The 65,890-nt window shown below is 43.5% G+C and overlaps 7 protein-coding genes and 1 long non-coding RNA gene across 16 annotated transcripts; 4 read left to right on the top strand and 4 right to left on the bottom strand.

The window, feature by feature from the left end:
- The first annotated feature begins 3,594 nt into the window (after positions 1–3,594).
- LOC129588837 (uncharacterized) lies at positions 3,595–5,078 on the top strand. The gene is made up of 4 exons (XM_055483233.1): positions 3,595–3,789; positions 3,879–3,959; positions 4,022–4,150; positions 4,727–5,078. The coding sequence occupies exons 1-4, from the start codon at positions 3,723–3,725 to the stop codon at positions 4,789–4,791; spliced, it is 342 nt and encodes a 113-aa protein (XP_055339208.1). The 5' UTR covers positions 3,595–3,722; the 3' UTR covers positions 4,792–5,078.
- A 20,995-nt stretch (positions 5,079–26,073) lies between these two features.
- Positions 26,074–31,708, bottom strand: LOC129588783 (uncharacterized). The gene is made up of 6 exons (XM_055483163.1): positions 31,434–31,708; positions 31,059–31,267; positions 29,881–30,471; positions 27,353–28,052; positions 26,389–27,285; positions 26,074–26,310 (listed from the first exon to the last, which is right to left on the bottom strand). The coding sequence occupies exons 4-6, from the start codon at positions 27,872–27,874 to the stop codon at positions 26,305–26,307; spliced, it is 1,425 nt and encodes a 474-aa protein (XP_055339138.1). The 5' UTR covers positions 27,875–28,052; positions 29,881–30,471; positions 31,059–31,267; positions 31,434–31,708; the 3' UTR covers positions 26,074–26,304.
- On the top strand, positions 29,643–30,698 carry LOC129588784 (uncharacterized). Its single transcript, XM_055483164.1, has 2 exons — positions 29,643–29,719; positions 29,895–30,698. The coding sequence occupies exons 1-2, from the start codon at positions 29,687–29,689 to the stop codon at positions 30,480–30,482; spliced, it is 621 nt and encodes a 206-aa protein (XP_055339139.1). The 5' UTR covers positions 29,643–29,686; the 3' UTR covers positions 30,483–30,698.
- Positions 31,709–32,083: 375 nt separating the features above from the next.
- Positions 32,084–33,747, top strand: LOC129588811 (avidin-like). The gene is made up of 6 exons (XM_055483198.1): positions 32,084–32,331; positions 32,644–32,797; positions 32,864–32,928; positions 33,003–33,039; positions 33,174–33,270; positions 33,494–33,747. The coding sequence occupies exons 1-6, from the start codon at positions 32,215–32,217 to the stop codon at positions 33,543–33,545; spliced, it is 522 nt and encodes a 173-aa protein (XP_055339173.1). The 5' UTR covers positions 32,084–32,214; the 3' UTR covers positions 33,546–33,747.
- A 424-nt stretch (positions 33,748–34,171) lies between these two features.
- On the bottom strand, positions 34,172–36,402 carry LOC129588817 (uncharacterized). 2 transcript variants are annotated; one of them, XR_008690520.1, is made up of 3 exons: positions 35,961–36,402; positions 35,562–35,863; positions 34,172–35,462 (listed from the first exon to the last, which is right to left on the bottom strand). It is a non-coding gene; the product is annotated as an uncharacterized LOC129588817 (long non-coding RNA). The 2 variants fall into 2 exon arrangements; XR_008690519.1 differs by having other exon boundaries at positions 35,562–35,793.
- Positions 36,403–36,716: 314 nt separating this feature from the next.
- On the top strand, positions 36,717–44,046 carry LOC129588728 (atrial natriuretic peptide-converting enzyme-like). Of its 8 annotated transcripts, none has more exons than XM_055483092.1 (14): positions 36,717–36,880; positions 37,558–37,682; positions 37,790–37,841; positions 38,006–38,359; positions 38,632–38,888; positions 39,061–39,165; positions 39,271–39,450; positions 40,696–41,028; positions 41,168–41,510; positions 41,760–42,315; positions 42,536–42,611; positions 42,681–42,937; positions 43,425–43,600; positions 43,689–44,046. In XM_055483092.1, exons 2-14 carry the CDS (start codon positions 37,666–37,668, stop codon positions 43,854–43,856), a joined length of 2,874 nt encoding a protein of 957 aa, XP_055339067.1. In that variant the 5' UTR covers positions 36,717–36,880; positions 37,558–37,665; the 3' UTR covers positions 43,857–44,046. The 8 variants fall into 8 exon arrangements, with proteins under 8 accessions (XP_055339067.1, XP_055339061.1, XP_055339060.1 ...); XM_055483086.1 differs by having other exon boundaries at positions 37,594–37,682; positions 42,431–42,611; positions 43,689–44,045; XM_055483085.1 differs by having other exon boundaries at positions 42,431–42,611; positions 43,689–44,045.
- On the bottom strand, positions 43,442–46,392 carry LOC129588730 (avidin-like). The gene is made up of 6 exons (XM_055483094.1): positions 46,172–46,392; positions 45,931–46,084; positions 45,785–45,849; positions 45,650–45,686; positions 45,178–45,274; positions 43,442–45,105 (listed from the first exon to the last, which is right to left on the bottom strand). Exons 1-6 carry the CDS (start codon positions 46,274–46,276, stop codon positions 45,057–45,059), a joined length of 507 nt encoding a protein of 168 aa, XP_055339069.1. The 5' UTR covers positions 46,277–46,392; the 3' UTR covers positions 43,442–45,056.
- Positions 46,393–49,930: 3,538 nt separating this feature from the next.
- Positions 49,931–53,907, bottom strand: LOC129588818 (uncharacterized). Its single transcript, XM_055483205.1, has 2 exons — positions 50,306–53,907; positions 49,931–50,248 (listed from the first exon to the last, which is right to left on the bottom strand). The coding sequence occupies exons 1-2, from the start codon at positions 53,645–53,647 to the stop codon at positions 49,964–49,966; spliced, it is 3,627 nt and encodes a 1,208-aa protein (XP_055339180.1). The 5' UTR covers positions 53,648–53,907; the 3' UTR covers positions 49,931–49,963.
- Positions 53,908–65,890: the final 11,983 nt, after the last annotated feature.

Below are 65,890 nucleotides of genomic sequence, written 5' to 3'. Positions count from 1 at the left end.
CTTATCGAAAGTCAGACATATCAGTTTCTTACACACCAATTTTTTACGGGTCAGCATGGATAACGTTCACTACAGATTTACTCTACAGTCTGTACTCACTGATCCACGCTATTCGCCCATCGATGAATTATGTAAATGTTCGGCACTTTGCTTGCTTTTCATGCTTTTGTTTTCTTATGCGTTTCGAAAATTCTTCTGCTGGTCAACAAAATGCCTACAGCAAATCATCGTTGTTCAACAGATGGTCGTTCAGGACTTCAAAGTTGGCGATCATCGATTGCTCGTTTCAAAAATAGCCGGTTTTACAGTTATTACAAGTCAGTTAAGATTTTTGAACAAGTTGCTGTCCTCGGTGTTCCACAAGGGTACAGATTCGTGCTAACTTGACGTATTTAGCAGACAATCTATATAAAATATTGCATAGAAAATGTCCGTGGAGCGCTTCACTTGAAAATCCGGCAAATTGTGACAGGAAAAGACTCCATCCACAAATATGATGAACCTTTTTACCAAGTGCAGTTAAATAACAAAATCTGTCTGGAGTTCATAAAAATCCAGACAGATACCGTTATCTATCTGCACTCGTCCATCACTCCGAACAAGTACTGCTTGTCCAAGGTCAGACATAATGATACATTGTTCAGATTTAGATGGCATCTGCTCCTTGCGATTAGGAATCTTGACGGAGGCCTACATTCTTTCTTCGATGGTTTTGAAAAGCGGTGCATCCCTTTTTACCAGCTGAATGCTTTGCTAAATTGATCGAGCTCATTTTCAGGAAAGAGCAGCATCATGAAATGCCGATCAGCAGGAATTGTTAATGTACCATAGCGTTACAGCAACAATTCTACAGTACACTAACAATTTCTGCTAACTTGTTTTTTCGCAGTGCATCGCAGGGGCGTAAGTGCGATCCTGATACGCAGGTGGTACGCTCAAAAAGAAGCCAAACCCGTTCAACGTTCACCGGACTTGCTTAGTGAAACGGATTTCGCCATATTATCCGTCATAGCACTCCTCCCGTTATGCAGCCTTTCCTATATAACAGAAATTCAAAAACAGAATTACCATAGCGTTACAGTTAAGGATGGTAATATCCAAGAGAAAGCCTCTGGATATGGGATATATCCAAAACGTATCCGGATATATCCAGAAATATCTTGGATATATCGTTTTCTATCCAGATATATCCAATAACATGTTTTTTTAATGAAAAAGCCTTAAAATAGCTTAAAATAAAAGCATCATACAACACACTAACAATCAACGCCAGATTTAGATATTAAAAGGAAACAAGAAATACACACATACTTCGACTATTCTCGACATCAGGGTTAGCCGGTTAGGTTAACTTTACATTTTGAACAACGGATCACCCACGTATTACATAATCCAATAGAAAAAAAATATAAGAATAATTATTTGACGTCCCCGCCATTTCCGCCTTACCTCCAACACATGCTAACCGTAGTTCCAATGCTAGCCTTAGTGTGACGGCTCCGAGTTATTAATACAAAAATTTTGTTTCAGTGTGAAATCAAACATGTTGATTTGCACATTTATGTTTATTTTGCGGAGACACCAGTAGAACGTCAGATGATATTGATGTATACGCAAACTTGTTGATTTAAAATTTTGTACTATCAAAATACTTGAATAATTGGGTGATCCGTTTTTCAAAATATTCAGTCAAGCTGATCCGTTGTTGAGAAAAGTCGCAGCATGTATAGTAATAGCACCTTTTAAATGCCTTTGCTGGAAAAAATATGTTTATATAAAAAGGATCTGTCTTATATCCGTCAGTATCCTGCTGTATCTTTGTATCCACCGTATCCACCAAATATCCAAAAATATCCGTATCTTTCGAGACAGCTCGGGATATGGATACGATATTTGGATATTTAAGCTCTGGATACACTTTTGGATATTGGATATTACCATCCTTAGTTACAGTCGTATTCTTATGCCGACGTGGGCGCCAGCTTTGACCCACAGCGCAGAATAAATTATGCAAAGCAGCTAAAACGTGACTATTTAGAAAACAGTAATATATTTGGCCTGATTAATGCTGTTAACAACGTGTATTATCAGCCGTGGCTATAAAAAAAGTTTTTAAATGATTCCGGAAAAGAATGGGCCTTCGTCTGAAACAAACATATAAATATGACACTGGTACCAAAGCGGTTTCTAAAAAAAACGATTTATGGGTCTTGTTTTACTTGTGGGATTAGCGATTAAGAAGGATGCCTTACAATTCACGCAAACCGTGCCAAAAGAACGTGTAATGGCAAGTATGTTAGCGTGAACACGGCATGGCATGCCAAAGTTTGTGAAGTTTTCCCGCACTGTTGTGTACATCAACGCAGTGAATATAAAATTGCTTCTCTTCACCAGCTGATCAGGTAAATGCTGAGTTGATAAACACCATTTATTCTACATAACAAATGTAAATAACAAAGCGCTGACACGATGTTTGCAGAAATCAAGCTGTTCTACAACATGTTTTGCGACGATTTTTGTCGGTGTTGTGGCCGGTATTTGTTGCATAACTCGCAATACAGCCATTAAAGCATTGGCTCGTATTTCCGAATACGTAAAATTTAATAATATTTGGATAATTTTTAGTGCAACAAAATCTGCTTTAAACGCATACGAAGGAAAACTAGAGGAACAAGTAAGTTTTAAGAGAGTTGATTCGTTTTTGTGGCCGAATACCATCCCGATTTCGCGAATTTCAGCAACATAACCGATCAAGCTTTCGCTTTCACAAAAATATAAGCTGTCTTCGTAGAAGTGACGGTACGTACTAAGTAATATTTAAGTGTATGGTGTTTAAGCAAATATCAAATAGCAAAATAGCAAAATAAATAATAGCAAAATATCGTTAAACTTCAAGTACACAAATTTTAATAAAAGTGAACAAACGCAATCAGATAGCGTATATTCATCTAACCGCGAGGCGAGAAACTTGCACCGCTGGGCACTAGACATCAAGTCAGGTATATCTCGAAGGAAATTGAGTTATGTAATGGATGAAGTAGGTAATTATATTTACCATTTATAAAAGCCTCGCGGACAGTCGTTTTCTTATTTTTCAACGGGTATTATGTAATGGAAATAGTCCATCCGCACTTCTGGCAACGGACCAACAAAGGACTGTTTTACAACAAAAACATAATTTTCTTAATTCAGTACGCCTGCTTGACGGTTTAGATACAGATTCCATTCTGGTAGATAAAACAATGACCGGGTCGAATTCCAGAAAATTTTATTTTTATTGTACAAAGAATAAAAGATTGAACTTTTCATCTTCGCTCTTTTTTTTTCGATGATTAACTTGTAAAATTTAAGGATGTAAGTTTGTATTCTCAGTATTTACAGATACATACTCTGCTGAATCAATCATGGAAAGACACAAAGTGTACCGTTAACGTCGTCCACTCAGCCAACTGTGTTTACTGTGTAACCGTGTACGGTACCCAGCAACAAACGCTCAATACAGCTGTAACGCTGCAAAAAAACAAGCGGAAAATACACCCGCAAGGCTTAACAATGGCTGTTTATTCGTAGAAAGTTGTTTTCACGAGCCGCGCTGCGAGTCAACATGTTTTCGAGAAGCAATGCGACTGTTTATACAAAAGTTAATTTTTTAACCGCTTGCCGGAGTTGACACTCGTTGGTTATTTTTGCAAAAGAAACGCAAACTTTCCTTACCTTTGAAGATGACTAACAAGGCAACATCGCTGTGTGTTGTACTCTTCCTTTTAAGCCAATGCGCCCATTTCTCTGGTATGGACTATGTACTCTTACTAGATAAGCCGCTATTCAAACCATAAATTCTTGTTTAAAAATGATATTATGTGTTTTCTCTTGGCTAGTCCAAGATGGAATATCGGCCAACTGCGTTTGTCCGGTAGCGTCGTGTGCGCCATGCCCTCTTAACACTTTCGACGCAGCTCGTAAGCGACTCTTATAAACTTTAACTGCTGAAAATAGTTGTAAAATGCTTGCACTGCTCTAGGTGCCCGCAGCCAAGTTGTGCAGATTAGCGATAAATGCCCACCGTGCCCACCTCCACAGTGTCCGTCGTGCGATCCGCAGCCGTCCAGTATCTGTACACAAGTCATGTGCGCTCCGAATTGCACACCGGGTAAGCACAATCTATTCTTCTAATAAAAAAACCAGCGAAACTAAATCACTCCACTACATCCTTCTGCAGCCGGGTGGAGAATGCTGTTGCTACCCGACAGTATTTGGTATTTGGCCGCACTGCAGTTCGGCACCAGCTTTTTTTGGTATTTAGATCGGACGATGGCCGCCGATCTAAGTACGAGGAGGCTGTTTAACAGCACAATGTTTTAACCTATTTTGTTGTTTCCATTTTCAACAAGCTAGTTTCTTGCGGTAAACTAAAAGAAGCACTGCAATATGAAAGTTAGAGGAAATTTTATACCACGCTGTCGGCAAGGCATGCGTACAGTGCTTTTTCCGGAAATATTATAATTAGGTACAGACACTACGGTACTGAGCCATGGTAATCTCGATGTTTCAAGTTACCAGATTCTGCATGTCCGCGCGTACTCAGTATAAGCGCATCCATTGTAAGTTTTTTCATGCTTTCACGGTGTCTGGTTGTTACAAAGAGGCTCGTGCCGCCTTCGTAGATCAATAGAGTAAGAAGGTACTGTATATTAATTTTGAGAATTTATGTTTTGTGTGTCGGCAGCCAACCCGATCAATCCAATCAGCACCAGCCAGTGCTGCATTTGCGGCCCTATTTCTGCGGGATAGCAGCGAACGAGAATTTTTGCTTTGGCAAGCAAAGGACAGAGAAGACCATCGCGAAACGGCTCTGCAAACACGACAGCAGGCTAATGGAACTTTTTTAATTAGTTCTCCTGGTTCAAAATCAATTTAATATGCTGTATTTTTGTGTGTGTACTCAGTGTACTCAGTTGTTATCGATGGATGTCCTCGCTACATGTTTGGAGATACTGTACACAATTACGACTTAAGCTGTATTATCGAATACTCGAGCTGTGCATGCGCGATGAGTATACGAATTAAACAAAGTCTTCGTAAAAAGCGCGAAAACTGGAAGATTTCCAACGGAAGCCAGGATAGGGACCCACAGCCGGTTGGATCGGTAGGTTGTTAATCATGAAATGATTTATCCATGTCCTTTACCGGAGGCAGCCAACGAGTGCCGGAAACGTCCAGCCGGTGGACAAGCGCCTTTTCATCTCTTCTCTCGCGTTCGTCAAACTGCGCACCTAAAATATTAGGATGACTTTAATGAAATCATCATGAACATAACGAAAAATTCGCACGGATTGGTCATCGCTCGTAAACGTTCAGGTGTGTTGCATGACGCTCTAAGGAATCCCATAGAACTCTAAGAAGCCATAATGGCTGTCTGCAAGCTGTCTAAAGGTAAGTACCGTGACTACAAAAAGAAAAAAAGCAATCCATTTTCCAATTCAGTGGGAAATATGTCACAGTTGGACTTGGAAGCGCAACGAGTCTTTTCGACAACTCTATGGCGAAATTTGTGAGTATGAGTGCATTCCGTCAGGTATAGCCCTGTATTAATGCAAAAATCTCATTTCATCTGATTACATGCCGAATTCTATGGAAACCTATGGAATGTGTTCTATGGAACCTATATAGTATGGAACGTATCCTATAGACCTATGGAATTCTATTCTATGGCAAGTTTTATTCATATAAGAGGCTCCAAATTCAGACAAATCTAATTTTTTTGTTGCAATACAGTATACTTGTGCAATATGCTTAAAAAAATGAAATATTATGCTGCTAAGATCAACGTATCACCAAACGAAAATACAGTGTTAATGTCCTCCGTGTGGTGGTGGTGGTGGTGGTGTTGATTCGCTTCCGTCAAATATGTCTTTTGTTTTCGATGTTTAACTTTCTGCCGGCTAATTTGTTAAGGAGATAATACAGCGACATATAAATATGTATATGCAGGGTAAAATAACTGCACAACGTAACTGGAAACAAGTGTTTCGTACCAGTATACGGAAATCTACATTCGCGCAGTTTTTTCGGGAGTGCTGATTTTCGGCGAATACCCTATTGATAATCAAGTATTTAAAAACATTCGCGCACAATACTTTACCGAATTCTATTTTGGGCGAATATTTTACGTGGTCTATATCCTATGTACCCAAAATTTGTATATCCTATGTACCCAATCTTAGAAATCTAACCAGTAAGCATTCTAGATTTTCTTATATATCTTAGAGATCAAGGAATATTCGATCACGCCGAACTGACCGAAGGCTTGACTGCGAGTAATTTTAGGATATTTTTCTTAACTATCAATATTTTCATTGATCGATGCCGAATGCCGCGGGCTGTCTTAATTTTTCCGATCGGACAAAGCATTCTTCTATATAAGTCTATGGAGGCCCATGGCAGCAATTTTGTTTTTTTGCCCCTGTTTTTCCTTAGAGGTGCAGCACAGCGGGAATACTGTATAAACATCCGCGTCGTTGCGACGATTTTAACACAATTTAATGTTAATCTTCCTAACTGCACGCAACGAGGTCCGGAAGTGTGTGGGCTATCTGAGCGGAGGCTGAAGGGGCACCCGGCAGGTGTCGTGCTCGGCCTGCACGTGCGTGCGCAGCGATCGACCCGTCCTGCCTGCGCCCTTCTACACCTTGGCCCTTTATTTCGAGATACAATCGAGAACAGCAAGAAAACAGAGGTGTGGCGGGCGGGGAAAACATCGAAATGCCGGTAAAATGCAAAACTGAAAATGAACAGATCGGTGCTGCTGAAAACACCTTATATAGGGAGACATGCACAGCCGGACAGTGGGCGTAACTGAGAAGACGCAACAGGGACGTTAGTCCAATGAACATTAATAGAATTTAACATGTTAAATTATCATTAATGTTAATCTTCCTAACTGCACGCAACGAGGTCCGGAAGTGTGTGGGCTATCTGAGCGGAGGCTGAAGGGGCACCCGGCAGGTGTCGTGCTCGGCCTGCACGTGCGTGCGCAGCGATCGACCCGTCCTGCCTGCGCCCTTCTACACCTTGGCCCAAACACCCAAATCAAAGAGGGTAGGCCTGGATGCCGCGGATGGGTACCGTGTTTCGTACGTAACGGGTGTAGCAGTTACTTCGCCATCGCCCCGCTTCCTGTAAGCGCTGATGGGAAGTGCCATTTGCCGCTGCGGCGCTTGAGCCGCCGATGCGGAAGCTGTGGGTGCCGTATCTGTCGATGTCGGGAACTCCCGCTAGACCGGTCTTCATGGCTCTTTCGAAGGAGTGTCGGGTGACGTAACTGCCGCTCGGTAGAATGTAGAACGGGTCATTTTTGCCGGTGGTAATTCGGACGTCCATGTAGGCTTTTGTGGAGCGCACTGGGCAAACTGAGCGGCCGGTGGCGGACAGGGTGATGCGGTAGCCATGGTGGAATTGGTCCGTTTTTGAGCTGCGAATGGTGATGATTAGAGCATTTTCGTGAAGGATAACGTCGCTGAAGCGGAGAGTGGAGGCTGGGCAACACTTCCCGGTCTCGTTCGCTACCAGCTCGCTGACGCGGAAAAGGCCAAAGAAGGCAACGCAGAATGCACTCCAGTAGAGGAGCTGTTCCTGTTGCGGAAGATGCGAGTTGTGTAGTTTGTCTTTCATGGAGCGCATCAGATCCAGCGTTATTGGCAACCGCCGATCTGTACCTGGCATGTTGAGCCGCTTCAAGCCATTGACCGCCCGCGTGATGGCTGCGGTTGCTGAAGGGCGACTGATGCCTACCTCGGAGTGCGCATTGTCGATTCCGGCAAGGTAGACGATGGTGGTGGATGTTCCCAGGCCGTCGAGGTGGAGTTGCGCAATAAAGCGGAGAATAGTCTGCTCTGTCGCTGGTATAGGAGGCTCGCCGATGGTTTTGCAAAATTGCGCAAAGCGGCTCCATCCGGTTTGGTAGGTCTTCCTGGTAGAGGCAGCGATGTGGTGAAACTGGACTGATGCGATGGTAGCGTCCAGGGCTGCCGTTAGCTGTAGCTTAGTCGCAGGCTTTCCCACATGTCCGGTAAGGGATCCGGTAATGTTGCGGCGCCCGGTGCAAGGCGGCGGAACCGGCTGACAGAATATCCCTGGTGCAGACCGGCAGCCGAATGGAAGGACTACGTCGTGGAAGTACTGTCCATCCAGTTGGAATCCAAGTAGGTGCCACTGGTCGCGTCTCACTGGGATTAGTCGGAAAGCGTTCTTGATATCCAGTTTTGCCATGACTGCGGCGCTTCCGTTGCGTAGAATCAATTTGATCGCGTCGTCGACCGAGCAGAACTTGAGTGGTGGGGAATCTTTGGTGATGTAGTCATTTATGCTGTCGCCGGTTGGTCGTGATAAGTCGGAGATGATTCGATGGCCGCCGCTTTTCTTGGGCCGCACTGACTGAGAGTTTGTTGTGAACGGGATAAAGGGCACAGTTAAGAATGGCCCGCGCGTGTGACCTGCTGCCACCTCTTTGGCAACCGCGGCGCGTAGGATATCGGCATGAGAGGAAGCGGAAATTGCATTAGGTGTGAATCGCGACTTGTCTGGACCACGATACCCGATGTCGGCACCGTTAGTGAGGATGTCCAGAATAAGGTTAGCAATATTAGGGAATGGATAGTTAGTAAGGTGCCGCCGCCACGCTGAGAAGTTAAGCGGAGTGATCCGGCTTGCCGCGAATGGCGCCCCCGGATATGTCTGCTCCACCATGGCTGTGATGGTTGTGGTAGCCGTGGCCATTTGAGCCGCAGATGGAGCAGGAGTGCTGCCGACCGGATGGGCATGGATTGCGGCAGCGTCCGTAGTTGAAATTACGGCAGATTTCCCCGTCTGCGGCGGTGCCGGCTCGAAAAAGCGGCTTAGGCGACGGACAGTCTCTGGCTAGGTGACCCGTGGCAAAACAGTTCCTGCATTGTGCGCGCTGATGTTTTGGGTTGCCGGTAAAGGTCACGCCCGTGGATGTGGAGGGAGTCCTGGGATTTGCTATGCATTCCTGGAAGGATTCTTCGTGTCGTCGCGTCCACACCTCGGTGTCCTCCGGGTTGTTGGCAGCATTGTTGCGAAACTGAATGTCGTATTCCAGCACGTGCTCCAATTTGTAGCCCCGTAGTGGATCCATAAGCAGCGCAATGTGGTCCAAATATCGTAAGAGTGGCTGGATGAGTTCCGGGTGGTCGATTATGCGATAACCCATGAAGACGGAGAACGCCCTCGTCCAGCTGGAGACCGACGTTATCTGCTCTTTCTTCGGGCCTGATACGAACGCAATCTCGCCGGTTTCGTCCTGGATCATGCGGGTGCCGGTATTTGACCTTTTTGCAGGTGCGCGATTATGTGGCAGAAGGTCGACAAAGTCCACAAACTGCGTGTGGTCAAGGAGTTGCTCCCGCACCTTCGGACTCACTGCCGGCAGTCCGTGGACTGCGCGGTGCAGCTGTTCGGTGGAGCTCCCAGTCGTTTAAACACGGATACTTTTGGCGGTATAACAGATTCGGTGATCACACTTTCAGCTCGCTTACCGGTATCGGTTGTGATGTGGTTGGACGCCGGGGAGAGTGAGCGTTTGGAGGAAGAGCTGTCGACCTGCAGCGCCGGCTGGCGGGAGCCATGCTGCCCAGTGGATTTCAGCTCGGTAACTTCGCGTTTCAGGTCCGCAATTTGTGCCATTAGCTGTTCCATGACGCTGGTTGTTTGGATGGAGGATTCCGGTGGCACGACAACTCGGGAATTCACTCGTTTGCTGGGTCGCGGAGGCGAAATATCCCGAGTTCTTTTACCGGTATTACCGGAAAACATCGAAATGCCGGTAAAATGCAAAACTGAAAATGAACAGATCGGTGCTGCTGAAAACACCTTATATAGGGAGACATGCACAGCCGGACAGTGGGCGTAACTGAGAAGACGCAACAGGGACGTTAGTCCAATGAACATTAATAGAATTTAACATGTTAAATTATCATTACCGCGTCAAAATCGGTCCACCCGTTCGCCCAAACATCGCGTTGGTCAGTAGTTCCTGTCATAACTGTTTTGAATGTAGATAACGATAAATTCGATTACGTTAATATTTGTCTTGTGCCAGCGTATTCAGTGTGGCCGGCGCGCCAGTTTTTGGGGGCTGGTATAACTCATGAATCTAAATTTTTGGTTATATTAGGTATTGCTTAGTTTGTTTGGCCCACTTGTACTTCACTATTTCTGCTGTACTGTTATGGTCGTCCAACATTTTCTGGTTCTTGTGGAAAAGCTGTGATTAATAAGGCGGGAAAGCGAAATGAAAGCGTATAATTCGTATTGTACACATACAGAAGTAAGTTATGTTTGTTTTATCTTAACAGCCAATCCAGTTAATCCAACAAGCGCCAGACAATGCTGTATTTGCGACTCTACTTCCGCGGGATAACAAGGTACACGGATTTACCAACGGAACTGTCCGAACGACGGAACGTACTGAGTGTTCCGAGCAGACCGCGTAAAAGTGATCATGTTATGAAACGGTCTTTGGATTACGATTTCTACTGAGAATTCCTGAAATTTCATAGTTCATGCATATTGATACGACCCTTTGAATCGACATACAAGTTCAGAAAATATTTATACGTTGCATATGTACGAATAATCAGTTGAATATTTTAAAGTGTGAACTATAATTTTTATAATTTTTTCTTGCTCGTTGTTGTTTGTTTGTAGAGTAACCCTCATGTCATGTGACATTAAGATCAGAATGAATAACAGCACACGTTGCAGATGTGGAACCCATAATCGAAAACGTAATTCATAAAAATGCAACTTCAGTTCATCGTAGCCGGCACTCAACTGATGGTCAAAATATAGTGGGCTGCGCGCGTACATCTAGGTTGGCAGCCATGCCGTTGTCAACCGCAAGTATAAAATACATCACAGTATCCTTCTCCCCGTGCAAAAATGCGTACGTACACTTAAGACAGCTAAAAGAGTCACTACGTGACCGGTACGATACAAGCTGGACAGTTACAAGGAAATTTCCTTCAGAATAATTAATTCGCAACCTGCGCAGAAAAACTGGGAATTAATCTGATGGGTTGCTTTGGCTTTGGTGAGCTCTTGCCTGTGTTGGATCCACTGCTTGTGGCTCGATGCGTTCACTTTTCAGCATTGTGCTGTTGAGAACACTCACAGTCAGTTTGGTCAGCTGCGACAGGTCCAGGTCGCACAATGCATAAGGAGACCAGTTGGATTCACGTTGCCCCGCGGGTATTCGTGGATCGTAGTACTGTAAATCGCTTAATATCTGCAATAACGATAAAAAACGCGTTTAATAAGGGGCTTAAAGGACAGAGCGCCTTCAAAAACGTACAACTCGAAAAACAATTGCCGCATTTTTTATTTTATACCAGCGTAGACTATAAAGGCTATTTACCCATAGCAACAATTGGCTAACCTGGACAGTAATTTTCAAAATTAAAAAAATATTCCAAAAGCCTTCAAAGTCTCCTTTAAGGCGAAATGGCGTGCTTTCAGGCCGATTAAGTACCCAACTGAAAGAACGTAAAGCGCTGATTAAGTACAAATGCAATATCTTTGGCTGTCGTAACAATGGATAGCGTGTACATCCAACTATGTTTCAAACGAAGAAACAAGTTTTTAAAACTGTTTTAAACTTTAAAATTTTGGATTTAACTGCAGTGCACCGAATTTTGCATACTAGTTTTTAACAACGTTACAGATATTAACAATACACATATCATTCTATACACAAGTCAATTATCTACAACTTTTTGGGACCAGTTTTTGAAAACTTTTTAGTTTAAAATTATAAAAAACTGTTAAGTCTCCGCTGGTGTGCGTTTTTACCTACCTCATCCAGATTAAATAGGCATTACGCGTTAATCAGGCCGAAAATCGAAAAACTGGTCCCAAGCTTTTGTAGAGCACACTTTTCCAAATCGAGCAATGTGTATTTTGTTTGATAAGAATGCGATAGCAAAGACTAGTTTGCGGAAGAACTCCAAAAATTTATTGTTCGTAAACATCAAAATCCAGTGTATCTGGTAAATGCGGAGTCTGAAACAAGCATATGGCGCAGGCAGCAATAAGAAGGTAGACAAGAGTGGCCACTGGCCAGCTAGCCCGCAGATGGACGGCGGGAAGTAGCAGTTTCACCACGACCGGAGCCGTTTATGAACTGATAGCTAATACAAACAAATGCAAGAAGCGACATGCACAGTAGGTAAAAACATCGATGTAGTAATAAACGACTACTTCCAATTCATTGAGGCCAATTCAGCCAGCGACACTTCATGTGTTCCTTTGCCGGGCCCGTTGTTTTTCCCATCGCCATACTGCACACGAATGTATTCCAGCAATGGGGCCGGATATACCAGGCAGATGACTTTTGCGTGGTCATATTTAACAACTTTTTCCACGTGCTATTAGTAAATATTTTACTTATCAATAATTATTATTTCGATCACTTTCACAGCAAATAAAAATAACATACCAAGATCTGTTTGGCTAGCGCTCTATAAATCAAAAAGCGGCGCTGCTTGTCATTCTTTCCAACAGACGCAGCTTTGGTGATGAAATCCACCAAAGCATCCGGGTACGGCAGACTATACGTAAAAGGGAAATCAGCGTTGGCGGATGCCGAGAATATAATCATTGTCATTGTGGTTGGTAATTATACAACTTACTCGTTTACTCGAAAAGCCTGTTGCAGTGTCTCCATAGTAGCTAAATTATTATCAAATATCAAAATAATTTTTAATAACAAGTGAGAGAAGTAAGTTCTACCGTGTAAGTAACTAATGTTTGCAAGCAATTTCTGTGCTAACTGATGAGAACTATTTTCCTTAGTGCAGACAACTCAATTTCCGAAATTCCAGTACTTTTATTTTCTGTTCAAGAAAGAAACGAGGGTTCTGTACTCCAGACAGAAAGTTAACACCAGACAACCAATCAAAGCTGTAGCATACAAATTATTATGTCTCTATTGCATAAGCTCCGGCTTTGTACGCGCTTTTGTTTAAATTCCGCTTGTGAAAGCTGTGAAAGGATTCATTGAGACACGTCCGTTCATCGTGCAGCAATCGAGTCAAAATTTCGGGCCTAGCTAACTTCTGAAAGGCTTCTGTGACCTTTCCCATATATTGCGGAGGAATTATCCTGTTAGGATTGTGGCGGTATTCGTCTAGGCATTGGGTCGCTTCCGCTTTGCGATATTCGCAAAATGACAAGGGACCGGGAGGGCAGTGATGGTGACGTGGCTCGGCATCCGTTGACGACTTGTGAGCCGTGGTGTTGCCGCACTTCCATGGCTGCCCTGTGTTTGCTTTCATCGGCAATGACTTCTGAACACGCTTGTACTGCATTGCAGATTCGATTATATGCTCCCCCGGACAGTGGACACAGGCCAATTGCTGATAAAAATCCACTTAGCCGCTTATGTTTCATATCAAACAGAAGACCGGCAGTGACCACAGAGACATTACAATCACGCTGGGGACTTTTATAATAATCACTTCGCACTAACTTAGACGAGTAGAATTCCCGCGAATGATTACCACACGAAATTTTGAGTTTAAAACACAGTCCAGATTTAGAAACAATCGATAGTCGGCTTTGACGTTTGCAGACATCGGCACCATTTTTCGTATGAGTAACATGGTTACAATCACCTTCAAGTAAATCTCTCAATAAATCACTGTCAAACAGAATGTTTTTAGGAAAAGCACGAGAGTTGCCAATCTTCGTCGTATTGCGTTGTTTTCCTTTGGTGAAATTTCGAACTTTTTCATGACTTCTAATGCGAGGCATATTGTAAATTTATATGCTAACGGTCACCACGGTTAGAGTGATACTGATAAACTGCTCTGCAATCTGCATCATACTCTTGCTGATGAAACGCTCAGCAATTTGTTACATGTGTGAAGATTGTTCCCATGATTGTTATTGATCAGCTGGAACTGACAGTGGTCATCTGTGTAAATAACAAAGCCATAAAATGTGGTAGTGTACCTGTGCCGACTGATTATTCCCTAACCTTATGATAATCACTGCTCGGCACTCTTCAGTCTGACAATACGATAGCGCCAAGTGGCCATCGTCCACACAAGCAGCGCGCGCGGTGTAAAGCAGCCCAAAGCCGAACCGATACCGCCGGCTACTAAACAGCGGCAGCTGTTACTGAACAGAGAAACAACTGCATCAAGGCAGGTTTAATTCACTGTTTTCTTTCACCGACCGGTTGTTGAAAAAATTCACTGTTTTAAGTGGAGACGGCCGATTGTTATTTCCGATACGCCATCCTGTAGCTTACGTGTTACTGTATCAATGGTAATTTTTTTCAAAAATCGTTACGGAGTACCCCAAGCACGCCATTTCGCCTTAACGGAGTTTGGCTGCTGTAGTTCGATAATAACAGTCAAATTCATAATAATATGAAAATTCTCGTCACCGTTAGAGCTACGTGCTACAGGTTGTGTATGGGTTACGCCGCGGGTTACGCTATTGATTCAAGCAAACCGGGTATTGTGTTATCGCAAGGTACGCTAACTTGTATGATATCGATACTTTTCTAAATGTTTCCTTACAGTTATGTTTCGTGGGTAGCCAGTTGTATTTTAGAATTTCGTTACACCACATGTACAATAACGCGAATACATTCGAATTAAGCTAACGTCGAACAGTTAAAATAGAGACAATAATTTACATAGGCGACGACTTCGTACCTCCTCAAAAATGCGTTTGGATTTTTTCTGGCTGTGTATTCTACTATTCCTGTGTACTCGTATTTCAACGGTATCCCGAAGTATTCGACCTTTATTCCGTCTGAATCCGTCGTATATGCCCAGTTTAACATTATTCGGTGCTACTTTACCTTGAGAATACGCGCACGGTTAAAATGACGATTGTCAGTTCCAGCTGACCTCCGAATCCACGTAGCGAGAATCCCGGGATCTAATGGAGAAATCGCTATATTTGCTTCTAACAAATCCCACAAATCGCATCGGGGAGTGAGCGAGTCCAAATGCAGTACCCCATAAAGCATGCTTTCCTCCAAATCATAAGGATATGAAGCGGAAACTGTACAGTTTTTCCAGATGAGAACATCGATTGCCACTGAGGAATCATCAGAAGCATTGCCGAAATTATATATAGCTTGGCCAATGACATCTCCCATGTCCCATACACATGTATTGGCAATTACTACTAACTTCTTTCCCAGCGTTTGTGGGAGTGGCAGAGCTTTCTTAATAACGCGGATGAGACGCAGACAGTCTCCTAAACCGGCGTCGCAGTAACGCTGGACTGCGTTCGTTATAATGGCGCGGTCTGTCGTCGGGGTCCTGCATTTCCACAGAGTTCGACCGACCAGTGTAATTGCAATACTGATTTCCAGGTTCGTGCCATGGGTAGCAAAGGAAACTCGAATTTCTTTGAACTGAGTTTCCTGACTTAATACTGAGTCCCACAATTGGCACACCCGACGGCATTGCACGTGGAGAATGGTGTCCAAAAACTGGAAGATTTGTTTGAGGATTTCCAACGGAAGCCAGGATAGGAGCACACAGCCGGCTGAATCGGTAGGTTGTTGGTCATCAAACGCTCCTTCCACGTCCGCTGTCGGGGGCAGCCAACAAGTTCCGAAAAACGTCCAGCCACCAGAAATACGCCTTTCCATCTCTTCTTTTGCGTTCGCTAAAGCGCGCACCTAGAGTATTAAGACAACCGTAATGAGGCCATCAAGCAAAATTTCCAAAAGGGACATTCGCGCGGATTTTGTTTTGCTAAGAAACGTTGAGGTGTGTTGCATGACGCTCTAATTCGAGAAATGTCTAGTGTTTTGGTAGAACAAATATTATAATTTCGATTTTGTGGCCACTGCATGACGTGGAATTTCCATTACCAAGCACGGACAAAGTAAAGCGGGCGGCAACCTACCACTAGCTGCTGCCAAATTGTCAATTCAGAATTTTGTTATTGGACAATATGTGTATGTACTGTATTATGTATTATGTACTAATAATATGTACTTCGCCTTGCTCATTATTGCAATTAGTTTCGCTGTACAAATTAGCACGATTCCGGGATATTATTCGCATTTCTATCGTGCAGAGTTTATTCAAAATCATGACACACAACGGTCACCCAGTTTTGAAAACTTATAGGGCACTTACCACGATATCTTGAGAATTTTGACCACGACGACCTTGCTCGATATAAACCAGCGTGTCGGTGGTGAGCAGACGTATGGGGCAATTTTCCAAGGGAATAATTCCTCCTGCCAACAATTCCACAGCGGAGTTGTAGCGGGATCTTCGTGTATTGGGCCGTAGAGTCCCAACAACGAACACCGTCCCGTGGAGAAATACCCAGATAAAATTCGGCGTGTTTGCAACTCGTCGGATGAAGGTGCGACACGGAGCACATGAACTGGAATAACCTCCTGAAAGGGCGTCGCGCCACACTGCACGTTAACCACGACGTAGCGATTCCAGAAAAAGCCATGACTAAGAACGGTGACAGAATACCATCTCCACGGTTCATCGGCAGATGGCCGCCCTACCACCTGCAAGTGGCAGTTAGGCGTATATTGGGGATATCTCACAACGGCAGCAACATCTCGGTATGACGCAGATCCGATCAACCTCCAACATGCGAAGATCTTTCCATATTCCGCAAAGTTCGAACATTGGTCACGGCAGCCGAAGTCGATAATAAGTCCCGTGTTCGTGGCGTCAATGACCGTTCCATGCTGCAGTGTGCCATCGTGTGACTGTACGTCCACGCTGTTCCATTCATACAATTTGGATGTTTTAAACATAAACATTTTCAACGTGTTGAGACAACGACGCATGCAACAATTTAGGAAACTTCCGCATTAAAATTTCCGATTTGTTATTTTCAGTTTTGAGCTACTGCGAACTGTTATTATTACATGGCATCTCGTGCAACCGTGCAAAAAAGATAAAAGCTGGAGAGGAAAGTGCGTCAAAGTTCCGCAGTAGACATAAGTTGACATAACTGAACCGACCAGACTATTCTGTCTTTTCCCTACGGAGCCCGGAGGCGATTCGGTGGTTACCGCTAGCCAAGCTGAACAGGCAGACAGAGCGGCCAGGCTAGGCCGCCCTAATGGTCAACCAGGTATATATCTTCTCTGCTGGCACTCGCATTATCGTCCTCTGCTGCTGTTCTCTCTTAATTCCTTTTATAAAGATAAAGGAGGGAGAAAACCACTTCAGGCTAATGGAAATGCCACAATACTACTTCTGAAGATTAGCAAAGCAGCAAAAGCATACCAATTACATGTACTCATTTATTTAAGGGGTGTGGCTCACACACAGCCTTACTGCGAGAACACGACTGCTCAGGATATGTATATTAAGGATGTTTCATATCGAATATCCAAACTGTATCCATATACAATATCCTATCCTGGTATATCGCTATCCAAGCCCTTCGTCCTAATATTTTAATATATATATATATATATATATATATATATATATATATATATATATATATATATATATATATATATATATATATATATATATATATATAAATAAAAGTGTGTGTATTATATATCCATGGATAGTATCCAAGGCTTTATTGCTGTGGGCGACTTAGTAGACGACGAAGTAGCTTCCCCCGTTTGGTCGTCGATTACGGCAATGCCACCGGCGGCCCTTGTAGAAAACGGTACTGTTTACCAGTACTCGGAAAACTGTGGGTATTCAGACAGGATATTTTACGATACAGCGGTGCCGCTAAAAGTAGAGGTTTTGCTGCGCGATAATCCGATCAACCCTGGAAGTGTCATCCCGCCACTATCGCACGCTTCCTGGGACAACGTGGCTGCAACATTTTCAGCAGCTTTTAATATGCTGCTGTCAAGATAGTGCTGGCCGGCCATCATGTCTAGGAGATCCTTCCCTGCCAACAGTTCCGAATACCCCGGCCATCGAGGAAATATTAATAAGAACGCCCATCCCAGGTCATTTCTGATCTTTTATGAGGTCGGGTGACAGATATCTGACGATGGTGGAAGTGATGCAGAACGAGTTTTAGCAAAGCCTTTTTGGTTTGACAGAGGCTGTACTGGCTGGAAAGCGTTACGTGGAGCTAACAAGCCAACCGGAAGTGGTGAGTCCCTGTTTTTACTGCAGTGCGATGATGATCTACGTGTTATTCATTGTTTGACACGAATTTTGTTCGCTAAAACGGTTTAATCATCATTAGCCAACCAACGAAAAAAAGGCAGTCGCGCTGATGCTAAACACGAAAAAAGGTATAGTCAGGACGCCAGAAGCTGACCCTTGCTTGAGCAAACAGCCATTCAGCTTTTCTAATTCTGAAATACCAATTGCAGGCGTGATTACCTTTGCCGTTTTATGAACTTGTTGGACCGATACGTGCCCAAAGTCCGTGCTGCCAGTTTTTTTAAACCTTTGTAAATTGTTTTTGTGTTTTAAGTAGGCCATTGTCGGTAATTAAACTGAAGATACAGAATCATACAGACTGGGCAGAGCGGCCGGTCCTGAGACGCCCACAGCCTCCACCATGCGCACCGGCGATTGCGACTTGCCTTCACCAGTGGAGCTTCTGAAGGAAATTCTCCTTTTTCTGGGTACGATCAGGCTGAATCAGCCAACAGCGCTGCCGACGCGTCTGTTCATTATTTCAAAAAGTTATTTACTCTACTCTCAATGTTATCCGTATACCTATCTCAGTCCGGCTTCCTCACTTTAGGAAAACAGTGGACAGGAAATTCCCGAGCGCTTATCTGAAGGTGCCAGACACCAGCATATCCAGACACCAGCATATCCAGACACGATCCACACCCACGTGGAGACTGAATTACATAGAGACAGAAGAGCGTGGTTAGCAAATCCTGTGCTGATATTCATTAAATATTCAATCCTCGATTTTGACCGCGCCCGCGTCTGTGTTAAATGTTTGATCCTGTACCGGCACGGCATAATACGTAAATAGCACCGCAATGTTCTCTCTGCCCTCTTTCAACAAGCACTCATATGTACGCTCCAATCCTTAACGAAGTAGGTAAACATAGCTGTCGCACTGCCAAATTGCTGTGTGCATTTATGGACGGTCGATGCGCGCTGGCGGCTGGACGACACTGCTCACGATGCCGCCCAGTGCGGGTACAACATTGTGCGGCATCAAGCAGTGTGAACATACAAACACAGTATAAATAAATGATGAAGTACTGTACTTCTAAAATTGTGCAATATGTATGTAGATAGTGTTACAAGTGTTACAAGAAGGCAATAACACTCCAATGATGTCTGTTAAAGATGGAACGCACTACACCAGCATTTACCAGCAACAATATGAAAGCACAAAACATAAGAAATCTTCAGTAAACAATCCATAAAAACTTACTGTTGTATTATTACGGGAATCCATAAAGCCTAGTGGTTGCAAAATGTGCTTTTTATGAGCTCCGTTAACATCATGATGGGCACTGTGTAGTAGACGTAATAGCTCCAGGCTCAGATGTTGTACTTGATAAATGTTAACAAGATAATGGACATAAATTTTAGAAAAGGGACCAAAAATAATCCATCCACTGTTTAGATTCCTTGACAATTATTCCACTGCATTTGTTATATAACTACACAGAGTATGCGCTCACAATCTAGAACCAAGGCTGTTTTGGTGTTGCAGTGCTGGGCAGCGGGCAGTCGCGCAGAGTGCACGCAGCCGACGGCGCATAAGTGCAATTCGGCTATGCGACAGCTTTGTTTGCTTTCCTTATTAACGCGTGCGGTCAGCATTTGCGAGCGGTTGAATGGGCTGCGCTGCTATTCACGTAGTGTATCTATTATGCCGTGGTACCGGCAACGGTTGTTTCGCAGTTTGTTGAAAGTGTCCTTGATTGAATGGTTAGATAACATTGCCGAGTTTGATATCACGGGGGCGTCACGATGGTGTGAGCCCATGTGGGCTGTCTGACGGTAGTCGATTTAATGTACGCGAATTCAGCATGAATCTAAGCACCCCGCTGGTGGTGCTTAACCAGGGGTCCGTTAATGTGGTACAAGTATGGAATGCTGTCGACGATGGAATTTTGTCTGTATTATCCGTACATGTGAAGGGCCTGCGCTGAAAGTCTGAGTCTGAATCTGATTCTGAATGCTAAAAGTCTGAGTCTGAATACTAAAAGTCTGATTCTGATTCCTGAAACTCTGAATCTGAATACAAAACTCTGAATCCGAATAGTAAGACATTGAGTCTGGCAGGTGACGACCCGAGTCTCTAATTAAAATTATAATGCACTTGTGTTAAAACAGTAACTAATAACTCTGGCGATAGCAGTTATCTGTACAAGTAATTATATGTTGGGATGAGGCGCTATAAATTGCTCGTAAACAACAATGCGGAGCGCGGGACAGAGACGTTATGAATACGTTTGTGCGATAAAAAAATGTTGTTCTGCGTCCAGTGGAAGATGAAGTAGCCGGTATGTCCTCTAAATTTACCGAGCGAGCCTGTGCCAGCATAAAATACGCCCCTATAAATGTGCTGCTATGTTGCAAACTGTGCTTACAATAAGTGGAATATACGTAATATGCAGTAAGTATACGCTCCATTTCCGACTTAATCCAGCTGTTAATAAATCTATAACTATAAGTCCATAACCAGTTGATACATCCTAGCACTATAATTTAACATTTCTACTTTTGCCAATAAAGTATTGAAGTATTGCCGATATAAACGACATATTTCTACACTCAATTCCTAAAACGCAACTGGTCCCGCGCCTTCTTAACTACCCTAAGTGGCTTTGAAAAGATTTTGATAAGTCTGAGATTTAGAAAAAATTGTGAAGTTTAATATTGTAACATTCTGGAAAGTTCCAAAAAAGTCAATAATAATTCTAATTTTAATTCTTAGATTTTAAAACTCTTCGATATACTGCATTTCCAAAGCTAGCCCTGCTCAGTGACCATTATATATTTATTTCAAAATTCTGCGTTTCCTGGAATTTTGAAACATTTCAGAACATCTCTGAAAGCTGGGTCCGAACAGGCGAATACCTCTATAATTTACCATTTATACTTTGCAAGTAATAGTATACGAAATATTTCCACATTTCTAATTTTAAATCACATTTCCATACCTAAAACTCTCTAGTAATGCCAAATGCTAATATCTCTTTAATTCACCATTTCCAATTTTTATCATACCAATTTTTCCACAAACAGGCAGCACATTTCCACATTCCTAATTATTAAATCAAAATTCCATACTTAAAACACAACCGGGCGCGCGCTAGCGCGACCAACACTTGTAATCTATCAACAATAACCCGAAGGTCGTTTTGCTCACTTCCGTGATGTGCGGGTTTTTGTTACGATCTTCTAATCAAAGGAAGTGTGTCGGTACGCGACACCAAATTCGTATACATACATGCAACGGTAACCTAGGCTTCCGAGCAATCCCAAACACTTTTGGCAATGTTTTATGACATTTCTATAACCAAAGAAGCTGTACCTGTATACTCTTTGGCGTGAAGACCGTTTGTGCGCGCAACATCCGATTCGGGAGTTATGGGCGAAATAAAATTCCCATTATTTAAGCATACGGTGCACCAAAAGTACCAAAAGTCTCAGTATGAACCGCTCTCAAAATCTTGGAAGAAAACATCCGTCATAAATGAAGATCAAGTCGGAAATGGAGCTCGTTAGTACTGCATATGTGTATGTATGCGTATTGACTGTATTCCACTTATTGTAAGCACAGTATGCAACATAATAGCACATTTATAGGGGCGTATTTTATGCTGGCACAGGCTCGCTCGGTAAATTTAGAGGACATACCGGCTACTTCATCTTCCACTGGACGCAGAACAACATTTTTTTATCGCACAAACGTATTCATAACGTCTCTGTCCCGCGCTCCGCATTGTTGTTTACGAGCAGTTTATAGCGCCTCATCCCAACATATAATTACTTGTACAGATAACTGCTATCGCCAGAGTTATTAGTTACTGTTTTAACACAAGTGCATTATAATTTTAATTAGAGACTCGGGTCGTCACCTGCCAGACTCAATGTCTTACTATTCGGATTCAGAGTTTTGTATTCAGATTCAGAGTTTCAGGAATCAGAATCAGACTTGTAGTATTCAGACTCAGACTTTTAGCATTCAGAATCAGATTCAGACTCAGACTTTCAGCGCAGGCCCATTTCCACATGCTGGTAGAACAGCGGACAGCGCGGGATATTAGCACCGGAATCAGAAACTACCGCAAGCGGCTTGCGAACGTGCCTTTGCTGACAGCTGATCACAAATCAACGTCTCGCATAGCAATAACATAAGAAAAAATTTAATGAAAATTTAATACCACTGCCATGAAAATTTAATACAGTAGCTCCTTACAAAAATAATACAGACTGCTACGAAAGCTCTAAAGATTGCCGGCATCGGCCCTTTGACCGGCATGATCGAGCGGTCAGCGGCGGCCCACCGCTGGTCGGCGACCCCAACGGTGGGTATGCACGGTAAAAGCCCTAGACTATAGCAGACTGGGGACCCCTGACGTCTGGGACCCTAGTCTCGCTCTAGTCTGGAGCTAGACTCGGCGACATCGCTGTCCAAGTCGGAAACTCTGCCGACGTATCCTCACAGCGCGACTCGACTACAATCTCGTCGAGCAGATCCTGGTGCGCTATGTTAAACTGTTGATAGGGCGCGTCGAGGACGAGGTAGTTCTGGGCGCAGTCCCGCCCCACCAACCCGGTTAGTTCCTGCTCTAGTTGGCTAAAGTGCGGCCGTTCATCCGGCAGAAGGCGCCAGCACTGCACCATGACGTCGTATCTGACAACAGGACCACCGAATGTCGCATCCAGCCAGTATGATGGAATTATCAAAGGTCACTTACATGGCAGAGGGGACCGCTCCATTTGAACACCCAGCAACAACCGGGCGAGGAACTCGGTGACGTAGCCGCCTCAAAGGGCGGAGCTCCCGTAGGGTGTCTCGCCCATACTGAAGAGCTCCCAAATCAGGACGCCGAAGGACCATAAGTCCGACTTTTGCGAGAACGTCCGCTGCCGGATGGACTCGGGTGCCATCCATCGCACCGGCAGTGCCACCTAAATCTAAATGGTAGACCAACAGTGTGCTTCTGTCGCAGTCTTCCGCCCTTCGTAGGGCGTTAATTCTAAGTTCGTTGTGGTTTGCCGAGTGTCTGTTACCTGCTCGTTGAGAAGAACGTACTCCGTTAATCGCCGCGCCATCCAAAAGTCGACAGTTTTAACGACTAGGGTAAGTCGTGGCAGACGAAGACGTTGTGGGCGGCCACATCACGGTATACTTCTATATATAGTAGAGCGACGGTTGAGATAGGCCATGCCGCGGCTGAAAAACTGATCAAATCCCGCGTCGAGACCATTTTTCCGTTGAAGCTATCGTCGTGGGCGGTCTTTTTTGTTTACCAGCTGCTGGCAGCTGACTTCCTCCTCGTCGTAGTTCTGCATCTGGCCGACATCATCCTTTGGTTACAGAAAAGGGGCCCGGGATGGCATGTGATGTAACCAATAGCGCTACCAATGAAGAAGTGATGGGCTAGAATGTTACCATTGTCTAGAATTTCTTGTAATTCCTGTCGGTGTATAAAATATTTCCGTATGTTTTGACGTCATAGCTTCTAACTTGACGATGTTGGAGTAGGTTACTAAGTCACAAGTATTATTCTCAGTTACACGGTCACATCACCAGTTCAGTTGGAATCTGTTGACGCAAATGATTCCCAAAAAAAGCTGTAGTCAACAACCGCCAAAAAAAGAACTATGCTCTCGTGCTGACTCCACGCAGCGAGCTCAACGCATTCCAGTTTTTGCTGCTTGGGTTCAAATGCAGTTTGTGTTATGCGATAAGAACGCCGGGTTTGAATTTTTGCATAACCGCTTTTTCAACTGCACAGTACATGTTACTTAACTGATGTCCACACTCTCGGCTTTTTATATCCAGAAAACTGTAACTGCGCTTCTAGTGAGTTGGCAAGCAAAATTTATACCTTTATCATTATCGTACAGTTTTGGGTGACTTCAGCCCATCCATTAAATAGCAATAACATTGTTCCATATAACATCGAGGTCGAAACGCTTATGAGGTTAAAAGCGGCATACATCGTCGCAGGTGGTCGGGATTCGTTTAAGTAATGTTAGAAGACCATGGTGATACAGCACAGAAGCGGAACCGGAATGTCAACAGGGACCAAGCTTTACCAGGCGGGCTGTATTAAATTTTCATTTTCGGGGTGATCAGTGTTAGTTTAATCGATGGGGCAATTATAGAGGAACAAGCAATCCCGCCGTTGAAGGAACACAATATTCCTCTCAACTGCACGAGCAAGTGTCACCAAAATGCTCAGAAATAGTGTCAAAAGCAGTAACCGTAAAGAATCGAACAGTTGTTGTCCAAAATTCTTGTCAAGGTGCTGCACTAAATTAAGATACCGTTGTTAAGGGTTCTGTATTGTTTCTTTAATTTTGCGATGTACAATTTGTTTTACGCCTCCACGGATTCAAACTGTCGACTAGCTATCCAAAACGATATAATTCGGGCGATCCTGTACTTACGAAGCAAATACATTTTGGAGTTTCCTTATTCTGTGTCGTAAACAAACCTACGTTTATGATAGTGTATAGGGAAACTCCACTTGACCATAAGATGTGCCAGTATTTATTGATCCATATCAGAATAATTTGTAATCAAGCTTAACGTTGCCTCTTGTGCAATTCCGATTGTCTAAGCTAAACCGGGGATTGCTTGTTTCTGGGAAATTTTATGACATCTGAAAGCGGCATCGGACATATATCCCCACAAAGGTGACAGCGTTGTTTGCGTTGATAATTCTGTTTTAGTTCATTCCCAGAACGATTCCAAAGGCGGAAAGGCCAAATAATAAAGTAATAAAGTAATTTTTGACACACAGTGCAGTGTAAGTTCTTAAATGTGTGTCATCAACTTTGATCGACCGAATAGCGTCAGCCACGGAATTCCTTTGAAAATGATTCAGAGCAAAAGCCCTAACATAAGTTTTAGTATAATGATATTCTATTGGTTTGACAGACGAAAGGCGTTTCGGTTAAAGTGGCCTCGCGACGAATGGTCTCGTGGCTTGATGTCCGATCGATTGGATATCCCGCGACAAAATTCGTGAGGCGAAATTTACTTGCGGCGAAATGTCTGCGACAAAATGCCCTGCGACTAGTTGTCATCGGTGGTATGTTTGCGGTGCCATACTGCATGCTTTGTTTTCACGCATGACTTTGATGCTGATTCCGCACAGCGAGTTCACGGCCATTTTGTTTATGTTTGCTTGTGCTTCAATTCAGTTTTTACATTGCCACATTAAACGTCTTAGAACTTTTGTAGTGGATAAGTCACAACCAAGGCAAGTGAATGCTTTACTTCGAGACTATTACCAGCCAAGAAGAACGCCGGATATGAAGTCGGTAACTTTTGTACACCAGTTGAAGCCTTGCATGTTACTGTGGTGTACACGCTCTTGGCTTTTATACCGAGAAACTGAAGTGAACTGCCATTGAGTTGACAAGCAAAATTCATTTTGACGTAATTATCGAACAATTTTGGACTAATCCGGCCCATTACATTGTAATTACAATGTGATGGACTGGGTCAATCCAAAGTTCTACGACCGTCGTCATCTTTAGAGCCCTAACGATTGAAAAGCCAACGTGAATCAACACATTGTTTTGCAATGGAAAAGAACTACTGGATCTGCCGGAACAGCCTGGAAAGTGCTTTTTTCAACGGTTGCAAGGCAATACTAATAGTTTGGGAAACCTTTAGTGGCTTGCAGTTATCGATGGACGGGGACAACTATAGTGTTAATTCTTCAGACGGGAGACCGATCCCTCTCCCTAGTTTGATTCAGCCTAAAACGTTTACGGAACAGCTAAACAAGTTCAGCTTACCAGAATTGACAAAGTCTTGTTTTACTGTTTGCGCAAGGGAACGAGCAAACAAGGATGAAACAGAATATCACTGCAATAGCCCGCTTTGATGATATGCAGTCAATTCCTTGCTAATGCAAATCAAACTTTGCTGGCTTTTTCGGTCCGCGCCGAAGCGGCGGTCCGTCAACATTCACAGGGTCACACCTGGTCTGGCTTAATACAGGCTAACGCCTGCAGAGCGATGCAGGAGTGAACTGTCGACAGGGAATGGTTTTACGAGGCAGAAAGGTCATATCAAATTTCCATTTCCAAACTGATCAATGTTAGTTTAAGCCTGCAGAAATAACTTGGCAAATGTAGACAATGTCTTCGACTACATAATACATTTTTCAAGGGAATTGCTTTGAATCACCTTGCACATTTCTTTGCCATAGTAATCAGCGCCGTTTCCTGCTAGTTTTGTGATCATTCCCAACCACCAAGATGTTTTTGCGGGCTGGCCAAAGCTTGTCCGCGACTGCGACAAACCAGCTTCCAACGCATCCCACACGGCACCGCTAAGGCCGTCAGTCACCTGCATGCGGGGCGTATTGATTCGGCTGACAACTGACAAATCTATCGTTCTGGGTCGTGGAGGGGTGCCGAAAAAGACATAGTCCAGATTTACGGTACAGCTGAGAAACCGGATGAATTCACATGGAACTCGCCGGAGCGACGCGACAAAATAGCCCAGCCGGAAACAGCAGAAATTACCGGTAGCATACTCTGACGTGGCTGCTAAGCTTCCAGCTTGATGCAGTTCGCACGTGTCATGATGCGAAGAATGGCCCGAACCAATCTGGAATCGCCATTGAAACCCCAACAAATATAAACCTGACAGTCGAACACTGGCGTTCTGCCTTGCAACGTAGTGTATCATATCCAGCAGCTTAAATACATCAGTCTCGTCCTTCAGCCGGGATGCATCACACACAATGCGTTGCGTAGACGAACGAAGACATTTGTAAATGGGTGACGTCATGTAGTAAACGAACCGATCCGGCTTTGACACCTCAAATTCCGCGCTATTAATAATGATGTTGTCTGTTAAAGATGCCGAATCCAGAATGTCGTTCCACGTACAGCAAACACCACGCAGCGTGTTCTGCATGCCGGTTTCCAGACACGAAAACACTTCCTTCCATACTCCAGGCGGTAGTTCGCCAAATTCTTCCATGATACCGCAGTTAGCCGATGACGCTACCATCTCCCGAATAATGCTCGGAACCGACATCAGAAACTCCTCTTGTAGTACCGGCAAATGCGGATTCTGCGAAAACGATTTTCTCAAACATATCTGGAAAACCGCCGCACGTACGTAATCAATGAATTCTTACCGCCATACAGAATTCTCTCAACTGAATATACGACATTTTTCCACTGGCAACCTCCACAAACGGCACTGGAGCGCTGTTGTTAATGCGCTTCAGCATTTCTTCACCAGGTATGGAGCTGTTTATCGGTATCTGAATGAAACTCTTGGTAAATGTGCTCTTCTTAACGTTCGCGGGCCAAGTAGCCAGAAATCGCGAGATGTCGTCAGTACCGCTGGTGAAAGCCACTGGCGATTGGCCGTGCTGCGCCCACCAGTCGCTCGCAACCCTCCACCGTGTCCGGTCCAGAGGAACAATATCCGTGTACTCTCTTTCGTTCCACCATGTAACCACGGCCACGCCGTAAGCATTGTGTTGCGTACCGTCCGACAGATGGGCCGCCCGGGCGGGAAACCACATCCACACACCGGAAGGACTTTCCCGACCCAACACTTCCAGGTGAATGGATGACAGCGGTTCACCGTAAAGAGGGCAGGCAGAGGCATCTGGTCGGCATCCGGTCGGCATCCAGAGGCAGTTGAGCATGGCAGTGGAATAAGCGTTCAAAGGGGGTGAATTCACGGCGTCGACTGGGCATAAGGAAGTCGATGAAGAGTCCCTTGTCCGTTACGTCCACCACACGTCCATAACAGAGCCGGCCGTCGTCAGACAAAACATCAACACTGTTGGTTGCGCGGGTCCCGCTGTACATTGTCGGTTTTCACTGGTTCGTTGAGCGGTAAACTGAATCAGTCGATTAAAAGTGTTTCTATCCAGACTATGCGTTTGAGAAACAATCCTTATTCTTCTGGCATTGCTGTAATGTATCTTATATAGATATCTTATGTAATGTATCTTATGTAATGTATCTTATAGACTGGGCGTACCGGTAGTGTGGCGCATGCAACAGTGTAGATTCGTGCATGTCTGCTAATCACTCTTATAAACCAGTGTACTGAAGCTACTGATAATCCTCGGTGTTTATTCCGTATGAGTTGAGCGCTTTTCCATTATACGTGCAGATTCCAAAAACTATTAAACATGCCATCCGCATGATTACTCACTTGTCGCATTCAGGATGTGTGCTAGCTGTACTGCTGCACAGAAAAATATTTTTGGTGGTTCATGTCCGAGCACGTCTGTTTATTGTATCCAGTGTATCGACATTAACAATGCAAGACTTCTATAAATTCATGATACGATTATACCAAACCATGCGTGACTGTTGGGTTGTTTCTGTAGCGCACCGGTTACAAACTTTGGACATGGCTACGTACAATGTAGTACTACGTATTGTAATGAAACGAATGTGAATGAATAATGCGCATTATTGTGTTAAGGAAAGTGTGCCGGTACATGGAGCCAAATTCGTGTGCATGTTCAAGAAAATTTCGCTTCGAGCACTACCAAACATTATTTTATTATTTTGAATTATTACTACTACTTTGAATTATTTTATCGCATTCTGTAGCCAAATGATTTTTATATTTTATATTTTTATATACATGTATATTAGCGTGAAAACCATCTGCGCGCGGAAAATGCGACCTTTTGCAAACTTTTGCAACATTCTGCAAACTATCATCACGCTCTCATATACTAAGTACTTCACGAAGCAGCCTTTGTGCAATGTAGCATTGCACTTGGCTGCATTTGTGAACACGCCGAGCCGCCTTTGCACTGCGTGCATCATTTGGACTTGCACGTTTCCTGGTGTGACCGCAGTAGTGGGTATGGGGAAAGCGGTGGGAATGCCCAGCTGCAAAGGCGATTGGCGCCGAACGAAATATTAGTGGTGACTCGCACTTTTTCTAACACATTATCGGCCGGATTTAACCTACATAAGGCTGTCGCAAAGGTCAATATCGCTAAAGTGGTCATTGCAGTTTGCAGTCGCTTTAAAACTGCGCGGCTCCGTAGAATTTATTATGCACATTGCACTTCTTGTATGGTTGTTACTGTCCAGTTAATTGTTGAAGTAAATAAATTATTGCGCCGCCCTCGCCCGGTGCCCCCGAAATAAATATCGGTGCGGCGGTGCCCCTGGGTGCAGCTTTCTTACATAAAATACACTCCGACATAAATTACAAAATCAATGGAGATGTGGAACCGTGCCTGCATTTTATTGAAAAGTGTCACTGTACTTTTTACTGAATGAGCTGACAACGATTCGACTGAATTTTGAAATACAGAATGTATTGTGTAATAAACTCGCAGGAAAGTCGATTGTATCGTCGATCAGTTATCGCGGTGATCTTGGGTTGCGATAAAGGCCTCAACGATTCTCATAATTTAACAAGCATGTTGCTGTATACAAGTATCTGTACCTAGCTCCACATTGAAGGGAAATAGTGAAAAATGCCTACATGCAGCTACGTGCAGCAAATGCAGGTAATACATTATGCATAACAATATTGTAACGAATATTATCCTGATGTATGCCCCTTAGTGTGCTTAAATAGTGTTACAGCATTGCTAATATTATTTACAGTGCTTTAAAATATTAACTGATTACTAGTTTTGTTAAACGGTTTTGCTAAACAACATGTTACCTCTAAATCGGCAGTTCTTTAATGTTCTCTTTGCCACCGTCCTATTCCTGTCCTGGCGCGCTGTGGATGCCGCTAAACAACGTCGCACCACTACCACCGAATCCAGTGCACCCACTGCTCACGCCGCTCAACTGAATCCATACTGCAACTACACCGCCGTCAACCCAGACCACCCGACCAAAATCACCGTGGACATCCACTGCAGCAACGACCCCGACTCCCCCGTCCGCGATAACTTCTACACCGGCCTGCATCCCACCTCCTTCTTCCAGAACGACGGTGGCGCCATGAGCCGGGCCGTGGAGGAGGCTGTCAAGACGGTGCGGACCCGGATACCTTCCAAGGACCTGCAGATGCGGGTGGAGGTCAACGGCTACCACCGTCGCTCCCATGATTACCGCTACGGGAAGACCGTGGCGGTGATCGACGTCAGCAATAAACTAGCGGCGGGATTGGGAGAGAAGGATGAGGTGGAGTTGGGGTTGGAGCAGGCCGGGATGCGGGTGGATCCAAGGTTTGATTCCGAGAAGGTCAAGGTGGTGGCCAGAGGGAGTGTCGTGCTGGTCAAATGGAATTACGCGGCCACGTATTCTGCCGGGTAGATCAGACACACAATAAGAAATTCATGTTTCTGTTTTTATGGGGATTATACTCGAGTAGAATAAATATTGCTTGAATCATGAATTTAAATCATAGTTTTGTCTCCCGCCTCTGCAGTATCGGTGCGAATGATGTGTACTAGTTGTTACTTGGTAGCTAATGCAGTTTTTTCCGTATTGCAGTCGGAATGCAATATTTATCTATTGCAAAGCGAACAAAACTTTCGATATAACGCAGCGTTCGATGCAATAACAAGGAAAAAAAAATACAAACTAAATATTATCTTTTTTAATAACTCGAGATTAACGACGATTATGGGACAAACTCAGACAAAGATAAAACAATAAACATGAATAATGCTGGTTTAACATTTACGTACGCCACATTATAACATAACAGAAGAATGCAAAAATACGATAAATACGTATTATGCGAAGCGATAAATACGTATTATGCGAGCAATAATAAGAGAATCTCATATTAACAATAATCTCGTAATAACAAGTGTTCTTTCGCGGTACACGACTTTCAGTTTATCAAAAACTGTTATTTTCAATACCGCGCCATAATTTTATTACCTTGATATTGTCACCACTTTGTCGTACCATGTACAATGTAGGACGAAATGGTCGCATACCCAACATATCCACATTCAGTGCAATGCACTGTTCGACTGAGAGTCCTACATTGCAGGTCAGCTATATACCTACATCCCATCATGTTTGAAGCTCGGATAAACAGCATGACTCTGTCGTGTGCTGCAAAATGATATAAAGTGCAGATGTGTCTGAAAAAAGAACGATGCCGTTACGGTTCAAAAATACGTATGTGGTTGAGGGAAGGATACATATGTAGATATGCACATAATGTTATCATATTCTTGTAAACCAAAAATCTGATACGCAAAAATACATTACTAAGCGCCAGTAATGTCTGTATTACTTACGGCTGACCTAGTTGTCTTAATGATTTATTCCAGTCCGAAGCGGAATGCTGCATAGTACGTGCCGTAATGATTGTAGAAAAGGAAAATCATCGCTCATTCGGATAACGCACTAATCTTTTCCGGTTGCAGTATGTATGGCAAAAAAAGGTTTTTGTGATAGTACTGTACTTAACATCCATGCGCTTCGAACGCGGCATCAGTACAGATCTGTACAGTACCAGTACAGATCTGTACAGTACCAGTACAGATCTGTATTCTGTACTTTATCGATTACATAGTTTGTCAACAACGTCGTCATTTCCATGGAAAAAACAAGTCCAAGAAACGGTCTTTGTAGCGCGGCACGCGCATCTGGTTTGCGAAATTCTCAAGTCAAGCGCTTGAAAGCGACTAGAGAATACAAAGGTTGAGCTATGTTTCATCATTTCCGTTTTCGATAGCGCAAACCTGGTAAATAAATCGCATTTTACACAGAATAATGGCATCAACACTGAGTCAAATGACATCAAAACTGAATAGCATCCGCTGCAGATTCCAGCGAAAATGGTAGTCACGCAGATAGATTAGCATACTGCGATTGCGATGACACCATGAACCATAATAATATTATGACATACTGCATTCAGTGCAGTGCAGAAGTAAACGCTCCCAGTGGCATATAAAAACCCCATGACAAGCTTTTACTGGCAGTGCTGTTCGATTTATTTGCTTTTTTGAGTAGGCAAGTGATTCACTGCAGCCCATTATCTGAAACAGTTGCTTCTCCGCTACAAGTTAACTCGGCAATAATGTCGAAAATTATATATGGAGCTTTGATATTCTGCGCCATGGTGATGCTGATGGCCACCAGCAGCAATGCCAAATTGGTACCCAACCCCGCCGATAATTCGCTGCGAAGCCGTGTGGTAAGACGTCAGAAATAATCTGGAGAAGACATAGGACTACGAACGAAGAAAGCCTTGCCTTAAGGCGTACTGCGCAAACCAGCGCTTTTCTGTTCGAGCTTCGGACCCAAAGCTCATTATCAGTCTACTAGACATTTACAAATTACACTTATCATGACTTATGCGTACTGGATATGTTCCTACATATTATATCCATACTTTATCATCAAGTTTTTTAACCGCCAACCAAATGGCCGACATCTAATTTTTTTAGTACGACATACACGCTGTTTGTTATGTGCAGCGAGGCTGATTGAAGGAGGATTTTTCTAGGACGCTCCGGTAACATGCGACGATATTTCCGGTCTCTGGTACAACCAGCTCAATTCGGAAGTGGTGTTCCGCCACGGCAACGGGCGGCTGATCCATGGAGACTACGCGTCGTACGTCAATACCGCACAGAGCCAGGCCAATTCTTCCAACGCAGGTACTCGGGATTCAACAACAGTGTTGCACAAATAAACCCACGATGAAATTAACGGTTTGCTTGCAGCGCCGTCCACTGGACCGCTGGTCGGTTACTTGAAGAATGCCACTCTGGCTTTCACCGTGAACTGGGTACAGCGAGTACTAGGGTAGTACGGTTAACTCTGTTAACATCTTCGTTAACATGGCTGCTTTTGATTTGGCAGGATAACAGTGGCGCCATTACCGCCTGGGCTGGAAACTGTAAGATTGTGCTCAAATTGCAGAATTATTTATGCTGAAGTATTACTTCAAATATTTTAATATTTTATTACTTTTGATAATGATACAAAAATAACGTTGATACGTGTAGTGTCGACGATGTTATTTGGTTTAAGGTTACGTCGACAGCGAGCGAAATCTGGTGGTGATCAAGACCTCATGGCACTTGGTGCGAAAGCAGGATTCCCTCGCCGATTCATGGAAGGGCGTACTGTAAGTGCCCTTAAATGCTGGAGAACATTGTTCCTATTGCGGAAGAGCACGGGAATGTATTCCCTGTGCGGAAGAAACTAAGCAGTAACCGACTGAAAGACGTTTGCATTCCTAACGTTAGACTTGCGCTCCTCGAGAATATGACTGTATGCTCATAATCTCGCATTCTGGCTGTTTGTATGTAGTTGCTTTCGATCAAGATATATTTTTTAATATTTTGTAGATCTGGCCAGGACGTGTTTACCCGACAGCGCCGGCCGGCCACGTGCTACTGATACAACATGGACGCGATCGTTCCAGTGCCACCTAATCCCATAAGCGCATAATGCATGGTCTTATCATTAATCTACCCTAGTAATTGCAAAAGTAGCCCTGCTTTCTGTGCTCTACACTGTTTTATATTCTTATGGCATTACTATACATTAAAATATATAATTGTGCGACTCATGCAACAGAGATAAAAAACCTTTCGCACTACCTTTCCCTAAGTACGTATAACACATTTTGGCAATACCTTTTACTCTGCAGCCAACCTTTTCCGGCATTGTTCCGCTTTCTCGGGTATCAATAGCTATGACTCATATGAGGTAGTAATAAAAGGTATTAATAAAAGAGACTGTAACTAGAATAGTAATTATCGCTTATAGATCTTTGTCAGCGTTCGATGTTTTCATGGAAAACAAGTGCCGTAAACAGTTTTTGCAACGCGTATATCGGAATTTACGATCCGAACTGACCCATCGGCAGAAAGAGAATCCTAATTAAGATAATGCAACAAGGCAATGGTTCGTCGGTTTGTCATTTCCTCCTTGATAATTCGTAACCGGTAATTAAGTTGATGACAGTAGCAGTAATAAATTTGCGTCCCCACTTTATGACTTTATAACTGGTTCCAGGCGAACGCAAAACTAGTCACTGAGTGAGCGTTTAACATCAATTATCTATATGGCATAAACCGTAATAAAGCTGTATTTACAAATCAGATGACATAACATTAGCAGTAATAAATTAACGTCACCACTTTATAACTTTCTTGTAGTTCTAGTAGAACTACAATCTGGCCAAGACTAGTCACTCACCATAGTCAGATAAGTGAACATACTTTTACTGCGATGAGCGCTTAAACATCAGAGCTCAATATTAAATTATGAATAACATGATACTGTTATTCTTCACTGGTATACTGAATGCTCTCAGTGTCTTATAAAACCTTCCACCACAATTTTGTTTTTGACCGTATTTTTTATAGCTACTTGGAAGTTGGAAGTCAGCGACGTTCATTCCGACTGTAGGCCTGTAATGCGTTTATGCACATGACGTGTGGGAGTAGGATCACACGCCGGGATGTACGTACGGATGCTGACTGTCCGCATTCCACCTGCAATATAACGGATAATCTAGTCAATCTCTACTGTGATTTGCTGTTCTCTTTTACTAGCGATGTATGTGATGTCATAACGCGAAGTCTATATAAGTTTTGGTTGTCACTAAAATCGGAAGCAGTCACGGATCAGTAGTCTGAGATTTACTTCTGAGACTGCTTCCTAATTACGATTTCCTTGCGTTGTGGACTGTGAAGTGCATTAATAAAGAGACAGCAATACTTGTTCCTTCTGATGTACATGATCGTTCCCGGATTATTGCATAGAATACAGGTTTGCTCGTGACACAATCGTCCTAGCTCTTTGTTGATCCTCATAGAAACTGCGACCGGAAGTTGTGATTGGAGTGTTCCTGCTTAGGGATTCCTGAGTTCCTGTGCTCCTGAGTCGTCATTTCCACCGTAGTTTATCTGTTACAGTTTGAGATGAGAGTTGCCTACCGATCGAGCATTACAGGCGTGGAAGAGTAAAGATTGTTCATGGAGCCTTAACCGGTGTGAACGCTTATACGACACACAATAATGTGATAATAAGAGTACCACTAGTCCTATTACATTGAAGAACAAATTCTTTGGATTTCTATACCCAGTTTCTTTGTAAACGAAGCACTGCATAAGCTACTGTAAGTCAATATTAATTTCAAACGCATGAATTCTTGTGTGGGTGCGTTAGAGAATCAAGAAAGTGCCCCGTTTCCATGTCAGATCCGATCTTGTGTATCTACTGAATTTTCAACGTTCTTTCGGTGGTGCTTTTCAGTAAGACGACTTTTTAGACGAGGGCCTCGGTAATGGAAATCTCCTAAAGGCTCTGCCAAATGCACAGATAAAGGAAGCAACGAAATCGCCAATTTTTCATTTTCTTGCTGAATCCAAAATTCCCATTAAATTGCAGTGTACAGGTACTTACTGTTTGTAATACGCGCCTTTTCATTGATTTGCAAAATCAGATCACCAACACGAAAGGAAGGCGAATTTTGTCCTCGTCATCATGACGAATGTCTCATTGTCCAAAGTGAAGCCTTCGCATTGGAAAGGGATGGGTCCATTGTTGTCGCAGAGCACAAGATTCTTCGTATGGCTCACCGTATACTAGGCGAATCCGTTAAGACTTTTTGGCAATTCCCAAAAGGACACCGTTTCTAACGCACATCCAGAAGTTCAGAACCTTGTCGGAATTAAACGTATCAGTTTCATAAATGCGGTTGCGGTCTAAAGAGGAATGACGGTATCGACTTCTGTTATGTGATCTACGGGGGCCATAACTGCTCACCACATTTCGTTCCCTATTCCGAAACGATTCGATTACCTTATCAATCCGATCCGGTGCTTCGAGGGTTCTCAGGGATTCCGAAGGAACGATATGGGGAGGTTCCATTCCATAATGCAATTGTAACACATGGTTTGTACCGTATACTGTATTTTATTAAGTTCAAATCGCGACACATGGTTATCCATTCGCGTTGACCAGTTATCAAATTTGTTCAACATCAATTCCACACCGTTGCCTATGCATGTGTATTTAAGCAGATAAGAATATTCAGGATCAGGGCATTACGCACCTGATGTCTTTCATGTTGTAGATTTGTAGGATATAGGTAGCACAATCCATGACAATGAAAATCCCGTCGAAATTGCCGACAAAGTTTGCGATGCGCTGAATTCCCCCAAAAAAAAACTTCCTCCTCCTCTGGTTGCTTGCGGCCTCCAAACAGCCGGAATTACTACGGTTATTAAAATAAGAAAATAACAAAGTGAAAGCACACGCATAACGTCGTGCCATGGTTAGTAGCAATGGAGTTACGTGCTATTCGAATAGTTACGAGCATAATGTTTAGAAATACGCCAAAACCGGTTGCAACGAGAATGCCAGCACAGGCCCTCCAGCTAAAACAGTATAGCAAGTCTGCCAACAAAGACATTTATTAAGAATTACCAAAGAACTGTCGAGCTTACCAAGGACTGCCACGTTTGATCCTGCAGCACAATATCGAGCGGCGCGTACTGGCTCATTGTTTCGTATAAAAACGATTAAAAGGCAAACCAGTTCCGTGTATTCAATTGTTTACCGGTTTACTTCTCAACTGCGTTATTTCAAAGCGCAAACTTCTTCGACAGTATAGGTAACTTCTTCGGCGCAAACTTCTTCGGCATTATAGGAATACCGTAAAGAGGGGCGTAGTGGATTAGCAAGGGCCATTGCCAAGAACGGTCATCGGTCGTTTACAGGTTTTCTATTTATCATATCCTTGATTTCTTAAATAGATAAAAAAAATTAATGATGATGCAATAAATCTCTACCCGACTGCATACCTTGGTTCGCTTAAGGGATTTGGCCCGGTACATAGCACCAAATTCGGGCACATACGCGGGAACTTTCGCTATCGCGCACTCCTAAACACGTTTTTGCATTGCTTTATGACATTTTGTAGCCAAAGGATTTGTATACGTAGGCGTGAAATCCGTTTGCGCGCGCAACATCCGGTTCGGGAGTTATTAGTGAAATAAAATCCCAAAAGTTTAAACGCGCGGAGGTGTACCAAAAGTTTCATTATGAACCGATGCTCTTCAAATTCTGCACGAAAACGCACATTACTATGAAGATCGTTTTGGTACCGAACCAGCTTTCTACCATTTTTTTCAAATTTTAAACAAATTTTTAAAATTTTTGAAATTCATTTTAAAATTTGAAAAAAATGGTAGAAAGCTGGTTCGGTACCAAAACGATTTTCATACTAATGTGTGTTTTCGTGCAAAATTTGAAGAGCATCGGTTCATAATGAGACTTTTGGTACACCTCCGCGCGTTTAAACTTTTGAATTTTATTTCACTAATAACTCCTAAACAATGAAAAGTGTTTATGAAATTTATGCTATGTATGGAATTTAACCGAGATGTTCAAACAGCATTTTCTTCCCTATTCATATTTCTACGTGATCCAGATGTCCCACCCGACTATCCTAGTGTTACTGATGCATTAAAGCACCGATACCAAAATCATTTCGACTACACCTATGTGGCAGAAGAGGACGTAAGTTGCAAGTACATTAATACGGAGAAAAATACAACGATTGTAAAATACTGAGTAAACGCTAGAGACCATTAAAGAACTAACTAATCCTTTTTTGCAGTATACAGGGTGAATCCATTTGCCATGGCCTACTATTACGTCGTTGCCATTCTTGTCCAGGTATCTGCCAACACAATTTTTCCATGTGAAAACTTAAGTGTTGCGCCGTTGTTTCGCCAGTCCAGAATGGGTGTTGAAGTTAATTTTTTCCACGGTTGCGGCACAGCTTCAAATTGCAGTAAGACTGTCTTATTTTCACCTTTGTATGTAAATACGGCTTTCAGGTATTAAGGATTTCCGCAACTGCCGCTGCGGAAACTGTCCTCGCCGTTACAGATAACTCGACAATGACTTTTGCTAGTACGGTAGCATCCCAGCCATTATTAACGGTGAACACAGCCGTTCCTAACATATTGCCGAGTGTGTCAGCTATTCCGCCACCTGCTTCTGTCATCAGAGCCGTTGCGCACTGTTACAGTGACGAATTTCTTTGCCGAAAGGAGAACCGTTGTGTGCCGCACTTGGTGGTATGCAACGGTGTGCAGGAGTGCCAGGATGGCTCCGATGAGGCCAACTGCACCGACTGCCTTCCCAACTTCCGCTGCTGGTCAGGAGCATGTGTTCCCTCTGGGCTTGTGGTCAGTCGCAATGGCATATTGATGGCCTCATTGTGTAATGCAATGATGTATAAATCTTCTATTCAATCATTATAAAATAAAATTTAAATAGAAATCAAATTTTAAAATTTTAATAATAAATTACAAAATGAAATACTGTAATTGTAAAATAAAATGACATCTTATAAAATTTCAGTCTTTTACCTGCGTGTTGGGAGCGCTGAGATTTTCTTCCAAAAAAATTGAAAAGTTTATTGTGTATGCATTACGCATTAAATCTATGTCTTGTACAGTGCGATGGTGTAGAAGACTGCAGCGATGGATCCGATGAGCGCGACTGTTCACAAAGCGTCTGCCACGCGGCGGGAATGTTCAAATGTGTTACGGGATACTGTCTGGAAAACGATAACCGCTGTGATGGAGTAGGCGACTGCTTTGTCATGGGCTTGCCAGTTGACGAGTTAAACTGCATTGAAACGGATAACACTTGTACTAGTCCCAATCAATTTACCTGCCATCAGAGCCTACGGTGTATTCCACTGCACTGGAGGTAAGGAATCTGTTGTCAACTGGAATTTTGTTTGTGCATGGAAGCTCGATCACCCCTCCAGGTGGACCAGAGCCTTATAACCCAATCAAAAACATTTTGGGTGTTGGTTTGATTAACACAAACAGAGAAATAAAACATTGATGTGTTTCTGATGCAGTTGATGTTGCGCTAGGTGCAATGGACGAATTGACTGTCTCAGTCATGAGGACGAAATTAACTGTCAGTGCGATGCCGGAAAGTTTTCTTGTAAAGGTGGTGGCGGTTGCATTGATGCCAGGTACATAACACATTTTCCAAACATCAGTTGTAAAACGAGCGTACACACCATACGCTAAATTTTTGGTGAGTTGTTTTAACAATCTATATGTCTACCATGGTACAGATTGCGCTGCAACGGAGTGGCGGACTGCCCAGATGGATATAGCGATGAAAAAGACTGCTTCCAGCTACAACATTCTGGATTAGTGCAGGCACGAATGCTGGATACCGAATGGCACACTCTCTGCACCCACGGATGGAATCTTCGAGCGGCTAACAACATTTGCCAACAACTTGGATACCGGTAAACTCACACTGAAGTTAACCAACATCCTGTAATACTTAACTGAAGTTGCTACTCTTGTCGTTGCGTACTTTGAGCAGCTAATTACCAAGCAGAACATCATCCATTTTAAATAATTACGCGTTTGAATTAAGGAAGCTTGATTGGGTCCGATTCGGTGATGTACATATATACTGTGTTATGTAATATGTAGTACTGATTTAAGAACATACAGGGTAAAAGGTCGATGACAAATCATCCTCTTCGGCGATTTGCCAACTTCAGTTAGTGTTTGGTAATATAAACTAAATGATAAAACGAAAAATATAGAGCTGAAGCAGTTATTATCGTACAGTGGACTCCATAAATGTGGTTACACTAGACAATCGGTCCGAGGACCGATATTTTAACGGCAAGACCAACAGCAGACCAAAACAAGTCGGTCATGTCCACTGCGCGTAGACTCACATGCTAAACTCAGTCACTTGGAACTTGCACATTTCTTAACGAAAACCATCAAGCGATCTCTCAAAAGAATAAGAAAAAAATTCTAAGAATTTTGATACCAAACAAATTGGTTTTTATTACATCTAAAGGAAAATCGTGGCTCCTAAAGTTTCCCGTAGACACCGCCGTTCTAAAACTGCGCGAACATGATGTTCTTACGAAACCTTAATGCAGCTATTCGATACTGACTTCCTGTCGCCAGTACGAATGCTGGTGGACTGGATCACAGCCACAACGGACCTTCCATCTCCCACTTTTCTTGTGTAAATAGTCCACTGGACAAGAACGCCTGTATTCACGTGCGCAGGCTGTTAGCATAGGATTTGAATCCACGGTTTGGTTTGTTTTCACGCATATGCTTTATCTACGGGAAACTTCAGGAACCTCGATTTTCTCTTAGATGAAGAAAACGAATTTGTCTGGTATCGAAATTCTTAGAATTTTTTTCTCATTCTTTGAGATATCGCTTGATGGTTTCTGTTGGGAAATGTGCAAGGTGCAAGTGTAAACATCAGCAGGCCGATGGCCAGCACGGAATTGGCTGTCTGAGTACAGATAATTATCTGGTTGCGCGCGGTTTGAGTGTAACCACATTTATGGAGTCCAGTGTAACTGATATACTTTATCACAGTGTATTCCTGTACTGTAGTACACATACAGATCACAACGGCATTTTCAACTTTAAGTTTCCAAGTACTGTACTATACTACGACTGTTTGTACCAGTTTCTGTATCAGAATTTCCTAATGTTTGCATTAGACCGGCCGTGGCAGTGTTCGCCCTTCCCGCTCCAGCCACCGAAACCGGCAACACTTTCTCGTTGAAACCGGACTTCAATGCGACGCTGCCCTTGCTGCAACAGCTGCACATCTCCTCACCTGACACCTGCTCCGATCCCAATTCCCGAGCCGGAATTACATGCGAGGACTTCCGGTGCCAAATCGCCAGTGATCCCGGTGTCGGCAATCAGGTCAATTTGCAATCGGCTATTGTGAAGATTACGTTCGACGGTGATGCCTTCACGGTGTGCAATGGACACCTGGTGGCACCAATCTGGATTCTGACGTCGGCCAGCTGTTTAATGCAAAATAGGTACTAAAACTTCTTTATCACCTCCACAAAAAATATGCGTTAGAAATTTTATTTCTTTAAATAATACTTTACGTTATACATGGAGCAGATTTATCTGAAAAGCTTGTCTGGCAGCTGATTTTTGTGTTCATTATTTTAGACCGGCCAGCACAATAAAATTGACCTTTTATGCCAACTCTTTCCGCACCAGCGTGAGCGCGGTGTTTTTCCATCCTAACCATCTGACTGTGCGCATGCTGCATAATTACGATTTTGCTCTGTTGAAACTGGCTAGCGTAGTCCCGGCCAACTTGGTTCCCATTTGTTTGCCGTCCAGTGCTATCCCGTCTTTGTGCAAATTGGTGAAGTTGTACGATAACAATACCGTGGTGGCATCACAGCTGCAGCGCGCGGCCGATATCGATTGTAATTCGAGGCGGAATTTTGTCGGACTGGTCAGCGGAAGTATGGAGTGCTGGCGGAGCTCGCTGTCTGTGTGTGACGTAAGTCTGACAAACAGTACAGATAGTAACACTATCAAATTTCCCTTACGGAAATATCAACAGAAATCCAGAGTGTGAAAGGAATGCAAAATACCGCTGCAGAGACGGATGCTTTGTCGCAAAGCAAATTCAATTAGTTTGTCTCAGAGTATGACTAGATTCGGGATATATTTACCACAAAATGGCGACATACGTTTTGCTTTTGGCGTAATACAAAGTACATAATATAATGTACAATGCTTTTTGCAGGAGGACGCCGTGTCGCCGATGATCTGCCAAAGCACACTGGGTGCATGGGAAATCCGCGGCTTCCTCAGCTACCAGCACAAATGCGGCAACTTCAGCCCCAAACCCCTGGTCTTTGCCAATCTGACCTACGCCGTCGACTGGATGCGGGATCTCATCGGACCGGCGCTGTCCACTGTGGCGCGCACCAATGAATCGGTATTCTATCCCGACAAGGAACCCTTTTCGTTTGAATCCCATACTGCAGTCGATACGACCGCGCATGAGCTGCCGACTACCAGTACACCGCTGGCGACGACTGCCACGACGACCGTGGCCTCAATAGCGCCGGTGCATTTTGGTCTGGAGGAGGTGTCGGCGGAGAACGGAAATGCTTCGTATAATTTTATCATGCGGAGACCGGTTGGACTGTCGAAAAGTACAGCAGCAGGATTTGCAGCGGTGCTGTTCAATGTTGTCGGAAATATCACCGGTGTGGCGCTCAACAAGACCGTGGCCACGATGCTCGTACCGGACACGACGACGTCACCAACGCCATTCAAACTGCAGCGTCCTGATGGTATAAAAAACATGGCTTGCATGTAGCAGGATTTTAAATACTGTAATGCATGACGATATCCACAGAAAGGCAGTACAGCACGTTTCAATGCCGAAATTAATATTGGCTGTTTCAGCACGAGGCAATCGGCAGTTCGATCTGACGAACCTCGATCCATCTGTAGCATACAGAACCGCGCCTAACGAGCACCGCCAAATTGTCGTGCTAATGTATTTAAAAGGTGACCTGGAAAAGTGCATCGGCGTTCTGTTGAACTCGCGCTGGATTCTTACATCCTACGAATGCGTCTCTCAAGCGTGAGTTGCTGCTTATAATTTACCTATGCATAAGAACGCTGCCGGTTTTGCAACTGTACGATTGTTTAGTGACCTCACGATGTCGCCGCGGGATTGGGCGCTCTTCTCCGACCCCAACTCCATGGATCGGAGCTCCTTCCACATGATTCGACGGTTCGTCCCTCATCCCAGTGTTAGGTTTAATATCTATTTTTCCAAGCATGATCTGGTGTTGGTGGAAGCCGTGGAAAGCTTAATAATGGGATCAAATAATGCGGCTGTGTGGATGCCGATGAGTCCGGTAGCGCTGAACGCGTCGTGTGTAACCTATGGATACTTGCACTCAAGTATGTTGACGCAATCAAGTTTAGCAAGTAATTCGAACTTGGGAAGTGCGCATAAAAGTCTTTGCGGCCAATCAGTATGCGAGTGTTGCAGCAAGCATCAGCAGCATGCGAGTGCTGCAGTTGTATCAGTAAGCAGTTTTCAAAAGTTATCATATACAACCGCAAATTTAAGTCCAGTACGAATTTTGATGCCCAGTTTTGCCTGTAAAAAGACACAGAATACACGCCGACTACTTTTTGCATTCCTATCTTATATGTAAAAGCGCATCGAAAGCAATATTGAACTACTTTTTGCATTCCTATCTTATATGTAAAAGCGCATCGAAAGCAATATTGAAGACGACATAATATTCGTATACGATCTTGTGCTGCATTTATTCTTTCGACCAAACAAGTGCTTTACACAATCCGATCAATTCTCTTTTATGGCGAAAATGAATTACGAGTACATTTCATTGCTGATGCATTCCCTTCGTTTGTTTTGAAGGAACAGAAATTCCGGGCACGCGGATGACTAAACGGTCGGAAGGACAACTTTATTTCTGGAAGACTCCGCTGATATCGACGGAGCAGTGCAATCAAGCTGGAAGTTACAACGGATTGATCCCCGACTCAATGGTGTGTGGTGGTTTCCGCAATATCACGCACAGGGGTCCATGCATGGTAAAAACTAAGAAAACGTCAATGCGAGTGTTGACCAATGGCAAAACCGATAGAACCACATCGCAATAACGGAAAAATCGTTCGCCAGGGTCGAGTGGATGGCGCGCCGGTAATTTGCCGGAATGCCGAACAGTTATGGGAAGTGGTGGGGATCCGCAGCTTCCAGCCGGTGTGTGATTCTCTCTGGATGGCCCCCTCGGTGTACACCGACATTTTCCAGCACCGGCAATGGATCAGCGATGTAATCGGTCCTTAATACTCCTTATCTGACAATAAAACAAATGACCACAGCCGAACAGTTTTATTAAGTGACATAATCTGCAGAATGCTCATTTACATTTTCGTGTCTGGAAATTCTAAGCAAATTGTTTAGTTAAAGTGCAAACATGTCTGTTTATTTCAGTGCAGCCACAGACATTAATGCAAAAAGTTTAGTCCATTCACAAACATAAGGGATCAGTTCTTTTAGAAGAAATCCGATATCTCAAGTGGAACACACACACATTGGTTATACTGCAGATAAAAGAGGATTTATTAGAAAATGAACGTCAATACCAAGACTAGCAATCCGTCTAATATCATCGGCCAATTGAGCCGAGATTCGCAGAGCATTGCGATAATTAAACAGTAAACGCAGCGCAGTTAAAACATCTCCATCAACTCCTGGATTGAATCTTCGCAGTCGGCTTATCATGTAACCGGCAAAACCGTCAGGACGGATGAACCGTCAACCGCTTCTGCCTGTAAACCGGCACAACCGTCCGCCTGTCCCAAAAAACGTCCACCGTAATTTTGCCACCCGGTTTTTTCTGCTCTATTCGATCTTGCGACGCACTGGACTGTTTCCTCGGGGCGGACGGTTTTGCCGGTTACAAAAGCGCATTTTATAAAATCCTGGATCTTTCAGGGCTTGAAATTTTACACGGTACGGTAAGACGTATGTATTGTACACATGCAGACCTTATGCGCGGATTATGAGTTAGCACGGTTACAAGATTCACGCACATGCCCTCTATGACAAGATTCTCGCACATGCGTAGGATATTTTACCGTCACATAGCATAATGCACGAAACAGCGATTAAAATCTCCCAATATGGCCGGAAGCAGACCGTATTAGTAGCATGTGCAGCCGCCTACAGGCGGCAGTTGCGAGTGTTTAATTTTTATCTACCTATCAACCACCTACCAATTAATGTAAAACAATCAACCACTTACCAATTAATGTAGCAATGATCAGAAAAAGTTTAATCGGGAATCGGGATATTTTTATTGTAAATTTTTTATCATGATTAGGTAAGAAGACCCAAAACCACAGCATTAAAAGCTCTGGCTACAGCACACAGCAAACGACAGGTGGGGGTTTTTCTGGTGATTCTTCTGTCAGTGTCGCCAAATACATTCTATAAATTCATATTCGTGACCTTGATTTTCGCGGTGGGACAACGTTGCTTAGTTTAGAAGCATGCTTGTTGTCTCTGTCGGGTGAACACAGCCTGTCCCGTTCTATGAAAAACAATAAAAACCTGAAGAGTGTTAAAAGTACCAAATGCCGAATGTTCAATAAATCGTACTCACCGGACACCCTTCCATGAATCGGCGAGGGAATCTTGCCGCTCCACCAAGTGCCACGCGGCTCTGATCTGTACAGTGCCCCGTTCATGGTCCACGTAGCCTTAAAAAAACAGAAGTAAATTACATAACTTTTCGGTAAGTATTACAGTTTGCATGTATTATAATATCGGCTGCTAGTACAGTGAAAAAGTAGGAAAATAGAAATCGGCTATTCGGTAGGCGGTGCAGAAATCCAACAATAAAATCAGCAGCAAACGGTCAAGAGGAATATACTGTATGCAATACGCAAAACTCGCCATGGCACCGAGTTTAACAGCTTTTGGAAAGAGCTTGTTTGCGCAGTTTGTGTCAAATGCGAAACGTTTACGTCTATATTTCTACCCTGTACGATAATACTGTGATTGGAAAGGGCTGCACAACATTTGCAACAGCATATACAGTATCTGGACAAATATTATTCGGCAAGATATCTTACAATTTCCGGTATATGAAGTCATGGTGCTCGACGTGTCCTACCAAGATCAATAAAGGTTTCTGAAGGCTATTCCTTCCGTTAGCGGGATTCATAAGGTTAATTAACACATTATTTGGAACTGCTGTCACACTTTACCCACACAACTGTGAAGCCCAGGGTGGTATCCTTCGTAAAGCCGATCAGTCGTCCTCGAGTCGCAGCTGAAACATAACATTCTGCAAAGCCTTTGCGTAGTAACAGCAACTCCTGGAAAATTTACTGTAATGCGCGATTTGAAATACCTGCGCTGGAAGAATTTCCGTGAGTTTGCGCGGTATTGACGTAAGAACCGTACGTTCCGTGCAGCTGAAAACCGTCCCCGTGGCGAAATTCCACTTCGGAGTTAAGTTGATTATACCATTGACCGGAGATATCGTCACAAGATGCCGGTTTGTCCTGAAACAATAAGCGTTAGCGCACTGCACTGTACAAATTAATTAATGACGGTTTACCGTACAACAAAATTTATATTAGCTAGCTTACCGCAACGAGCGCGTTGACGTTGGGATCTTGGGAAAATCCGGCAGTGAGCACGGACAACAACAATAATATGCGGACACCAACAGCCCCGTGGACCGTCTTATACATTTTTCAGCGTTACTCTTTACAACAGGAGCTTAGGAACACGCGCAAATCACAACAGTAATAATAATAATAATCTGCGCTATGCGTCGCCGAATGATCATGTATGTCTCGTATACCAAAATCCCACACAAATTCGGTTTGCAAATGTCGATAGAGCGGATAATGGCGTATATACCACCGTGCATTCATTCTCTTATCCCCAAAATCACTGACCATGATAGCTTATCGCGATAAATGGTAATCACAGGAGGCGATACGCAGACGCTGCTGGCGGAAGTACCGTAGCCAGTAGTAGGTTCTTTTTGTCGTACAGTCTGTAGCCTCATGAACAAAACCATTATTCATGTTTTTAAGAATTCAAAACGCTCACGTAGTGAACTATTTATCCTACGTAAGCACCATGTGGTCTATGCCAGACATTTTTTCTTCAATTGCAAGAATTGGTCAGTCTTCAGATGACGCATTTTAAAAATTTTGAATACATGTATTTCGTACGGGAAAGATGAAACAAAAGTCTGAATTTTGCAAAAGGGAAAACAATAATTTGCGACACGATTTCAATCGTCATTATTTTTAACAAAGACGCTTAGCCGTTTTGTTCGACCACCCGGTGTTACCGTTCATAATTATTGTATTATCGTATCAAACGTGAGCTTCGTTGAAAGCTCCCACGTGCCATTGGAGTCGATAATGAAAGTGTGCTTTGGTACGTTATAAACCGCATTAAACAGTTTTTGATGCTGTAATGTCTTATCAAGTCAGACGGTCTAGGCGATCTATAGCTACGTATGCAAGAGAGCTTCAAAAAAACACGCACGAGCAGTTAGATTGGATCATGGTGGTGGGGTCTGAAATTGGCACTGCGGAAGGGCTAAAACTTTCCATGATCAGCGTATGGTTTATGAAGATCTGAACCCTAAAAATGTTTTTCTTAAGGTTGCTAAATGAAAACAGCGACGTCTGGTGATTGGTGATCTGGATACTACGTTACGCACTTAGGCATTGTCCCGAATTCGAAGCGAATCTCGTTGCGATACAGCAACTCCACCTCGCGAGGTGGCTTCGCGTACCGTATCTGTAGGCGTGGCCACTGCAGACAGCCACCTCGTGTGGTTGAGCAACCGTACCATAACCAGATTCGCTTTGAATTCGGGACGAGGCCTTAGAAGTTACCTCTTCACGAGACTTAGAGAGTATTCGCGGAACCTTTTCACCGGAAATAACTAACAAAGTTTCATGGGCAAAAGAGGCGTGGCCGGGAAGGAAGATCGACATCCGGGGGGGGGAGTTTCGGCTGCATTATGTTGTATCTTACTGACTGTACTATTAAGGAGCGCAAGCGGCTTCACAAAGGAAGCCAGCCAAACAGTCGAGGTGGATAGTAATTAATTTTAAACTCCGAACAGATGTATTCTTGATAATGAGAGGATATGAGCCCGGCATCAGTCAATTCATTCATGAATTGATTAGAGCTGATTTAATTAGAGCTTCTGCCGAAGAATTAATAAAGCCAATGCGAAAGCTGAACACCTGGCGAAGTGTCCTTCGTGTCCACGTGGACCATTTAAGCAATGGTGTGGGCCTAGTATGCAACGTTGCGGTGGTTTTCAATCGGAAGCGTCGCGAAAAGCTCATTGTTTTCGAATTTTTCTTTGCATTCAGCCTGATTCTTGTGTTAATGCATTTAAATGATTGGCCTGTTATTAATGGGTCAACAGTTCGACGGCGAATAATACCAGAATTAAGGCCATAATGCTGCGAGTGCTATCACTGCAACACGGATACGATTCGTATTATCGACTCCCAGGTTCGGGTGCCATGTACTGGGCCATATTACTTTCAGTCAACCTTATGGTCACAAAGAAAAAGGGTGCTTTGTTTTAACTAATGTACTAGGTAGAAACTGAATTACGTTTTACCTGGACTTCCCCGACTCCGGAAGGCAAGTTGTAATGGTTGATATTCGTAGTCATAAACAGTTGAGGGTCAACCCCATCATTGGCGCTCTTAACCTAACACTATATTTTTGTCTATGACTGCAGAATATACTGGGTGAATGAAGTAAGTAGGATTTATTTACCGGCTAGCAACTTCTGTGTAGACCTTACTGTGAAATCCTCGCTAGAACAATCTTTGCAAGCTTGCAGTCCATATTTCTCAAGCGTAAGTATCAATCATTCGAGAACCGAAGAAATTAGCGTCCGTTACACACTCTGAAAGGCCTGTTGGGTTTATCCAAAGTATAATGATACTTCGCCTTCACTCGCGTTCCGACCGCTTACAGATTACACTTTCACGTTCCGACCACCGGTCTGCATTAGTAAACCCCCCCAGCGCGCGGTTACATTTGAAAGGTAGCGACGGCAGGCTTTGCCAATGAAAAATTGCAAATAGTGGAATCCATATCGTATGGCTCACTTTTAATGCTCATCCCTCGTAAACTACGAAGCAAATACGCTAAATCAATAATCTAAGATACATGGAAAAAATTTATTAATTTTTCAAGCCTAAGTAAGTGACAATTCATAGAAATCAAATGAAGTTATAGACATCGGCGATCTTTCGTGCGCTTAAGCATACAGTCAACGGCGAAGACCCACGCAGAGATCCTATGGTCTGTCTACGAGAAAGGAAAATGACTATAACTTTTCTTAATCGCCATAAATTTCCACTTATTTGGAATCAAAAATATTGTAAATTTTTTCTCCATCTTTTAGTCCATTGGTTGAGTGATATTATTCCGTAATGCATGGGGGATGACCACTTGAAGTGAGCGAATGATGCAGATTTAACAGTAAGCGAAGGCTGCGCTACGTAGAAAAATGTAATCGCGCGCAGGGGGGTTTACTAATGCAGACAGGTGGACGGAACGTGAAGGTGTAATCTGTATGCGGTCGGAACGCGAGTGAAAGCGAAGTAGTTGATTTCCTATGTCATTACTGTACTCATCACTCTTGCACGCATGTTATGAAGTAAGATATAACACATTACACTGTATATTTGTTCAAAATATTTGCGAAACGATACAGTCACAAGTTTCCTATAAAAGTGAAAGATTTGTACTGAATGCACAGCCGACTACGGAAATAGGCGGCCTAATCACACAGAACATTTCGTCTAAGTTAGCCGATACTGGTGTTGTTCCCATGACAGAGGCCGCGTTCCCGCGTTCGATGTCAATGCTGATCCGTTGGCGCAGAAACTCCATCGCCCGTATGTTCAAAATATTTGCGAAACTGTAGTAGTATGTATGCTAGAATAGCAGGGACACGTGATTGGTCAGACACGCCCTCTTCTCTGATTGGTCAGACACGCCCTCTTCTCTGATTGGTCAGACACGCCCTCTTCTCTGATTGGTCAGAGCCGAACCTAACGGTCTGAACCGAGCCGAGACCGGACCGACCGAGACTGGACCGGACCGTTCTCAGCCGAACTTTACCCCTTTTTCTTGTGTATTTTCCCCACCCTGTCAGCTTTCACTAAACACATGCATAATAATTTGACCGGTGACAGCTGGCGATCATGACGTAACTGGCATAAGCCTAATACTCACAATCGCATCAACATGAATACAGCGTTTCATGCTAATGAATTGCAAGTAATGGGCATACAGCCTCTTTTTCTATCAAAACAACAAAACGTTTCCGCTTAAATTAACAAAAAAGTACCCGATTGCCGCCCAAAAATGAATTACTGCTTCGTACCAAAAGGCAAGGTAGAAAAGTCAGGAAAAAGCATGCGCTTATCGTAGACCATCTGCAGCTTTTTAAATAACTGCACAGTATTGATCTCCTGGGTCTTGCCGTTCCGCTTAATGAACTGCGGATAGATAACCTGCACATGGCTGTCGGTACCATCCAAAAGGCGTTGCAAGGCGTTAAAGTCCAGTGCCTTTCCCGTGCGCGTGAAGGATTGTGTAATTTCGTCAAAATCCAGGATACCTTCAGTGTATCCACTTTGCTCGATCCCCTTGGCCTAAAATAATGATCAGTTTATTTAAAAGTACGAGTTTAAAAAGTACAGTATTCATACTTTCAATTCGATGTGGCCCGTGTCGGTTTCGTAGCTGTAGACCTTTGGACCGCATGACACAATCTTGACGATATGGCTCTCGCCGGCTTGCAACTGGTCGTCCCAGTCGCCCAGGATGCTCCCCGTCTCCGGCAGCCAGTCTCCAGGGTGGTGGAGGAATACAACGGAGTCGGTGTCGTAGTACATGAGGCGGTCGTCCAACTTCTCCATCAGGGCCAGCAACACAAGGCGGGCATGGGCTGTCGTAAACGCAGCCACCGCAACGTTGGTTGCATTGCTACCTTCGTTGTAATCGTCACTTTGCCGGTAGGTTACCATACGACATGCGTCTTTTATTGCAAACACGTCCAGGATTTCGACCGCTTTGGAGCGGATCAAGTCTACGTAATCCTTCACTTTGTAGATGAGCTTTGTCCGTGACATGTCGTCTTGTTGACCCTGCTTGCCCCACAAGCAATTGAGACAGTTCTTCGCCACATTGCGCCGACCTGCATCGTAAAGCATAGCCTCAGGGTCAAGATCAATGCCTTCTCGCTCTTTGACCCGACGTATGAAATCGTCCTTCTGCCGTTGTGTCTTGCACCAGCTCGGCCAACCGCTGGCTTCCAACTTGACTTTAAGAAATTTATTCATGTACGCAGCATACACGCCGGCCTCCATTTTCTCCCAGTGCCATACTTCATGCACCGTTTGTACAGCATAACCGCGATCGAGAGCGTGGTGTAGCTCGGGGGTGGTCCAGACGCCATCAAGACAGCGTTCCGCGTCCGAGTGGCGGCAGAATTCCTTGCTTTGTGTCTCGGCGCAGGTGCGGCACAACGCAAAGACAAGGTTCTTGTTAATGGTTAGTGGCAGCACAGGATACCGGCACTTTGAGGGCGGCAGCACTTTGCAGTACAGCAAACCGTTGTACTCCCTGACATCTTTAAAATCCGAAAGGATAATTTCTGGGTGTCCGATGGGGTAAGGCTTGGTCTTGTTAACGAAGGGATACAGACTCACGACGTCATAGTGGAGAATCTTTTCTCCGGGTTGTATTTCATAGAACAAACGACTGGCGTTAGTGCGGCCTCCTTTGAATGCTTCTCGCGGGTTGAGCGGCTCACGGAGGTTTTGTGTAGATAGGAAGGCGGCGATTTCTGTCTCCTGGCGCTCTTTCAGCCACTGGCACTCCCACATTGTGGTAACAGTGTAATTTTCATCCTCCGGGTATCGTACACGATCCACATACTCTTCGTGCACTTCACGCATGAGCTTGCGAGAGAATGGCGATCGGTCTTCGGGTTCGGTACACTCTGGGTGGCCGTGGAACACACAGCCGTTATACTCGTATACTGTACGAGTAGTGGCATCCAAACCGTCAACAAAGTACGGACCAATCTTGACTTCTTTACCGTTTCGGCCATGCTGAATATGTCCATTGGCGGCACGATTCAAAACTTCTAACCACTGCGTGGCTTGAATACTGGTGCGACGGTTGCGGTGTGGGCCATGGGCGGAGAGTGCTGCTATTTTTTCCGGTTCCAAGTGATATGTACGGTAGTAACGATTACAGGCTGACGACATGGTGATACTATCCAGCGGGTTCAGACACGTGAGAGCAGTAAAATCCTGTACGAACTTGAGTGCACACAGTCGCAGTACGGTGACGTCATTGGAGCAGTAGGACATAATCTCAGCGCGGAAGTCAAAACAACCGTTAGCAGCTTCTTTGGCTTCGGCGTGCCATTTGAGGAATTCTTGCTTCTCTTTCTGTTTCATACCGTCGAACATGTACATTTCCGGCTCAGGCCAGGGCAGGATCTTGTCCCAGTTGTCGGGATGGTTCAAATTGTGCGGAAAGTCGCCCTTCTTTACGGCAACGTCAAGACCGACCGCCTTAGGCAGGCTGCTGAGGCGCATGGGCAAAAAGCTCAAAGTATCACGAGCGGTTATGTTCAGTGAGCGGTACCGGAGTTGCAGTAGCTGATTTCCCCGTTTGATGACCTCAACACCCCTCAACTTGTTGTCCAAAAGATGCTTGAGAACAAAGTGGCCGTCGTAACCTCGAAAATTATGCGCGATAATGGTGTGGTTACGATGCTGTTCCAAAAACAGCCATTCACCGAACTGGCGGCCAACGTCTAAAGTCATCGGCTGTCCATCGGCTGGGAAGCGAAACTCTGTTCCATCCTCGTATTGGGCAACGACGCAAGCTGGAGTGTGGCCGTTAACTGGATCGTTGAACGTCTCGTAGTCGAAAAAGATATAGTGCGTTTCCGGCTTGGGGCGGTCAGGTGATGGAGGCAACGGCTTTGGAAAAGTTTTCAAAAAACATTTGTGCGTGGCTTGTTGCACCCATTCCTGGCATAATGTACAATACATTTCCCCACATTGGTGCTTGGCATCCTTGCGAAACAAGAGACTAACGAACTGTTTGCAGTTGACACAGTAGAACAGCTGCTCACAGAAAGTCTTTCCGTTGCGACGAGTGGTTTTGTGGATATCAAAGCACGCTTGGTTATTGAAGCAACGACGACAGTGCTCACATTGAATGCGAGTACCTGGAACACAATCACCTGTAGGGCGGTAGCAGTATCGACACTTCGCCCCACATAGATGTCGCTCTTTGTTGCTGTATGGTAAGTCGCAGTCACCGCAATAGTAAGAGGAATTGAAAATCCCATTAACAGTAGGGACCAGGTCAAAATGATTATCTTCCAACAGCACGTATATTTCCTGCATCTGGGGTTCTTTCTTCTCCGGTATACGAGCAATGACAACGTTACCATGATCGGCGGAAATTACTTTGATTTGGTAATCCGGAAAGCATTCTTCTTGTATGGCTGCCAAGTCGTCAAGGTCGCACGGACGCCCGGTCGGTAAGTCACACAACTGAACAATTTCTTTGGCATGAGCAGTCAACTTTGTTACACCGTCTTTGCTGTATAAGTGCTTCCATTGGTTCTTGTACTGATCTTGTACGTCATGCGTCAAACGGTATTTTCCAAGGTAAAGCGCCGCCGGTAAGCAAAGATTATCATCAGCACGTACAGTAACGATCGACTTACAGAACCGCTTTGCGTCTCTGGCGATGTGACGGTGTTTTCTTTTCCAAGATCCGCCGCTAGGCATAACAGTGCGAAAGATACGAATGGTGAACGTATCATCCAGAACAGTTCGCCCCAAGTTGGCCTTGGTGAAGGCAGCAACGAGATCGGCAATATTAAAATCCGACAGTTTACGCATAGATAAGTAGATGGGGTTATCCAGCGTTTGACAACGAACGGAGATGTTAATGCGTTCGGAAAGATTAAACGATTCCAGACACATCTGAAGAACCGCCTCCAGCACCAGTGGCATGAGAACAACGGTCTCTTCTTTGGAAAAAATGCGTGGAAGCAAGGCAATTTGAATGCGGTACTCTACTTCGGAACTGTTGCACTTCTTGAAGGTACGGTCTTTTACTTTACGCAGACTAAACAGGCTGGCAAAATCCGGAATATCTTTAATGTCATCTAAGCTCTGTAAAAACGGTAACTATAGATCTGTTGTTTTTGAAGTAAAATTATTTTTTACCAGTATTTTGCTCTCGGGGCCACTATCAATATCCGTAGCTTGATTTTCCGCACCACCTGCTTGTGGGGGCTAGTCAATGTCCAACGGTGTCTATTATCAAACACGATCAGTTAAAGCAAAGTATCCATACAATGTCCTAACTAGGTCAGAATGGCACCTGAGATACTGACTACTAGAGTAAAGTAATAAATCAACTGCTAAGGACAGTCTAAATGACTGAATGGCAACCATTGTACTAACTGAGTCAAACGACGGACTGTCGCCTAAGATCATTGTTCTCACTAAGCTATTGTCTATTAAAGCAGAGTATTAAAACAACTGCTTTGGATAGTCTAGACGTCTGAATGGCAACCATTGTTATAACTCGGTTAAAGGACTAACTGGCATCGATGATTACTGTTATCAAAAGATGAATCAGTATTCTTAGTGTCAGGCACAACAGATTATACTATTCTGGAAAGGTCAACGAAGTATAAAGCGAAAGAATGCTGATTTATAAAAACATTAGCCTTATAGTTTAATTATTTACTGATATATTTATATATATATATATATATATATATATATATATATATATATATATATATATATATATATATATATATATATATATATATATATATATATATATATATATATATATATATATATATATATATATATATTTATATATATACATTATGATAAACTGTTTTGCATTTGTTATTAGCAAATACTTGTTCCAAGTGAAAAAGATATTATCGAATATAATCGAATTTGCAAATAATTTAAATAATTTAACTATCTTAAATATTTAGCAAGGTTTTTTCCAATATTCTAAATGGATCTGACGACCGTCTGTTGTCGAAGATTATAACTTTTATTCGAAGTCTTTATCACATAAACAACCGCTGACTGGTGGTAAAAAAATGGTTTTCTCCTGGTTTTTATTTGTCAAAAAATATTTACTTTGTAATAGAGTTATTAAAATTTATAGTAGTTATCGGGTACGATCGTTTCAAAAAAGAAATCCAAATAAGTCTGTATTGAAATTTAAGCTGTTTTTATCAACAAAGGTCACTCACCCAATCGTCCCAATCACCAGCCGCAAGTATGGCATCGGTATCTTGACGTTCTGCATCGGTGATAACATACGGTGGCGATGGCGGAAGATTCCATGATCCTTCGTCGAAAATAGCATCAATGTCCATACGATCAACACCCGTAAGCTGGTCATCGTCCATGATGAGCGTCCAAAAATAAGCTTCAACTGCAAGTCAGCCAGAGCGACGCACAGCTTTTAAATAATTTTGATCGCCAGCGGTATTGGCGATTGACCTAGTTTGTGTCTAGTCTCATTCAGCTGGACTGGCGATTGACCTAGTTTGTGTCTAGTCTCATTCAGCAGGACTGGCGATTGACCTAGTTTGTGTCTAGTCTCATTCAGTAGGACTGGCGATTGACCTAGTTTGTGTCTAGTCTCATGTATTGAAACTGACGATAACCGCCCACCATTCACGACTATTTGTCGCCACACATGTTTGAACATGCGCGCGGCAACGCATTTTACCCCCTTTCTTTTGTTAAGTTTTCCCCTCCCTTTTTTTATTAGTTGTTTTAGCATTGAGTTTAGAAAATACAGCGTTTAACAGATAAAAATTGTATTCCACTCCCAAACACGAGCCCGACAAATAGGACAGTAATACATACGCGTAGTACACGTCTCGCAACAGGCTGCATGACCTCAAGGTTGAAAAGCACATTTTATATCAGCATTCAAACAAATAGTACACTGCGGTTTTGGTGAAGTCTTTTTACGCTCAGCATAGACGGCAGCCGCCGCGGTGGGCACTTGCTCCGATTTGGCAACGGCTTTTGCGATGATTTCCTCCGCATAGTTTAAGCCTTTTTCCTGTTTCACAAAGCTGCAGTTGTACAGCTCGACACCATGACGCGCGTGTTCTTCCCATGGAATATCCTCCACTTGCCAGTTTTCCAGAAAAATGTTACAAGAAAAACACTGGACTCGATCCTTCGGTCCAGTAAAAAAGAATCCCGCTTCGGCCATTTCTCGAGGGTGTTGTTTATATGTCCAGTTGTAAAATGTAGCGAATCTCGCTTTAACATCAGTCATTGGGGAGTGTAACAAAGATCCAACTCTGGGACAGTCGGTTGCTTCCATGTCGTGTCGCAGGACAAGGTTTTCATCCCCTTCCCAGTCATGCGCAGTCCACGCACAATATGCACAGCCGAGGTCATCGGGAAACTGCTTAAAAAACAGACCGGCAAGTATTAGTCTAGATGGAGCCGTCAAAGGCTATGGCCAACTGACAAAAGACCGAACACGGTTTTCAACAATTGTCATATCTGGTCGCGCCATGTTGAACGAATGAAGTTCATTCCCCGCTTCTCGAACGTTACATATTGTTGCTATCGCCAGTTGATACTGGCGCTGAGTCATCACTCAGCACTACATCTAGTACATCTTTTGTAGCTGGTTCGATTCCGTTATGCGGGTTACGTTGGGTTTAGCGAAGTGGCCACATATTTCTAAAATATTAAAAATCAGTAATAAAATGGTGATGAGAATTCCAAAAATAATAGAAATTATCTCTTTGATTGTAGGTTTATCCATGATTTATTAGTGATTTCATGAAGCCGTTGTCTCTTAGTTTTGTGCTCATACGGAAGAATTTATTGATAAATTTGCATACGAATTTATCATTCACCCCTTTATGCTTGGTGAATGCCGACATTAGATCCTTATACGAAAAACCGTAGCATCGCAATAATACATAAAACATACAGTACTGACCGCATACGGTGCTGTCGGTGTTTTGTCTTGTAGTATTGGACATAATGACGTAATCATCTCCCATCCATTCTGCAATATCCGACGAATATTCCGCAGGATCACGGCCATACGAATCAAACGCTTCTAACATGTTTTGGCGAACGCAGAAGAAAGCCACCCAGTGCTCACCGGGGCTCCCAGTTTTTTGTGTGTTTGCAATATAGGCACCGGGGTATTGTTTTTCTGGTATATTATCACTAGAAAAAACACCAACAAAAATATCACGAATTTTGGGATCTGAATAAAGGGATTTTTCGATTTCTAAATTATTCATGGCGCAAAATCAAAAAGTACTTGTCTAATATTGTTTATTTCAATAATATTATCGTAAACTAGCATGGCGATACCTACAGCTGCTTCTGGTAATGGTTTGGCAAAACGCATGCTCATATTTAAATTACCTTGCCGAATGAGCGATAAAGCACCACGTCCTGTATGCCCTCTCGTAAAATCAAAGCCATAAATACAAAATCCACCTAAATTATAATCAGATCTGTCGAACGGTAGCTCTCCGAAACCTTCGTGAAGGCGCTCCAGCGTATCAAAAAAACTCCTTCGTACGGCTCCAAACTAGCCCCGTTTTCAAAATCCATATTATATCCCCGAGTTGGAAATATTTGCCCGTCTATTTCTGCATGCAAGTAGCCAAACTGAAATGATTAAAAGCATACGGCGTCGAAGTATATTCCCCATCGAATGCCCTATTCGGTACCATAGCAAACAACATAACCTTGGGCAATTGACCAATAACAAGGTTGGGCCAAATATGTTGCTACTGTCCGGCAAACAGAGTAGTTTGCCGCATAGCAACACGTTCAATGTGGTACTTGGCATTTGTTGTAACTAATTGCTTAGTTAAAGCCCCTAGAAAATCGGGCGATGGCTAGTATTTTCTAATTTTTAAACGAGGGTTTTTGTAAATTACAGATTTTGGTTTTGATAAATCGCTGTCCGTCATAAAGACTAGACTGTTTTTATTACGCACTAATTTTATGCTCAACTCGACACCTGGTATCAGTGGTTTGTCCTGTTGGAACAAATCACAATGCAGCTTTCCTGATAATTGCAATGGGCGGCACGCTCGAAGCCACATTCGTCTTAACTCTGCTCCTTGTGCTAAAAAAGATCTTTTCATTGTTTACTTTGGCTTCTTAATATGGATCTTCCTTCCACAGTTATGTATCCATGGCAAACCCAGACAGTTGTAATTGTGAAGCCTGCGCTTGTTCGGTGTAGCCTAGAAGATTTTCAATGTACTCCCGCATATGGTACATGGAGCTGCTGTAGAAATATTACGACCACCCAGAGTGACAATTACCTGTTCAAATAAACTATCGAGAATATTATTTACGGTTGTCAAGCAGGCATCATCCGTGGGCATATCCCCTTTAGAGTCAGTTACATATTGTGTTGGCCCGATATCATAATCGCGGGTATTCCACCTTTCGGTAAGAGTCGCCGGAAGATAAAATAAATGGCTCTCTAGGAGCATAGAAGGTTCGGAACCGCTTTCAATAAGGGCCATTATAGCTTGTCTTTAAGTGCGTCAATTGCAAGTTGTCGCTTTGTAAGGACTACTTTGCGTCGTTTTCGGCCCTTAATACCCGATCCTTGCTGTTGTTTCAGTTTGTCACTAACATGTTCTACAGCTTTGTCAATTGCCGATTCCACAGCTTTATGGGCCATATTTTTCATATGCGGTTGGGCTTTTGTTATTAAATTGTTCATATAGGGCGCGGCTTTGCTGAAAATACCTTTAGCAAAACCGATAACTTTCCCCCAAAAGCCAGCACCGGACATGGGGGCACCGCGGTATACCGGCATCCCAAACCCATGTTGCCGGCTAAAGGCTTGTAAATAACGATTTTTATCAAACTCGTGCTCTTGAAGTACCATTTTTTCAGCGTTTCTTGGGTCGAAAATGTAGCTTTATTATCGTGGTACCGGGATGAAACGATACTTCCGTCCCTAAATCATCTGCGAGTTTTAATTCGATGGTCTGAAAGGTGTGTTTGGCAAGTGGTACATAATGCGAATTTTCGTAAATTAATGTAGTCTCGGTGTGAGAACTGGCGACGATTGCGATTGTTCGCAGCAACGGTACCATTGCATCGCCGACGAACCCGTGCTCAATAATGTCGCAATAAACATGCACAACACGACTCTGTTTGCCCGGTCGTAAGTGTTACGTTTGACCAAAATGTAATGATTCTGTCGTTTTTTCACTTGTAAAATTTTAAAAATTTCCTCGGTGTAATTGGTTTCGTATCACTTTTCGAACGTCTGCTTGCGTTTTGCTATACGCACGTGATCCCCAACCTGAAAAACAGGATTTTTTGCCTGTGGCTCTTCTATCATATCTGGACGTATAATGCGCGCTTCATCCACATCCACTTGACTGGGGGCAAACCCTGTACTAGAGAGAACAGAATTATTATATGATTTTAAAATCTCAGGTAAAATATCGGAATACTTTAAAAGTATTATTTTCTGTCATGTACACGTAAAGACGTTCCTTAATTGTTCGGTTAAAACGTTCTACCATAGCGCATTTAACATCGTCGTTTTTTGTTGTAAAAAATCTAATGTTATTATCAGTAAAAAATTGTTTCAGTTGTTTATTCACGAATTCTTTACCGTTATCGCTTTGGCAGCGCAGCGGTCGATCAGATTCTATATAAATATTACACAGAGCACGAATAATTTCTTCGGGTTTCTTTGATTTGACGGGCTCGGCCCAGCCGTAGCGAGAAAAACAATCGACACAAGTCAGTAAATACTTAACGTCTTTATTGTCATTCGCAAATTTTCGCATATCTGCCAAGTCAATTTGGTGCTGGTCACCAATATTAAATGATAAAATCTTCCGACGTTTAAATTTCGACCGAAAAGTTTATGTTGAGTATAAGCGTCTTTACTTTGCAAATACTCTTCCACTTACTGACGAGAAAATCCGTGATTTTGCGCTTCCCGGTACAAACGCTCGATGCCTCCCAGACTACCAGGATTAGAAGCATCTAGATAAATATCGTCCAGTGTTGCCATTATGCGTAGCTGAGCCAACCACCCTTCTGTGTCTTTTGCTTCTTTTTAGGAGGACCAGTAGACTTTGTGGTTTTACGCCTTAATAAGTCATAGCTCTTTTCAACGCCATTCTTGAGGAGGCGTGTTTCCGTTGGTTCTGTATACGTCAACTCTTTGGGTGTCGGAGCCGCTGGTAAGGACTTTGAAGTTGATGGGGCGGGCAAAGCTTTTAAATTTTCCGGTACAGGTAAGGCCTGTGAAGTCGAAGGGGCCGGTAAAGCCTCCAATTGCGGTACCCTGGATGTAATCGCTTTTCTATCGGGAACCTTATACGGAGCCGCTTTTTTGCTGCGTGTAATTGGACCAGAGCTTCGCGGTGCAACCACAACGTCAATCCGGTTTGTAGGTAGCGACACGGGAAGTGTTTCGTATTCGGGAGGTACATACTATTATGACCCATCATCAGGAAACTCTACGATGGGTGAGGATGGTAGCTTCTTTTTTGGTTTTTGCCCTTTGGATATTGGCTTGGGGCGTGGACTTTTATACACATGTTTTACCAGTGTCTCTCTAGGTACATACTGTGGTACGTGTTGTACAACTGGATCACGTTCGATATACTGTACAACGGGGTCGCGCTCGATATACTGCACAATAGGTTCGCGTTCAATATATTGTATTGTGGGCTCACTTTGGATATATACCGGCTCACTTGGTAGATACTGAATAACCGGAGGTTCGGTCGCTTGTGCTGATCCATCAGTAAGTAGGGGCGCAGCTTTAGTACCATAGTTTCTTTGCGAAGGCACGTTTGGTATGTGTTCGTTAACTTCAGATCTTACAACCCGTGGTTCTTAGTCTGCAGGCTTAGTCTGATACGCGGCTCGAGCCAGCCAATCATGAGTCATGGCACTACGAATTTCTTCAGCCTTTTTCCATGATGTGGCTTTGGTCTTGCCAGGCGCAGAAAATTCGGACTCTGGCACAAGAACGTAGGTCTTCATTTTGTTATAAATGATGCAACTAGTGTTCCTAGAATTGGAAGTAGGGCAGCTAAGAATCCTCCTTTTTGCGCCAAAATTGTTCGCTTTTTAACGTGTGAAAGTTTTCTGTCGGCTAAACGCTTAATTATCGGGGCAAAACGTCGTACTCTGGCTAAATCAACTTTACTCAAAGCCGTTGGTTGCTTCACTAAATTTAAACAAGCTTCTTCAATTGCTAAAATTTGTTTTTTAGAAGCAACCTGTAAAAAATCTCCACGCTGTCGTGGATTCATAATTTCCAAAGCGCGTAGTATACTGAGAACGTCTTCTGGATTCATTTTTCCACGTATATTTTCCGGTAGCCAAATACGTTTGACTGTAGTTTGTCAGGTGTATCAGGACGCAGATTTATTACCAAATAACCAAAAGGTTCCTTTATAGCCTTTATGTATGCATCACACAAATGCGGCATACCTAGCTGGCGAGAAAGTTGTTTAATCTGTTGTACCTCACGTACAGATTTAAATAAAATTAAATATTGTGAGTTAAGAGAGATATCTCTCATGCTTTTACCTTGTTTGTATACATTTTGCGATATAAAGATAACGGAAACATTTTTATGATGCACATCTCTAGTAAATATTGTCGCACACTTTGCGTTTTTTGATATTTCTTCCATGAGATCATCAAGAATAATTAGCGTAGGGTATTTCTATCAAAAAAATTTTCATCTTCCAAGATTTATCCATTCCTGGCAGCAGTTCGATGGACTTATCAAAATTACCGAATGCCTCTTGCCATGTACCGTACGCATATACTATACGTATGGGCGCGGGTGTGAAATTATTGGGCACACTCCGTAAAAGTTGCATCGTAAATGTCGATTTTCCGGACATAGTTGGACCAGAAATATAAAGCGAACAAGGAGTTTTAAATCTGAAATCAAAAGTCACCTTTTCCATTTTAAAAACTCCGTTTTCAAACCGCTATTTGTATGCTTTATCTATGAGAATTTTTTTTCAAGAAACTCCTGATTTTGACTTTGAAAAACTCTTTTATCGATTCAGATTCTGGAGTTTTCAGTTGAAGAATCTAGGAGATTTATTATAAATTCAAAAACTTCTTGAATTTGTTCCGAAGAAGTACAACCAAGGACTACACAACTACCGGTATGAAAAATATGAATGGTGGCGTACGAAAGCCTTAATTTTAGTGCTGGAAACAACTCTGGCTCTAGTAGACGTTGCACAGAGAAGTTTTTTGCTTTCTCGTAAAGCTTTACGTTGTGTGTATGTTTGTACGTGCAAACGGTATTTGCGACACTGCTGTCCTTAATGTTTAACTCTATGCCTTGAGTATAAAGCATCATTTGATAACATTTTAGAAGTGAATACGACCCTGTAATACTTTTAGCACCGTTTATTATAGCTTTACCATTAGGGAATAATTGACAGAACGTTTTGTTTTCTAAACTTAAAGTGACAGAATTAAATCCTTTAACAGACTTTGTATTAAGTGGAAATGATTTCCAAACTTTCTCCAAACAAATCGCTTTGTCGAATTGGACGGAAAGAATGACGTTACGGATATCCATGGCTACGAGCATTAATTGCGACAGTGTCAACTTGGAACCTTTATACACCTTCAAGTTAAGACTGTCACAAATAATGGCTTCTAAGCCTTTTTCCTTTTCACAACAAACAGAACAGAGTAAATGCTAAGTAAGATATGGTAATAAAAATTGAAGCATCCAGTCAGACAACAATATCCCGTCCCCAGTGCTGGATGTAGATTTCCTCCATGAGATTGATGAATCCCTGATATGGTAGTTGAATGGTGCGCCGAGGTTGAGAGAAACGAATCATGCGTCCGTATTTCGGGTTCATTAAGCGGAACGGCAAGACCCAGGAGATCAGTACTGTGCAGTTATTTAAAAGGCTGCAGATGGTCTACGATAAGCGCATGCTTTTTCCTGACTTTTCTACCTTGCCTTTTGGTACGAAGCAGTAATTCATTTCGGGCGGCAATCGGGTACTTTTTTGTTAATTTAAGCGGAAACGTTTTGTTGTTTTGATAGAAAAAGAGGCTGTATGCCCATTACTTGCAATTTATTAGCATGAAACGCTGTATTCATGTTGATGCGATTGTGAGTATTAGGCTTATGCCAGTTACGTCATCATCGCCAGCTGTCACCGGTCAAATTATTATGTATGTGTTCAGTGAAAGCTGACAGGGTGGGGAAAATACACAAGAAAAAGGGGTAAAGTTCGGCTGAGAACGGTCCAGTCTCGGTCGGTCCGGTCTCAGCTCGGTTCAGACCGTTAGGTTCGGCTCTGACCAATCAGAGAAGAGGGCGTGTCTGACCAATCAGAGAGGGGGCGTGTCTGACCAATCAGAGAAGAGGGCGTGTTTGACCAATCAGAGAGGGGGCGTGTCTGACCAATCAGAGAAGAGGGCGTGTCTGACCAATCAGAGAAGGGTGCGTGTCTGACCAATCACGTGTCCCTGCTATTCTATCATACATACTACGAACGATAAAGTTACAAGTTTTCTATAAAAGTGAAAGATTCGTACTGAATGCACAGCCTCGTTACTTATTACCGATGCAGAGCTTGCTGTTCAGGAAACAGTTAACGATACTTACTGCCATTTGTATTTCATTTGCACGAAGAACAGTATAAAACCAGCGCAGAATTCATATCACTTATTCTATTGAAAACCCTGTAGTATAACGCTGTTCATAAACGCGAGTCTGCTCTTGCGGTATTTTTTTTCAAATACGTAGATAAAACGGAAAAGAGCTTCCATGATATTGTTTGTCATTGTCCATGGTAGCTGTAAATGTGTCTGCAAATTTATTCAACAAAATTTAAAGAAGGCCATGTACCGCCATCTTTGCGCTAAACGATCAGCGTTTCCAGGTCATCGTGATGCGTAACTGGCGTTCCTAAAATAATGGAATTTCCTGATGTTTTCGTACACTGACAGACTGCAGATATACTCCAGATCATTTTCCGGTTCATCAAAACGAACGCCGCTTTGATTTGATTTACCCTACAGACGTTGATATGATTTCCAAAAATCAAATGACATGACGAACATATTGGATTGATTATTCCCAGCAAACCCATGGCTGTCACTACCTGATCTGCGCGACCGTTGCAAAAAATACGAATTGGCTCAATTGGCACCAAACGTTTATCGCGCGACAGTAGCGGCCACGACTGCAGTACAATCCGCGACCATACGACACATGCATAAGCAGCAAACACAGTAGCATGAATGCAAGCCTCAATGTCCCGCGACACTATTTAAACCGTAAGCCTCATCCATCTTTCTCCCGGGCTTTGGCAGGAAGGTTAATTTGATTTCGTTGCTTGGGCGTCCACCACCAACCCATCAACAATCCTGCCGGTAACACGCGATAACTTCTCCACCGGCCTGCTCTCCATCTTCTTCTTGGGGGTGCAGGGGGGGGTGCTACGAAACAATAGGGTGCTACGAGCCAGGCGGTGGATGGTGCCATTAAGACGGTGCGCAGTCTGCGGACACGGCTGCCCGCCATGGACGTTCAACCGCAGATGCGGTCGAAGGTCAGTGGCCATCACTGCCGTTCCCATCATTGCCGCTATGAGCGGACGGTAGCGGTGTTCGACGTCAGTAATAAACGTCACGTTCGACGTCACTGGCGGTGGGATCGAGCGAGAAGATTCAGATGGAGAATGAGAAGAATGAGATGGAGGGCTGGGGCAATCCAGGATGCGGGTGGATCAGCAGTTCGATTCGGAGATTGTAAAGGTGGTGGCCAGGGTGAGTGTCGGCTGGTCAGATGGAGCTATGCAGGGGCGTAGTCTGCCGGTTGAAATCACACCATTAATGAGAAATTCGTTTACGGGATAATATCATGTTGCACCAAGCACAAGCTTAATTTTAGTGCACCCTTTATTATGCTCTCGCTGGCTGACCCTTTCGGGCGATAAACTGCTGATCGCAGTTTCACCGACGTGCCTTTGTGCGGCTGGCTCTGAGCTTTTAATCTCAGAATTTTGTTTGCTGCGTGAGATCAGAACTAGAGAACTGCATATTTACGTGCAAGCGTCTTTAACCGGCAAAGCAGTCCGCCCGAATATACTCCGGTAAACCACCCGCCCCGACAGTACTGAACGTCAGAATTGCTGAAAGCCAGTCCGGTTGCTGGTTGCTAGTATGTTCATTATGACGTACTAAATCAGTCTTACCCGGAGATTACCAGAAACTTTGTTGACCTCTTCTGACGAGCCGATGTTCTTGTTTAAATTAAAAACCACATCGGCACTGTAGAGAAAACCAGTGACTACGTGTGTCGCATCGTCGCTCTCAAAAAACTGTGGATGCTTAATGCCACCCGGTCCCAAACACGCCATGGTCAGTTCGTTGATAAGCTAGGTTGTAATTAAGGGCTAAGGCTGATTTGTGCCCGCTGAACAGACCTTTTCCGATCGTTAAGATAGCTGGCGGAACCGGAAAGAGATAACAAGCCACTTAAAAGACAGAGCTTCAGATTAGCGTCCACGCCCAATTTTGAGGATTTTTCGCTGATCGTATCCTCTAAAATCATCTCGCTGTTGAATAGTTGGGGTTGACTGTTTAACTGAAGCTTCAGCTGCGCGGGATTCTATGGTGTCAACGAATGAATTAGGGCGTCTCGGCGACAGTCGCATTGCACCCTGGGTTCGATTGCGCGGCCCAAACAACGCATTTCAATCGCCTCATATAACACTTGCGTAAATATTGCGTGATTCGCTTCTGCAGCTCGTGATCCGCCTCTGCAGCTCTATCAACCGGGTAATAAATTTAGACTTTCTGATCGTCTACAAACTGCACGTAATAACTGGGTGACCTTTACGTTTAAACTTATCCCAAAATGGGGGATGAGATAGCTGATTTTGTTTAATCTCTTAAATCTACCGATCCATCTAATCTTGGTTTTGCTAAAGTGAAGCATACGATCGACAAATTTATTACGAAGCTTGTTCAGTGTAACATTACTGCTCAGTATGGTCTCCTTGGTGAGAGTGCTCAGAAACAGTACAGAAACTCAGTGAATCTCGCGCATCCACGTCAACAGTCAGCTTCCCAACCAATGTCTTCAAGCCTTCTTTCGCGTCCATTGCCAAATCAAATCCCGTTGTACATCGTCCCATTCTG

The sequence above is a fragment of the Paramacrobiotus metropolitanus genome, unplaced genomic scaffold (assembly GCF_019649055.1).
Source record: "Paramacrobiotus metropolitanus isolate TYO unplaced genomic scaffold, Prichtersi_v1.0 Parri_scaffold0000031, whole genome shotgun sequence".
Lineage (NCBI taxonomy): Eukaryota > Metazoa > Tardigrada > Eutardigrada > Parachela > Macrobiotidae > Paramacrobiotus > Paramacrobiotus metropolitanus.
Note: the sequence above shows the minus strand (reverse complement) of the source record. Positions and strands in the feature narration are given on the sequence as shown.

What these genes read in the sequence shown, in the direction of transcription:
- LOC129588818 (XM_055483205.1), bottom strand. Translation starts at nt 53,647, where the DNA reads ATGCCACTGGTGCTGGAGGCGGTTCTTCAGATGTGTCTGGAATCGTTT. An exon ending in CGGGCCACATCGAATTGAAA is followed by an intron (nt 50,249 to 50,305) that starts GTATGAATACTG and finishes TCATTATTTTAG; the next exon opens with GCCAAGGGGATCGAGCAAAG.
- LOC129588784 (XM_055483164.1), top strand. Translation starts at nt 29,687, where the DNA reads ATGCCTACATGCAGCTACGTGCAGCAAATGCAG. An exon ending in GCTACGTGCAGCAAATGCAG is followed by an intron (nt 29,720 to 29,894) that starts GTAATACATTAT and finishes CTAAATCGGCAG; the next exon opens with TTCTTTAATGTTCTCTTTGC.
- LOC129588730 (XM_055483094.1), bottom strand. Translation starts at nt 46,276, where the DNA reads ATGTATAAGACGGTCCACGGGGCTGTTGGTGTCCGCATATTATTGTTG. An exon ending in ACGTCAACGCGCTCGTTGCG is followed by an intron (nt 46,085 to 46,171) that starts GTAAGCTAGCTA and finishes TTATTGTTTCAG; the next exon opens with GACAAACCGGCATCTTGTGA. An exon ending in TGGGCTTCACAGTTGTGTGG is followed by an intron (nt 45,687 to 45,784) that starts GTAAAGTGTGAC and finishes TGATCTTGGTAG; the next exon opens with GACACGTCGAGCACCATGAC.
- LOC129588728 (XM_055483086.1), top strand. An exon ending in TCGTTGCCATTCTTGTCCAG is followed by an intron (nt 37,842 to 38,005) that starts GTATCTGCCAAC and finishes TACGGCTTTCAG; the next exon opens with GTATTAAGGATTTCCGCAAC. An exon ending in CAAACTGCAGCGTCCTGATG is followed by an intron (nt 42,316 to 42,430) that starts GTATAAAAAACA and finishes TGGCTGTTTCAG; the next exon opens with CACGAGGCAATCGGCAGTTC.
- LOC129588783 (XM_055483163.1), bottom strand. Translation starts at nt 27,874, where the DNA reads ATGCTCAACTGCCTCTGGATGCCGACCGGATGCCGACCAGATGCCTCT. An exon ending in TGAGAGAATTCTGTATGGCG is followed by an intron (nt 27,286 to 27,352) that starts GTAAGAATTCAT and finishes TCGTTTTCGCAG; the next exon opens with AATCCGCATTTGCCGGTACT.
- LOC129588811 (XM_055483198.1), top strand. Translation starts at nt 32,215, where the DNA reads ATGTCGAAAATTATATATGGAGCTTTGATATTCTGCGCCATGGTGATG. An exon ending in ATTCGCTGCGAAGCCGTGTG is followed by an intron (nt 32,332 to 32,643) that starts GTAAGACGTCAG and finishes GGATTTTTCTAG; the next exon opens with GACGCTCCGGTAACATGCGA. An exon ending in GGCCAATTCTTCCAACGCAG is followed by an intron (nt 32,798 to 32,863) that starts GTACTCGGGATT and finishes GTTTGCTTGCAG; the next exon opens with CGCCGTCCACTGGACCGCTG.
- LOC129588837 (XM_055483233.1), top strand. Translation starts at nt 3,723, where the DNA reads ATGACTAACAAGGCAACATCGCTGTGTGTTGTACTCTTCCTTTTAAGC. An exon ending in TAACACTTTCGACGCAGCTC is followed by an intron (nt 3,960 to 4,021) that starts GTAAGCGACTCT and finishes GCACTGCTCTAG; the next exon opens with GTGCCCGCAGCCAAGTTGTG. An exon ending in CGCTCCGAATTGCACACCGG is followed by an intron (nt 4,151 to 4,726) that starts GTAAGCACAATC and finishes GTGTGTCGGCAG; the next exon opens with CCAACCCGATCAATCCAATC.